General features: G+C 44.7%; 1 protein-coding gene and 2 pseudogenes across 1 annotated transcript; all 3 read right to left on the bottom strand.

Annotated features, from left to right (window-relative positions):
* Positions 1 to 19346: 19346 nt before the first annotated feature.
* LOC121838269 lies at positions 19347 to 20053 on the bottom strand (annotated as a pseudogene).
* A 3454-nt stretch (positions 20054 to 23507) lies between these two features.
* On the bottom strand, positions 23508 to 24412 carry LOC121838270 (annotated as a pseudogene).
* A 10282-nt stretch (positions 24413 to 34694) lies between these two features.
* On the bottom strand, positions 34695 to 42660 carry LOC8054072 (nicotinamide N-methyltransferase-like). Its single transcript, XM_029981550.3, has 4 exons — positions 42593 to 42660; positions 42318 to 42472; positions 41095 to 41302; positions 34695 to 35121 (listed from the first exon to the last, which is right to left on the bottom strand). The coding sequence occupies exons 1-4, from the start codon at positions 42658 to 42660 to the stop codon at positions 34695 to 34697; spliced, it is 858 nt and encodes a 285-aa protein (XP_029837410.3).
* Positions 42661 to 72089: the final 29429 nt, after the last annotated feature.

Raw genomic sequence — 72089 nt, forward strand, 5'->3', positions numbered from 1 at the left:
CTCCAAATGATGTTTCCGATGCCGGTGGTTTACGCACCGTCCCTTTCGCCCAAAATGTCGGTCCTCGGCACTTAATGAAATAAAATAAACCTTATTATCTGCGCTCGGTACAAATTTATTTGCGATCTTCAAAGCACAGCGTTGAGGCTTCTCGTCATTGTTGACTATATTAAAAATGCTGTTTTAAATGCATTCTGCGAGAAAACACAACGTCTGTGTTGTACCGGGAGGAAATAGCCTTTAAACGGTTCACTGAGTTGTGTAGATAGGAAATGACTGAAAAACTAGCCAACTTCTTACTTTTCGTGGCAGGCCTTGGGCACTTAGGACCAATATATATATATATATATATATATATATATATATATATATATATATATATATATATATATATATATATATATATATATACTGTAAACGACCTAATTTTCGCGGGCTCAAATTTTCGCGTATAGGGGCAAAGCACAAAAACTGAAATTATTCACGAATTCTAATTTTCACAAATCGAGTGTAGCTTCGGTAGCGTTCACATATTTCCCGAATTGTTCGCGGGACGTATTTTTCGCGAATTGGAGGCGATTCGCGAAATTCGCGAAAATTAGGTTCCCGCGAAAATTTAGTCGTTTACAGTATATATATATATATATATATATATATATATATATATATATATATATATTTATATGTGTGTGCGTGTATCTGTATGTGTGTGTGTGTGTGTGCTCCATAAAAATATCTAAAGACAACCACGTATTGACTAACTTCTGTGCTGGACATGGAAGCTTTTGTGCGTTGGGTGTTGGCATGACTTCGACAAGGAGCAATGTAAAAAAAAAAACAGAAAACTTGATGATGCCGTGTTTGGTTCACCTAGAGTGAGCAATTGAGTATGAAAGTATGGAAAAACGGCTTACAATCCTATGTTGAAATGCCAAGAACAGGCACGAGGAAGGAAAGAGAAGACGGAGCTGCTGGCAGCTCCGTCTCCGTTCTTCCATACTTTCATACTCAATTGCTCACTCTAGATTGGCCAAACACGGCATCATCAAGTTTTCTTTGTTTTTTTTATTGCTCCTTGTCGAAGGCATGTCAATACCTAACGGACAACAGCTTCCATGTCCAGCACAGAAGTTAGTCAATACGTGGTTGTCTTTAGATTTTTTATGGAACACACACACACACACTAGCGATTGATCTTCCTTGGTGAAAGTGAGTCCAGATGAACGTGGCGTGAATGCTTAACAACGTAGATCGCGTTCAAGCTCGGATGGATGACCAGGTGGACGTTCACGGACCTAAAAACATGGAATCCAACGGAAGCGTTGTCAAGTCGCTCTTTTAAGCCTCCCTCCACGAAGGAGTTTTAAACTTCACCGAGTGTGCTAAACAATACACAATACAAGCCCCCTTCTGTTTGAAGTTTTTTCCTCCATATTCTACGAGTGTACACTATAAGTAAAGGGCAACAAAGTCGACAAAACCATAAAACCAAGACACCTGAGGTTTTTTGGAAGCCTCAGGTTTCATTTTTCAGGGATTGCATTGGCAACTGATTCCAGAGGAATTTTCGGATCAATGTTGAAGTATATATTTTTGATGTCAAGTTATATTGAAAATATAACTTGACCACGCAACACGCCCTTTATTCCCGAGCTAACGCTGGAGACTGACCGGTGTGTGACGCATCTGCACTTCTACGATATCTTGGCAGATATTCTTTGTTTGCTCAGTCGCGTGTGCTCGCCGCTTTTAGTGGGAATACGCAAATGTTCTTGGCGCTGACTTACACTTGCTGGTTACTAAATGTGTTAATGCGTCCAAGCCCATATCATGCACAAGACGGGGGAGCCAGGAGACGTCATCCATCGCGGCCAACGGGTCGTGGGCTTCCACAAACAGGGAATGGATGAGCGACATGAAGAAGCGTCGCCAGAACACGGTACCCTTCGCGGGCCTGTGCAAGACCTGTACCGCAAAATTAATTGCCTGGCCCAGAAGGCGTGGTCCTTACGAACTGAGAGGCTGTAGGCTTCAATCTTCTTCTCAACGTCTGAAAAACTTTCGAACCGATCGGCCACGTGGAAGGTCACCCCCGTGGCAGCCGGTGGTTGCCCGTGCAGCGCCAAGGAAGGAGCCTCGGCGAAGTTGATGTCCTCGACGAAGTCGTCGTCCGAAAACGCCATCCTTTCCGCTGGTTTCGGAACCGCAACAACCGGCGGTGGCGTCTTCAGACGCCGATGAACAGTCCTCGACGGTGAGGAGCCATCGACGAAGTCGTCGTCCGACAACGGCATCCTTTCCGCGGGTTTCGGTGAACACGGACGCCGCAGGAGCCGTATGGCGTGTGGGCGTGTACGAGACGGGAAAGAAAACCCGGAAACGGAAATGCGACGTCACAGAAGCAGCCAGCCGATCGGACGACACTGCCGGCAAAATATCCACTTCGTTCATTCAAACGGGTCGACCAGTTTGCCACTCGTTTAAATTTCAAATGTTTTTTGTTGTTGTTTTTTTTTTGTTTTTTTCAGTGGGCGGGAGTTCGATACAGAGCAGAGAGGAGCGGTGTCGTCTCTGGAGGTGGATGTTATGTGGCGACGTCTATCGGAACGAGCAAAGAGCGCGTACCTAATGTCGGCCAGCTCGCGCAATATGGAATGCAGAGTTTAAACTAATAGACCTATTGGTATATTACCCAAGCATCAAGGAGAATGCAGGGATTGGTTTTCCACGCGCCGCACGTGCTGGCCTCAGCAGTAGCAACCTTTCTAAAGCAAATACATGAAACAAGTGGCATCTTGCACGCGCCTTCGTGAACGCTTTATTTTGGTTATCTACTTCGAATCTTTTATACGGGGAAGGCGTGCGCGTGTGGCGTATAGAACACCAGTCCCACCATTCTCCTTGATGCTGGGGTAATATAGCAAATGGTTTATTCTTTATTGTATGGTTGCGTTTTTATGGTGTCCACTACAGGTCAGATATCTATTTCGTTCCGCACACTTTTGTTCGTGCCCCCATGGCGCGTGAATGCGGTGCCGATGCGCAACGACTTCGCCGCATTTGTCGCAGCTAGAGTCAAAGCTATCACTCTGGCTGTAGTGTAGAATATTTTTATCCGTGAGTTTGTATTTAGTAATAATTACTATCGTATTTGTGGTGAGGAGACACTGAACTAAACTAGAGAGGTTATTTCTATATACAAGACATCCGCGAATTACCCCGGGAATACTCGACAATGTCCTAATCAAAACGAGTTATTTATTACTGCGTAATTTAAGAGCCAGAATATTATTGGCTCCACAAGTAATGAGAATATTGATCTGATTTTGCAAATGGTTGTAATAATTGCACACAAAAAAAAACATGTGGAAAACCAAAAATATACACAAGATTCAGAAATCTTTTCTAGTCTTCAAATTGTGGAAAACATAACATAAAAAGCAACATCTATAGCTGTGTTCTGGATCGATCACAATTTCGTTTAAATTGGAAGTAAAGAGCTCTGTTAGGTTTTAGTTTGAGTTAAATTGATGTTTAGAATGGGAAGGTCAAGGAGCCGCATGTCCACAGGCGCTTGTCTCGTATCCTGTTGACAGCAGCTAGGATGAGTTCCTCTCCTCGGCCCCGCCAAGCGCGAATGTAGTCACGGACGACACAAGCCTGTGGCTTTGCTGGCTTCGTGTCCGAATGTAGCACACCCACCGTTCACTGCAGCTGTGACCGACACTGACTCGATGCAGCCTACCACATCCGGCGAAATATCATTTCAGCCGGTTTGCGAGTACATCGCCTCGCCTGTGCTTAGGGATGCGACCTGTTGTTTCATACTGCGATTTATTTATTAATTTAGTGATAACAGCTGCGAGTCTTGCAAAAAAAGCCATAGCTGGTGCATATAGTTGACGTACAAATAAAGAGGCGAACACAAAACGGGTTAAAATATATCCTCATCTGGATCCCTAAAATTGCGAAGCAGATAGCGAAGTAACCAGACCTGTAAAAATTACCAGAAAGGAAGAAAGTAATTAAATTTACACTTTCTAAGTTACAATCAACTAAAGATGTGATTATCCCTCCATAATGCTAGGGAAGAGTTACATCCAAAATTTATTTTTGAATTTCGCTGTCTTACTTTTTTTCTTACTGTTCCAAGGTAGAAATTAAAAGAAGGAGGGTTACGCAGGTGTTTAATTTTGCCGCCAGTGAAACTTTTTATATTTTGATAAACACCTAGCTCTAAAGAGCATCATGGGATATTCTGTCTCGTTTCTTCGTAAAGATGTGAATCGGCACACTGAGCACGCTTGTAATTGAAGCAAGAATACCTAGTGCATTTCATCGTGCGTCTCAAGCGAAGCGACAGGAGTGCTCTCTACCCTGGAGAAAGCACAACACTTCGTTGTTGCAGCCGGAGCTTGATGATGTAGGAAATACGAAGCTGTTGCAGAATTACGTGTTATTAAACGTAGCATTGAAACGATTTATGTATATCTAAATATAATTAAACGTGAACTATTTGAAGACAGTGTAACGTAAAGATATCAAGACACGGCAATTACAGATGACATTACATTATAAATGAGGGCTTTTAGTGTCACTTTTAACCGTGAACAAGAATTGAACCTCGGTTGAAAAGACGGAGAAAAACACGAAACATTTGAAATAACAATGATAATAATGCCTCTAGTAATATAAATATTTGTTATGATTTTTCATTTTATTTTCATTTTTTCGTTTCATTTCATTTATTTAAGATACCTTCATAACACTATAAGGTAACAGGTCTTTCGAATCCCCTAGAGGCTTGAAGGCCGGAACCCAACGAACGCAATGTCACAGATAGCACGCACAACAGATGTCGGTAGAGCACACTTTTAGAAGATGTATCGCACTATACGAGAAACATAAAAAAATCACCTCACAATATCACTCCTAACACATTAGACGCAAAAGTCACACAGCACTACATTATTAAAATTGTGCAATAAAATAAAGCGTAAAATGTTCCATTTTTGTTTTCAATTTTCTCCGTGTTGGAGTTTTAAAAAAGTTGTCGGTGAGTGTTAAAAATATAAGGCACATACTAAAGACCTCTTTCCTTCAACATAACTTCTAAAACATCGGTGATTATAAAACGTTCAGAGGTAGGTAAATCTCTGCGGGGCACAAAGGAATGTTTAAATTCACTACACCAAGAGTGATAAAGGGCAACACCGCGCTGCAAAAAAGTTAATTGAAGTTAGGCAGTTGTAATGCCTCAAAGATAACATCTTCGAATAAAAGATCATAATAATAACCGACGTGTCTTTGACTTTTTAATTTGTATAAGGCAATTAAATGCAAAGGTGCAAGCGAGCTGGACAAGAATGATTTCGACCAAGCGGATTTGTTTGGTCGCGTACCAGTCACCTAGCTGTGTTTGGACGTTTGTTTTTGTCACTTGTCCCTTTTATCCCCTTCTCCAGGGATCATTTTTCGCACTTCTTCGCCACTTCCTAGGAATGCGGCAAATTCTAGTTTCCCATATTTCTGCACAGATACCAATTAATGCGATGTCACACCTTAGTAAATTAAAAGCAATATCATTGACAATTGATCTGCTTACGGCAAGTGAAATAAATACCCTATTCTTGTAAAATAAGCAGCACACGCTGCGAAGCTTGCCAGAAGTATGGAAGAAATGCGTTGCCCACGACAAATCTGAATAAAAACATATGTCTAAGTACTTAGCAGTGTCAACATTTATCAGGGATCTACATGTCCAATGAAGGCAGTTGGATCTGTTTAGCACAAAAGATGAGTCTAAATCTAAATACTTCAGCGGACTCCCGATGCTGCCGCGCGCAGGGTCACGGATTTGTAGAAGTTTCTCGTTTATTCTTGCTGCGGACATAACTTCTATCGTTTATCTCTGCTTTTGTTGTTCTAGAAAGTGCGTGTTCATTCTCGCCCGAGCGCGCTAAGCTCGAACCTTCTCCGCCAAATCTTCGAGATAGTCACTCACTCCAGATAAGATGCCGCCCGCGACCTCGTCGAGTCAGTTTCGCCCCTGTGTTTGAATCTGCTCTTTTGCCGACTTCGACGCCCGCGACGCTCTACTGTTATCTTCTGTTTCCTTTTTAGTTTTGGGCACAAGTTCGCCCCCATTAAACGTTTCAGTTTCCCCAGTTATTCCTTGTTTCATCTTGTCATTCGTGACAATACAAACAAGAGTGGTTTTGGAAGGGTTAATCGCAATATAATTGTCATAAAGCCACTCCATTATTCGTGCCCAGAGTCCTGTTGCAATAACTGCACAACTTGGCGGTAATCAATGTGAATAGTCAAGTAAAGTATCATCCGCATACTGGAATTTTTTGCAACTAGAGAGCCTTTTTGAAGTATCATGAACAAAAAGATTAAATAACAAATGCGACAAAACCGATCGCTGGGGCACACTGGCATCAACCGAGCACTTTCAAAATCTCCTACAGATACGATTTGGGAACGGACAAGAAAGAAATGTTTAAGCAATCCAACAGATGGTCCATGGAAACCGTAATTCTGCAGTTTGAAAACCGGTATCTTATGACTGATCGTGTCAAAAGTTCGTCACAACATCAAAAAAGATTGCACATGAACATAAGTTTCGATTAAAAGCACTGTGTAGTAGATCAAACAAATCTTCCAACAGAGGTTGAGTGCCCTTCCTAGAAACAAGACCCCACTTTTTAGGAGGCTGGATGTTGGAAGTTTTAATGAAGCTGGACATTACAAGACACAAATGATTTTCGAATCTCCCCACATGCAACGTAAGAAAGAAATAGGGCGATAACACTCAGGTTTGTTACCCGATCCGCCTTTGAAAACAGACTTCATAAGTACGGTTTTAGTTCAATTGGGATGACTCCTGAGACCATGAACTCATTTATCCTGGTAAGAAGTACGTGCAGAGCATGTAAAAAATTTTGGAAGAGATCATTAATAAAAATTGTATTACCACCAGGAGATTCATTGCGTTTTAAAGACAACACAATGAAATGTAATTCGTCTAATGTTAGAAGAGGAAGAAATACCGAGTTTCATACACAAATATTAGCGCACGAGGCGAACTGTTTCAAAATAACTGTCTCTCGCAACACCCCATGACGCAGCTAAAGCTTTGTTAAAGCCGTTCACTACTATTTGCAAATACGTGCCTAGTATTTCTAGAGGGAGTCAAGAAGCCAAGCTCCACGCTCTGTAAAGGGAGTCAAGCCGAAGCTCCATGCCCTGTAAAAGAAATATTCAACTTCTATGCTTTACGTGGATTTGATCTTGCCTCAAAGAATTTTTGCTGAATGTAGCTCCGTTTGGCAGGCCATAAAAATGCATTAGCTCTGTTACGAGCGCTTCGAACTTCTGCTTTTAACTACACATTTTCGGTGAACGACGGGAACGCAGCCACAGCGTATCCTTTTTTGTATTGCAGTCATAATATCAGAATTTAACCATGGTTCATAAGACAGTCGTTTCAAATAAATCTCTTTCTTGGCGGCCCAAAAAGAAAAGTGTTGAAAAACCTTGATGAAAGCTTTGTAAACATTGAAATGTACTACGGATATCACGAGCTCGTTCAAGTCAAAGACAGTGACCAAAGCATCGAATTTTACCGTATCCGTGATTGAAATACACGAACAATCGCGCATGGTTCCTTGCTCCTCAGGTGCCTGAACGTCTAAACGACATCCAACAATGTAATCATCGGATAGTTTACGAGTAATTACTGCGGCGTTTACAGACATATCCGGAGCCCAAATATTTATATACTTTGTCAAATAGAGTTAAAAGAAGGAAGAAACAAGGCTTATGTACAATATTTACATTGGTGGAAAACGTTGTAATCCGTCGAAGGATTCTGTATTTGCTGCGTCATTAGGTATTCGTTGAGGCGATCTGAGTTCAGCACTTTGTAGTGTTCATTCTGCTATTTCGTTTTCCTCGCTATCTAGCCTGTCCTTTTTATCGTCTTTACTAAAAAAAAATGAAGTTCTCATCACATTATTTTACATGGTCAATACAGGAAACTACTAATTTTTCAGCCAATAGCTCTTCTCTAGTGGGTAGGGTGATACTATTTTCAATGCCATATTTTGAGAGTATAATATAAACTCAAACTATCGATATATCAGTGTTGAGAGTATCAATATTTAAATCGCCAATGATGCAAAACTTGTGAATGAGGCCATCTGAACATGAAAAACATAAAAAAGTGTACCTTCACAAGCAATGAAAAAACAAGCTCAGCCTAAGCCCGCAACGACGCAAAACTGTCCTTCCGAACCAAACTGGTTAAGCACAACATCTAGTTCAGCAAGAAAGAGCGAAACATTTCTTGTGGGAGGCCTGTAAACCCCTAACAAAAATAAAGAAAAATAAATGGGTGTTCCGGTATTTATAATCTGAACCATCGTCAAAATGAGGCATTGTTACGATGGTTAAGACTATAAATACCGGAACACGTATTTAATAAAAATCATTTGAGAGTTACACATTGTTGTGTCCTGTTTCATTTTTGTCCCCGTTGTCGCTGCGCACACGCATGCATAAGATGTCAAACCAACGCGCCCAAGCAGCCACTCTTTTTGAATTTCTGATCCCATTGAGCCTAACATTCAAGCCGATGCCACGACCGCCATTGCAGCTCTGCTGAATGTCCACCACCAGCGGGCTGCCCAAGTTCTCAGGCAACGCGATGCAGCTCTCCTGGAGGCCATTCCAAGCCCTTTCAAGAGAACATGAATCACAATCTTTGAAAGCTTCCGGGCGCTGGTACAACCATGATCTCTATCAACTGGTCAAAATAAACTTCCACCCACGTCTCTACCGAGCATCGCTCCGTCTGCGATGGATCTGAAGCTGCAATCGCCACAATTTAAAGGCACCGGCCCCTGGTCCGCCTACATGACACAGTTTCAGATACCAGCTGCCGCCAATCGACGGACCGGCAGCGAAAGACACAGGCACTTGCAGTAAATCTCAGATGGTTAGCATAGCAGGTCCTTCACCACATGCCGCCGGAATTTTGTCAGTCGTACACCTATCTTGTTGAAGTGTTGAAACAACGCTCTGGTGATGGGCATCAAGGCTACTTACATCACACCACACTGCGCCGCCGGCAACAAAATTCGCGTGAGAGACGTTGTCTCAGCTCGCAGAAAACATCGAGCGTCTTCCACGCTTGTCATATGTGGATTCGCCTGAAGAGACTGTAGATCCCGGTGGCACTCCGGCTTTCTCATCTTCAAACACTTCAAGCCGCCCACATTTATCTCCTAGGCGTGGAAGCCGCCCGTAAGGCATCACGATTGGATACGAGGCATCCACCTGCTGCACGCGCCCCAATCCTACCAAAGATGATCTGCTGGATCTGCCGACAAGAAGGACAGAGCACGATGCAAAGTCCCCTTACAAACCCAAATGCCCGGCCAACGAGTGCTCAAGGTACGTCACGACAGAAAATTACTTCTACTTGTTCGGTAGCTTCACCTTCATCCACCTACATCCAAGGTACAATGAATGAAGTCCCTTGCGGGCACTGATAGACACCAGAGCGACAAACTCAGTCGTCCGACCCACAGTCTTCGATCAGTTAGATATATCAGCCATGCCTGTTGGACCTGATTCCAGTCTTCAAACTGGAACTGGCGCTACCCTTGCTGTTTCTTGGACAAGCCTAGGTTCCCTTCTAATTTGATGGCCTTCAGACTACACTACACGTGGTCATACCAGAAGTCACTGACGATTGCATACTGGCAATGGATTTCCTAAAGGGCCATCGATACGCGCTCGACTTTGATTAATGGGTTTTTTCAGGTTTGTGCAGAAGCATTTCATGTCGGTTTGGTGACTGTATCAGTATGCTATGCGAATGGGCTGCCATTAAACTCGCCAGCATCGTGTTATCTTGGTCTGAAAACACCTTATACCTCTCTAGGCTGTCACTGTTCCCCACCCTCAAGAGAATGACGCTGGTCAACTGCAAAACTTACTTTCACTTGTCTTGGGTTTATTCAGCAGTAGTGATACCGAGTTAGGAAATACCAATTTGGCTACCAATAGCAATAATTATATATTAGAAATACCGAATTAAAAGGGGCTCTGCATCACAACTGGTGTTGCAGACCTCGTTCGGCAAGTGCCTCGCGGAATACCACTAGCGAAGCGTTCGCACGTGAATGACCTCGTTAAAGAAATGCGCAGACAAGTTGTCATTGACACATCCTATGGACTCTGGTCCTCGCCGATCACCTTGATAAGAAAAAGGATGGATCAACTTGATATTAAGTCGATTATAAGAAGCTATAAATGACTTACACAGAAAGATTCTAATAATAACGTATATTAATGTTTATTTCTACCAGTTGATGGTGGCGATCAGGAAAAAAGGCTGTCAGGTGCAGCTGGACGGGTTCCTGACCGCCTACAGAAAGTATTAACAGAGCCGGGAAAAACAGTAATCAAGAGAAAACAAAAATTGTAAAAGATCGTCACTATCACACATTTTAAGCACAGATTTAAGCTTTTCTTTAACACTGAGGCATGACGGAGAGGAGATAGAAAATTGTGCAACAACTAGGCACAAAGATTACAAAGAAAGGCGACTACCTCTAGCTGTAGGAGAAAAAGGGTGATCTTACTTCTCTTTCGGTTAACTAATCCCAATCCAGACTTTTAGTCATATGCAAATTGACCAGATTGGGCATAGTGTATTTAAGCATTTGTTTGCCATAGTTTGTTCTTGGTGTAACCACCTCCCAACATTCGGCACCACAGGTACCCCGCAAAGGGCACCTGTGAAAGCAGGTGTTTGGAGAGTGGCGTCTCCACGGACCCCGAGCAGCGTAGGGGGCGCCTGCACCTTAGGTGCTAGGTGCTTGGTGAGTAGCGTCACCACGGACCCCAGCCACATTGGCGACACCACATACCCTAAGTAAAAAGTGGCTAAGACCCACCCATGTTGGCTGTGCGTGGCGAACCCGTGTCTGGAGTAAAGGGCATCCTGGTGGTTGAGCCAAGCCTGGGATAGGTTGGGAACCTTCGGGGCCCCCGGGTGAGGCAATACTCCACTTCGGCCCCCGCTTCTCGTAGACGGGAGTCCTGGTAAGGCCCGGCCAGGATGATTCAGTCTAGTCGCCTTTTCTTCTACTATCCCCTCTTTCTCTTTTCTCCCCTTCCCGCTCCCTCACTTTCACCTTCTTTGGCGGCAAGGGCCAACCTTGTGTGGTGGCAGATTCCCTTATCCTAACTACACTTGAATACAGCACCTGTGCAAGAGCTAGTAGATCAGCGGTTCCAGCAAAGCCCATTTTGTTATCGGCTGCTGACTACTCCGTAAGTTGGTGTCGATGGTGGGCGGCACACCGCAGGTGCCGAAATCCTTTTCGCATTCATATGGGTACCAAAGCTAAATGTTTCCTTGATCGGGCCCCGAAAAGGGTCCGGACCGAAGAAACAACATCAACAAGCCTTACCTTGCCAGTCATGAACTTTCCCAAATTTATAGTAATGCACTCGGAGAACGAAGATCAACCACTTGGAAAGCTTTCTCCGCTCTTAGTCGCAAAGACCCTAGAAACTGTAATTGGAAAATCCTTTAAAGCCAAAAAAACTTACATCTGGCGACCCGTTTGTGGAGGTCAGAAATGCTGAGCAAAGCAAAGCACATCTTGCACTCATCCAAGTAAGAGACTACAAAGTAACAGTGACTCCACATCGCTCACTGAACAGCACGCAGGTTGTCACCTCTGAAGATGATATACTTGGAATATCTACCGACGAGATACTTGAGGGACTTCAAGATCAAGAGGTAGTCGCTTCAACGTATTACTATCCGTCGCGACGGTGAAGAACGGGACACAAAACACACTGTGCTAACGTTCAACTCCACAACGCTTCCCTCCACAGTTAAAGCCGGGTATCTCAACTGCAAAGTTCGCCCCTACGTCCCCAATCCAAATTGTTGCTTCCGCTGCTAGCGCTTTGGGCATGGGTCACTAACCTGCAGAGGAAAAGCCACCTGTGCAAAATGTGCAAGCACTGACCACCCTTCCGACAACTGTGGCAACAATACCCATTTTTGCGTCAACTGCCAAGGAACACACCCAGCATATTCTCGCAGGTGCCCCCTATGAAAGAGAGAGAAGGAAATTCTCTCACTAAAGGCCAAAGAAAATATTTCTTACCCAGAAGCACGGAAAAGATATTCTTTTATTTCTCAAGGCTCTTATGCCGAGGCCACGCGCAGGGGACCGGCGCGGTCGACGGCGTCAACGGGAACGCAGACGTCAACGGACGACCTGCGTCCCCCCGCTCAGTCCCACTCAACCTCATCTGGAGTGGCACAAACCACTTCAGCTCCAAAACCAAAGGTAGATCCTATCGCTTCGGGGTCCATTCAAACGCAGGGTTCTTCAATCCCTGCGCCATCTAAAACCCAGGTGCCTCGAGGTCGGGGACTTGCTTCTCGTCCCTCTGAAGGCACCGAAAACCTGGTGAGCCGTCGGGGTCACATGCCCTTAGGGGTCAGCCACAGGCGGCCCCCATGAGTTGATGGACGAGAGCGGGCCCAAGTCCAAGGACGACAGGCCCCACTCAAGCTCGGAGTCCTTAGCTTCGACATCCTGTGGTAACACAGATAGGCCGAAGAACACATCTAAAAAGAAAAATGCACCCCGCATCAAAATTGATTTTTAGGTCTAGATGAATGGTCTTTCTTCGAATTCATGCATAATGGCAGCATTCCTGCAGTGGAACTGTCAAGGGTTGCCTTGAAACTACGACCACGTGCACTCTCTGTTAGACCAGCATCACCCTATAGCATTTTGTCTTCAGGAAACGCAGTTAAACAATAGTCACTCTAATACGCTAAGGCGCTTTCAGGTTTTTCGCAGGGACATACCTCTTCTGTCGCACAGTTCTGGTGGAGTAGCTATAGTTGTCCAGCCGTCTACCCCATGTGTTGAGGTTCCTTTGAATACCACTCTGAAAGCCGTGGCAGTTCGTGCTCTGTTGGACCGTGTAATAACCATGTGTTCGCTTTACATCCCCCCAGCTATCCTGCATCCCGCGAAGAGCTTGAATCACTTCACGACCAATTACCCCAACCTGCCCTAATTATCGGTGACTTCAACGCTCATAATCCTCTTGGGGTAGTAGAAGACGAGATACACGTGGCTCGATGATAGAGCGTTTTCTTTCCTCGATCTATCATTCTGAACCGACTAAACCCACCTGTTACAGTGCCTGCACGAACTCCCCGATGGAGGTTTGAGGAAGCAAACTGGTCTGTCTTCAGCCAGGCAACCCAGCTCGCTTGTACATCGCTTAACTAACTGTCTATCGATGAAGTCACCAATTTGCTTAGCGCCCACATCCTCAATGCTGCAATTTTAGCTATCCCTGTGACTTCATCTCGCTTACCCCGCCGCCCTAAACCATGGTGGAACGCCGACTGTGAAAAATAAAAAAAAAGCAGAACAGAGCATGGGGCATATTTAGACGTTACCCAACACTGACTAATCTCAACAGTTTCAAGCGGATGAAGGCTCATGCGAGATACATCCGCCGCGTCTCACAGCATCAAAGTTTCCAAGGTTATGCTTCCTCTATTAACAGCACTGCCACCACCAAGGAAGTGTGGGATAGAGTACATAAATTCAATGGGCATTACCGGGCTTACTCAGCACCGCTTCTTTCCGAAAACGGACTGTGCCCTGAGAGCCTACAAGAACAGGCAGGCCTCCTTGGGAAACACCTTGAACGTGTTTCTAGCTCTCAGAATTGTTCATCTGGTTTTCTGAAACACAAGAGGCAAAGAGAACTCCAATCCGTGCGGACATCCGGCGGAGCTCGAAAAGCATACAACTTGCCTCTCACACTGAATGAACTGGAACGGGTACTTCATGAAACTAAACCTACGTCTGCTGGACCAGATGAAATTCACTACCATATGCTTACTCAACTTCACCCTTCCACACTCGACATAATTTTGTATTTGTTTAATCGCATTTGGCAGGAGAGTACATTTCCATCTTCTTCGAGAGTGGCAACCGTCATTCCTTTCCTAAAGCTTGGAAAGGTTGCATCGTGTGCATCCAGCTACCGCCCAGTAGCGCTAACAAGCTGTCTTAGCAAAAGTCTGGAGAGAATGCTTAACAAGCCACTCATGTGCTTTTAAGAAAAAGAAAATATTTTTGATAAATATCAGTGTGGCTTCCGTTCGTCACGATCTACATTGGATCATCCTGTCCGCTTGGAATCTACCATCCGTGAGGCCTTCGTAAATAAACAGTACTGCCTCTCTGTCTTTTTCGATTTTGAAAAAGCTTACGACACTGCCTGGTGGCATGGCATCCTACAAGATATGTATAGCTATGGCATTCGAGGCAGGATGCTAGCATTCGTAAAGAGCTATTTGGCGATACGTACCTTTCGTGTCAAATTAGGCACTACCTACTCTCGAGAGTTCTGCCAGGAAAACGGTGTTCCCCAGGGAGGCGTATTGAGTGTCAACCTTTTTATAATAAAAATAAACTCGATAGCCCGGGCCATCCTATCATCCGTACAGTATTCACTTTGTGTTGATTATCTTAGATATCCGTCTCATCCTGTAACATTGCTTTCTGTGAACATAGGATCCAATCAGCAGTAAACGATCTGCCCAATTGGGCTGATCAAAACGGCTTTAGGTTTTCACCAGAAAAAACAGCTTCTGTTTGCTTTTCTTGCTTACGGGGAGCTACAGTAGATCCATCAGTAACCATGCACTCCACTCCAATTCCAACAAAACCGGAACAGAGGTTCGTAGGGCTCATTTTTGATAGTAAACTGTCCTTTCTTTCTCATATTAGGTATCTTAATGTAAAATGCCTGAAAGCACTAAACATTCTTAAAGTCCTTTCTCATACCTGCTGGGGCTCTGATCGTCTCTGCCTTCTCCGAATTTGCAGTTCGGTGGTTCGCTCACGCCTCGGCGATGGTAGTTGTGTATATGGATCGGCAAGGCCCTCAGCTCTTCGAATGCTTGACCCCATTCATCACCAGGGATTGCGACTGTCTACAGGTGCATTTCGCACGTCGCCTATCCCCAGCCTTTATTCAGAGACAAATGAATGGTCTCTGGAAAAGCGAAGGTTTGCTTTGGGGTTTATGTATTCCCTTAGAATACGTTCATTCACCCTGCATTCTGCACGCGAGGTTGTAAAAGAAACGAGATATTAGCGCACCTTTGACAACAAGCCCTCTGTAATCCCGCCTTTTAGTATGAGAAATGCAGCTGCAGCAGTTTCGGTTGGACTGAGCACTACGATGCCCGTGACCCCCGTACCTCAAGCAGTAGCTCCGTGGGAATATAGCCTCATTTTGTGTGTCGTTTCACTGACTAAGTACAGAAAGAAAGACACCCCACCAGAATGCATCAAACAGAAATTTTATGAAATCCAAAGTAGATACGCTGGTCACAGCTCGTATTACACAGATGGCACCAAGACAGAAACGTTCGCTGGATGTGCTGTGGTTGGCCCCTCTGTTCGCTATGTTCAACGAATTGCATATACAGCCACTATTTTAACAGCTGAACTATGTGGTATCCGCCTGGCAGTTAATCATATTATAGAAACGAAGAGCATGAAGTCAGTTGTGTATACTTATTCACTCAGTTCACTGAGAGCGCTCTTATCACTAAATACCTCTAAACACCCAATAATCATAGAGTTGCAGAATAAAATCATCGATGCTTCCAAAAGGAACATTAAAATAGTCTTTTTCTGGGTCCCTAGCCATGTTGGTATACCGGGTAATGAGGAAACAGACCTTGCAGCCAGTTCTGCTGGTGACAAAAAAGTCGAACTGCATGACATTCCATATAAAGACTATCAGAGACTTTTAAGGCATCGTGTAGGAGAGAAGTGGCAGCAAGAATGGGATGAAGTAAATAACAACCTGCATACTGTAAAGCCACTGCTTAGTGAGTGCGAGAGGGCATGACACCGTGAACGCTTTTATGAGGTTGTCCTGTGTCGGCTAAGGATAGGGCATACGTACCTCACCCATGGCCACCTTCTGCGCAGGGAGGAAGCCCCAGAGTGCGAGCACTGTAATAATCCTTTAACTGTCGCACACATATTACTATAATGCCCTGCTTATGACCTAGACCGACGGAAATATTTTTCTCAGCTATATAAAGAGCATACGCCTTTAAACCTCTCTATTTTGCTTGGCAACGAACCATTAGTTCCATATCACTGTGTTTTTAGCTTCTTGAAAGCTATCGGCCTTTTACACCGACTATGATTTTACACCCCAACTTCATGCTCATTACTACTTACAACTCATACATATAATTTTAATCTATCATCAACTACTAAGTTCTATCCTCTTCGAAACCCTATCTGCAATAGTCTATGTACCTGGCGCATCATAGCGTAAGATGCTTTTGCGGCATAAAACCCCAACCAACCAACCAACCAACTAGCACAGGCAGGGTAAGTATGAAGATTTTTAGGGGCGAAGCTCCTTAGGGTCTACCCCTGTCTGTCCGGCATCCGTGTTCACATCGATCTTGCTGGTGCTTGTACTCGTGCTCGCACTCGTGCTCGTACTCGTGCTCGTTGTCCTGCTCGTGAGCTCACTGCTCACGGGCTCGTGTAGGGCAAAAAAATAATGAAAAAAAAAAGGAAATGCTTGCGCAGTCGACAGGATTCGAACCTTTGCGGGGAGACGCCAATGGATTTCTAGTCCATCGCCTTAACCACTCGGCCACGACTGCGGGACGAGTAGGGGGCTCCGATATGTGGTAGTAACTCAAGAGCTGGAGATGTCATGGATAAAACGTTACATGTAGAAGCTCAACGTCTATACAGGAGAGGGTGCGGTGGTCAAATGCGTATATAATCGCGTTAAACTTTGCATGTATTGGCTCAACGTTTATAAACGAGAGGGCGCTGCGGTCAGATGCTCAAATCCGTATATAACCACGTTATATACCACGCATTTTCTTTCTGACGTGCATGAAAACGAACGGAAGGGTCGGCATGCTGCGGCTCAGCGTCTACGCAGACAAGCACCACCAGAGCTTCGCCCCAATCAACATCATTCACCACGTGGAGATGTTCAATGGGCGGAAACAAAAAGTGTATGAAAGGAGGATTTAACATAAACAGCTGATTTTCTTCAGCGCCTATTTGTTAACTGTCTAAGATCTATTAAAAACATTTGTGTCTTTAAGTTGCTCTACTTTAAGGCTAGTACTAGGCCTATAATCATATAATGTATGCACGTTTATGACGCGAAAAGTTTGAAATAAGCCAACTGTTTGAAAATCATAGGAGACGGCAGCTATAGCACTCGGTGCCTGTTTTTGCAAAACATGTAACGTTTCTAGATTTGCTAAAACTGTGTTTCCTCAAACTAAATGGCAATTTTTTAACTGAGACTAAAATAGAGAATTATGTATTAATATTCTAACGCTTGGTGCTAAAATATAACGGTCACGATTTAGCATGCCCACAATTCGGGATAGGTTTAGAATAAGAGCGTTTATATGACTTTCCCAGGACATATTTTCAGAGATTGTGAAACCTTAGGTTTTAAAACAATTCACGATTTTGATTTTGGTTAAATTCAAAGTCCTTGGTAATTGTAACCAGATTATTTTAGGACAAAAAAAAAGCATGGCTTTGGTTTTATTCACATTTATTTGTAATCCGTTGTTATGACTCCACGTTTGTAACCCAGGCAGTGCTAGATTTGCCATATCGAATAACAGATCAGTATTACCTACTGAAAACAGTGTGCTCGTGTAATCAGCATAGTTTACAAATGTTGCACTTACGTTAATATTGACTATATTATTCACGTATATGTTAAAAAGGAAGGGGCCCGATATACTACCCTGTGGTACACCGGAAAGAATAGGTTTTATAGTGACGAAATTCCCATTGATATAAACATATTCCGTTCGATGCTCCAGATAAGATCTCATCAGCTGTAAAGCGTACCCTTGAATTCCATAGTTATTTAATTTCGATAGTAAAGTTTTATGATTGATGCGCTTAAACGCCTTGGTAAAATCTATAAAAACTCCAAGAACCATAATTATGTTTTCAAACCTTTGCAAATAAACTCTTTTATAACAACTAAGGCAAATTCAGTCGACTTGTGCTTTTTAAATCAATACCGTGATGTAGTTATCAAGTTATACTTATTTGAAAATTTAGTTGAACGCGTACGAAGAACTTTCTCGAGCGCCTTGGAAAACACTGGTAATAATGAAATTGGCTTTTAGTTTCCCATACCATTTACATTTCCTTTTTTGTGCAATACTAACACTTTGGAAATCTGCATTCGTTTAGGAAAAGCTCCAGATAATAAAGAGATGTTAAATATATGAGTTATTACAGGTGCTAACAGATGAAAAACATGCTTTACCGGTCTTATCTGGATGCCATCCACGTCGCAGCTAAAACTATTTTTAAGCTGAAGAAACAAGCTTATAACTTCTGGTTCGGCGACGGGATCTAAAAATATCGAGTCACTGTTTTTTTTTTTATCATTAAAAACCAGAGGAGTTTCTGTTTCAGAAGTACCCTGAATATTTACAAAATGTTGGTTAAAAGCATTTGCCAGTGAACACCCAGCAAGTTCAGTACCATTGTACAGAAATGTTTCTATTGAACTGAAGAGGCGATTACGATAAAGAAGATAATGTAGTTGCTTCCACACGATGTCAGTGCGTTGTTGTGCTGCCTTGAACAGGTAAAAATGACAACGCGCTCTGGCGCGCTTTAGTTCTTTTGTTAGGTTGTTGCGATAGCTTTTAAATATTTCAAGGTCCTTCTAGTCCCTACATTTTATGAATTTACCATATAAAACGTTTTTTATCTTAATTTTACAGAGCAAATTTCTTGTTATCCAAGGCCTCGTTATGCGCTTGTTTGTTTTAGTAAAACTGAAAGGAAAATGTGTCTCATACAGCCCAAGAAACAACTCAATAAAAGTGTTATTAGCCCCGTCAGCACTATCTCCACACAGTACACTGCTTCAATTTGTATTTGGCACAGCGGTCTGAAAAGCGCTGAGTCGATCTAAAGTTATTTTTTATACTAATGTGCGATCATTCCTGCAAGTTTTCTTCGGTATACTTTTGAGAGAAATGAATATTGGGAAATGTTCACTCAAATCGCAAGCAATGACGCCAGCTTTTATATTATCGATTGAGCTTTTTGAAATAAACGAATCAATTAACGTTTCAGATTGGAGAGTAGCACGTGTAGGTCCACTGACAACATATGCACAACCATTTGTCCTGATTAGCGAATCGAAATTTTTTTTTTAGCAACGGTTTCCGCGCTCATATTAATATTAAAGTCCCCACCACAAATTACATTACATATTTCTTCATTAACAAAAACCAAAAAAGACTCGAAAAATTTTTAAAATTGATTCAAAGTTGCCTTTTTGTGGTCGGTACACAACAGCAAATATATTCTGGTTATTTCGTATACACATCATTTCATAATCTTGAGTGATGCAACAATAATCACATACTAGTTCACCAGAAACTCTTTTTGTCAAAATGGCTAAGCCACCACCGCGTTTCCCTTCACGATTTATGTAAAAAGTGCGGTATGTAGGGAGTTGTAGTACATCAGTTTCTTCAGTGTAGCAGGTTTCTGTAAGCATGACTAGATTGAAAGAAAAACGAAACTGATCAAACAGTACCTCAAGATCTACAGCTCTGCTTTTCGCAGACTGAACATTTAAATGAAAACAAGTCGTGTGTGAAATATAATCTGCACCAAGATAGCTTATCAAGTTTTGCGGTAGAACCAACGCGTTAATTGCCATAAAAAACTTAAAAAAAACGAGCAGAGGATATTGTCGTTGGCCGTCCTAAGATAGAAATTCTCGTATATGATCTTGCAAAAATGCCCGTTTTTACCATCGTTAAAGTGACTTTTGGAGATAACATCGTCGCGATAGCCCTACTCAGATCGTGTATCTGCAACATGGCAAGTAAACTGTCGGGTTTCATTATGCAAGAATTAATAAAACAAAAGTTTAGTGCTAGGAGTTCTTATTTAATATTTTAAAGATCGCCTTCGTGCACAATTCGAATTGTTGGTGCGCCTTCTTGTTTCCTCACGTATGAACAACCTTCCTTGTGCCGAATAACCTTGTAGCTGAGGTACTTTGCCTTTGATTTAACATCGTAGAACAACTGCCTGTCCGACCCCGTCATGTTTTTTTGTAGGTACACGTTGCCATCATCTGCTTTCGACCTTAACGTCTTATTGTTTTGAAGCATTTCGTTCATTTCTCTTCACAAAGCGCACAATCACAATAGGCGTCTTTTTTTTCTTAGTTGGATCACGGTGGATTGCCTCTACGCTATCTTTCGTTAGGGGTGGAAGTTCTATCGGATCGGCGATTTTGTTAAGTTTTTCTAGCAAATTTTTATTGATAGCTTCTACAAGACCGTGCACTTTGAAATTATTCCTTCGCCCTTACTGTTCCAACCTGTTTATGTTTCATCTGTCCATGGTAGTTTTCCACTACCACGGACAGATGATATCCTAGACGAGCTCACGGGATCTAGAAGTAGATCCCTTGATCTCAAGAGCGGCTACTGGTGCGTTTTCGTACTTTCATTGGGCTGCGAAAAAACTGCACACACCGGCAACGCGCTGTTTAAATCCATGGTCATGCCCTTTGAGCTATGCAACGCTCCCACAGCATTCCAACGTTCAATAAAAGAATCCTCGAGGAACTAACCAGGTCCGCTTGCCTTCCGTGTTTATACAACATTGTTTTCTTTGGAAAGACGTTTGCCGAATACCTGACTAACCTCGAGTTGGTGCTCCAGAGACCTCAAGAAGAAAATTTGAAGTTGATCCCTTAGAAATGCACCCATTTTGCTTGGGACGCCCGATATCTAGGAGACGTTATTGCAGCCAGTGGCGTCTCTTCTTATCCACTGAAGTTATCAGCAATCACCGACTGGCTAACTCCAGCACAATGTGGTGACGTTCTAAGCTGCCTCGGCCTGGCGACGTACTACCGGCGATTCGCTTCTGGTTTTTGAAGAGTCGCCAAGCCTCTATATGCCTTAATCGAGATGTCCAAGGTATTCAAATGGTGTGCTGAATGCCAAGACTCATTTGACACACTAAAGAGTGCGTTAACGTAGCCCCCAGCAATGGCTTACCCAGGAGACAACGCGCCGTTCATTCTGGACACAGATTCGACCGATACCGCGGCAGGTGCGGTACTGTCTCATCAATAGGAAGGCCATGAAGAATAATTGGCTACTACAGCAAACCCTTCACAAAGCCAGAACAAAACTATTCCACCACAAGACGCGAAGTTCTCGATATAGTCAAGGCTCTTTCCAATTTCAATATCTATTTGCGTGGCAGGAGCTCCACAGTTCGTACAGACAACGCAGCGTTGACATGGCTTCTTTGTTTTAAAAAAACTTCAGCTCAAGTTGCCCGCTGGCCAGAACATCTACAGCAGTACGGCTTCGAGATTAAACATTGTGTGGGATAACGCCATAGTAACACTGACGCCCTCTTTAAGCGTCCATCTAGTGAGGGCTCCTGTCGAGGGTGTAAGAGCATGAATCCTCGTAATTCGGGCCTGAGTCGCACCCTCTGCCCTGTCCCCGTCTCCAACAGCATGTGGTCACCGCAAGATATACAAGAGGCCCAGTCACGTGATCCTGCTGTCAGCCTGTGCGTCCAGTGGAAACGAAACGGCCGTCGGCCACAACGTACTGAGATCTACCAGCTATCACCAGCAGCATTAAGCTAGTGGGCCCAGTGGGACACACTAGAGTTACGTGACAGACTTCTGAACCGAAACTGGGAATCACAGACTGGTGACCGAGTCGTGTTGGAACTGGTTGCATCATCCGAGTTCCGCACCCAAATATTCCGACAGCTTCACATCAGTCCTGAAGGAGGCTATTTTGGCGTCAATCGTACCCTTCAGAAGATTCGAGTGCGTTTCTACTAATTGCAGTGCCACAAAGTTGTCAAGTTGTGGTTCCGTCAGTGCGACCTGTGGGCTCCGCGTAAGGGCCCACACAAAAAAGCACACGCGCCATTGCAAGAACGCGTCAGTAAAGCACCATTTGAGCGGGTCGCCATGGACGTTCCAGGTCCCCTATCACAAACACAACCTGGCAACAGGTTTCTTCTTGTCATAGTAGACCTTTTCTGATATGGGCAGAAGCCATCGAAATTCCTGACTAAACCGCCCTTGTCGTTGCAAGTGCTTTGCTGACTAACTTGAAAACACGGTACACCCCTGTTATTACACTCAGACCAGGGACGAAACTTCGTGTCACAGGTCTTTCAAGATGTCTGTCGACTGCTTAACATTACGAAAAGAAGAACGACGCCACTGCATCTACAGTCCAATGGCCTCATGTATCGTTTTAATCACGCCATAATGGAGCGTTTGGCGATGTTCGTCAACAACCTTTAAGACGACTGGGACTGCTTCGTCCCTCTGTTCCTCTACTCCTATACGAACCGCAGTTCACGAAGTCACCGGGTATACACCCGCCATGTTCCTTTTTGGACGAAAAAAACGAATGCCGTGCGATCTCGCTTCTCATGATCGCCAAACTTTTCCTATGACATCGCGTCGTATGTTCGTAGCTTGATGGTGCGTCTTAAGGAGGCATACGACTTCGTTCGGAAGCACCTGTCTATCGCTTTCCGGCGATTTAAGGCACGATACGACGAGCTCACCACAAATAAATGTTTCAACCGGGAGACAAAGTGTGGCTTTACAATTCTCTGCGAAAACGAGAGCTTTCGCCCAAGCTACAGTGTAACTTGCAAGGACAATTCATTCTAGTCACGCGCTTGAACGATGTGCTATATCTCGTGCAACGCAATACTCGTTCGCGCGTGCTTGTGGTTCCCAGAAACCGGTTTGCTCGGTACGAGCAAAGCGTTTTGTGTCAACCGAAGAAGAAGAGAGATTCAGATTGAAAGGACAGAGGGGGATCACTAGGGGCGAGATACGCTTAGAATAAAGCGTAACAGTATATATCAATACCACCACCTCTACCGTGATCACGGATCTAAAAATGCTCCTATCAATCGAGAATAAATTGATTGTATTGCAAAGATCACACACCGATTTTAGTGAGAACGAAAGCATCTAGTTACAACGAGCTATTAATTACTGCACGAAACTCATCCCAGTGTTTACGCAAACTTCGGATCTTTACATAATGAAGTGTTAAAGAGTTGTTAGGAAGAGGACCCAAAAGCTGAATAAATGAACTGTTGTCCGGAACAGAAAAACTAGTGGTCACGTTTACACCAGCTGCAGAAGGTCGTTTTTTTTGTAAAGATTCGAATGGCTGGCGCGCCTTCAGCTTCCTTAGCAAAAATCTTAGAGTTCTTGGTCTACACAAAGCGGTATCTTTCTGTTTTGCCACCGTCCTCACCAGCCAAAAAAGAAAACTACTTATTTGCAGATGTAAGGTTGTCATTCCCGAATAACTCGGGTTGGTTTTCTGACAGACACAACCTCTGGAGTCTAGCAGGCGCCGCCAGCCAAGCGTCTTTTAGTGTGAGAGAAAGGGGGTAAATCAAAATAACCGGAACTGAGTCAGGCTTTTTGGTCAGACAGTGAATTGCCAGGATGTCCAACGACTGAGGTGTTGGAAGGTTAAGTGGCTTAGCGAGATCGCTTATGTCCTTCATTACATCCTCAAAATCGGGGAGCGGAAGACCATGCAGTTCCATGCTGAAACGGCGGCTGTATTGCTGCATATAATGAAGCTCTTCTTTCAGTCGTTCAATGGTCTCCGACGGCTCGGTCATTCTTGCCTTAACAGTGTTAACCTCCTTTTGCAGATTTTTAACTGCTTCCTTATTCGTCACAACTAGAGCGAGCACGGAATTGTACTTCAAGCTAAAAAAGTCAACGGTTGCTTGTAGTTTTTCGACCGTGTTGCGGAGCTCTTCGACGGCTGGTTTTAAGACCAAGAACTGATCAACCTTAGAGGGTAGAGGCAACAGCGTGCACCTACTTGTCCTCATTGAGAGGAGCTGGTTAATAGTGGCATTTATTGATGCCTGCTGGCGGGTGAAATGTGCATTATCTACAATCTCCTCCCTACTGCCGTCAGTAAGGGCGAAGCCCTCTACTGAAACGTTGACATTAACAGCTGATGCCCTGAGGGCGGCGCCGGTACGGCAAGTGTAAAACTTCCAAGTGTCTCGCCTGACAGCGCCCATTTTTGCGCTGATTCTGCGACGCTGGAACATTATTTACCAAGATGGTAACCCCTTCGGCAAGAGGCACAGGTCAAAGGTCTGCCTTCTGCCGGCAGAGCGCGAGCACATTTCACGCAATCAACCATTAGGGAAGGGCAGGTGAACAGCAGTAGTACAACAGAGACACCAGTCACTAGGCACTTCTAGAGCAAGTGTAGAACGAGATGGGTGGGAGCATAACTTCCTTTATACTGACAAAGCCTGGCAGATCGCTAGACACGCAGTCGACGAAAGTGAAAATGTAGTGCGGTTAGAAAGTTCTACGCGCCGAACCTTCTACGCCGAACGCTCCAGAAGCCCACGCGGCTAAAAAGGCGGCTCCGCGTGGCAAGCCGGAGTCAGTTTCGCCCCAGCGTTTGACTCTGCTGTCACGCCGACTTCGACGCAAGCGACGCTCTGTTCTTCTTCTTTGTGTTCTCTTTATTTTGGGCACAAGTTCGCCCCATTAAATATTTAGTTTTTTTCAGTTATTAACGCCTCTTCAATTGTCATTCGTGACAAGATGATGCACTGCTATTTAGTTACTCTCTCCGTGCCCACTGGCTTGCCCGAATCCCAAGGGACGTGGAAACCGCAAAAAAGGTAGACGCTTAAATATGATTGCAGGGCCCCTTTAATCACTTCAAATTTTCTGCTCGTCATTCATAAAATACTGTCGATACCTGGAGATTTGCTGGGCTTTAGGCTAGGAAGGATTTCCCTAAGCTCTTTTTTCAGAGAAAAGACGGATATAAGCGGAGATAAGACACTATTGTTTACAGTACATGAATTAGGGTATTGTCCTGTAATACCTCCTACTCGAGAACAAAAATTGTTAAAATGATAAGCAATACTCTTTTTATCAGTAAACAATTGAAAAAGAAGGTAGCTATCAGCATTTTTACTGCACTTCGTACCATAAAAATATTTTATGAGCGACCATGTTTTTTTGTGTCAGAACGAGCACCCTTAATTTCTTTTGCCTCAAGGATAATGGCATTAACCTTAATTTTATATTGCTTAAAATTCAACTGTAGCATAGTGTTACCGGGAAAGCGTTTCCACTTTGCCCATCTGAGGTCTTTTCTTTATGATTGCTAATATTGTCACGGGTGGTGACTAATAAACAAGAAATAAACAGGAATAAATAAACGTTTAATGTGGCGAACTTGTGCCAAAAATAAAAGGGTACAAAAGAAAGATAACAACAGAGCGTAGCGGGCGTCGAAGGCGGCGAAGCAGCACGATCAAACGCTGAGGCGAGACTGACTCGACAAGGTCGCGGGCGGCCTCTTATCTAGAGTACGTCGCTATCTCGAAGATTCGGCGAAAGCGGCTCGAGCGTCGCGTGATCGGGGCGAGAATGAACACGCGCTTTCTAGAAAACAAAAGCAGAAGATACATAGATATAAATAATAGAAGTTACGTGCGTGCGCTACATGAATAAACGGGAACTTTCTGGAGGTCCGAGACCGAGCGTTGCTTTCTCAGCCCTGCGCGCGGCATTACTCCCCCCTTTAAAAGTGCATCGCCCCGATGCAGTGTAAAACAAAACAAAATAAAAAAGAACGATAAACTCAAGAGTCTTTTGGAGCATGCACATAAGGTCCACAGTCCTATCGAGCGTAGTACGGCTTCAGGCGCACGACGTGGACGACCTCAGGTCGTGGTGGGCGGCGTGACGATGTTCGTGTTCCGTCGGGCATCACCTCGTAGTTCAGCTCGCCGAGGCGACGAAGTACCTTGTATGGTCCAAAGTACCGTTTCAGCAGTTTCTCACTGAGGCCGCGGCGACGGATGGGCGTCCAAACCCACACCCTGTCTCCGGGCTGGAATGAACGTCCCTGCGACGAAGGTTGTAGCGGCCCGCGTCGGCGCGTTGTTGGTCTTGAATCCTGAGTCGGGCGAGCTGGCGGACTTCTTCGGCCCGTTGAGCAACCACCTGGGCGTCGTCGCTCTCACTGTCAGCTGGCTCATGGGGCAGCATCGCGTCCAGCATGGTCGTTACTTTGCGCCCATGCACCAGTTGAAAGGGTGTCACTCCGGTGGTCTCTTGTACGGCCGTGTTGTAGGCAAATGTGACGTACGGCAACACCTCGTCCCATGTCCTGTGCTCCACGTCGACGTACATGGAGATCATGTCGGCGATGGTTTTGTTGAGTCTCTCCGTCAGCCCGTTGGTCTGCGGGTGGTACGCCGTGGTGCGACGATGGCTGGTGTGGCTGAGACGAAGGACTTCTTGCGTCAGCTGGGCCATGAATGATGATCCACGGTCTGAGATCAGGACTTCGGAAGCGCCGTGCCGGAGGACAATGGACTCGATGAAAAACTTGGCGACTCCAACAGCCGTTCCTGATGGAAGGGCTTTTGTCTCGGCTTACCGCGTGAGATAATCGGTTGCGACGATTATCCATCGGTTTCCTTGCGTCGACGGTGGGAAAGGTCCGAGTAAATCCATACCGATTTGCTGGAATGGGGCAGATGGCGGCGCAATAGGCTGAAGAAGTCCTGCCGGTCTCGTCGGTGGCTTCTTCCTTCGTTGACACTCGTGGCAAGATCGGGTGTAGTGGTGTACTGCCTTCGCAAGCTTGGGCCAGTAGTACTTTTCGCGTATCCTCGCAAGAGTCCTGCTGTAACCAAGGTGTCCCGCCGTCGGGTCATCGTGGCAGGCTTGAAAAATTTCTTCTCGAAGACTGGAAGGGATCACCAACAGCCACGCCGTGTTGCTGTCGCTGAAGTTTTCCTTGTACAGTACGCCTTGTCGGATGGAGAAGGTTGGCAGTGTTCGAACAAAACCGCGGGGAACGGCGCTTCCTTGCCCCTTTAGGTGTTCGATGAGTGCTCGCAGCTCAGGGTCGTCTCGTTGGAGTGCTGCCATGTCGCTTACATCCAGAGCGCCGAGGAAGCACTCATCGTCGTCCTCTTTGGTGCAGGCAGGACCGGCCTCGACTGGGGCCCTTGACAGGCAGTCGGCGTCATTGTTTTGGACTTGTACACCACGGCCATGTCGAACTCCTGCAGTCGTAGGCTCCACCGAGCGAGGCGTCCGGAGGGGTCCTTCAGATTCGCCAGCCAGCAGAGCGAGTGGTGGTCTGTGACTACGCGAAATGAACTTCCATACAGATATGGGCGAAACTTTGTTATTGCCCATACGACAGCGAGGCACTCCTTTTCGGTCGTTGAATAGTTCCTCTCCGCTTTAGACAGCGTCCGACTTGCGTATGCGATAACTCGCTCGGCTCCGTCCTGCACTTGGACTAGTACCGCACCCAGTCCGGTGTTACTGGCGTCGGTGTGGATCTCGGTTTCAGCAAACTGGTCGAAATGGCCAAGAATCGGGGGCGTCTGGAGTCTTCGTTTGAGCTCGTCGAATGACCTCTGGTGTTCTTCTGTCCACTCGAACTTTACGGCGTCCTTCGTGAGGTGTGTCAGCGGTGCGGATAGCTTGGCGAAGTCTCGAACAAAGCGCCTGTAGTAGGCACAGAGTCCGAGAAATCTTCTCACGGCCTTCTTGTCAGACGGCGGCGTAAATGCAGCGACGGCGCGGGTCTTCTCGGGGTCAGGTAGAACACCCTTGTTGTTCACGACGTGTCCAAGGAACTTTAGTTCCCCATAGGCGAACCGACACTTTGTTGGCTTGAGTGACAGGCCGGCGGTCTTGATGGCTTGAAGCACGGCTCGAAGTCGTCTGAGGTGTTCGTCGAAATCTCGTGAGAATACCACGACATCGTCCAGGTAGACGAGGCAGCTCTGCCATTTCAGACCTGCCAGCACGGTGTCCATGACGCGCTGGAAGGTGGCTGGTGCTGTACAAAGTCCGAACGGCATCACTTTGAATTCGTATAGTCCGTCGGGAGTGACGAAGGCAGTTTTCTCCCCGTTCACGTTCGTCGACTTCAATCTGCCAATAACCACTCTTCAGGTCCATCGACGAAAAATATCGGGAGTGGCGCAGTCGGTCTAACGTATCATCGATGCGGGGGAGCGGATAGACGTCCTTCTTTGTCATGGCGTTCAGTCGACGATAGTCCACGCAGAACCGCACGGTTCCGTCCTTCTTCTTTACAAGGACGACTGGGGACGCCCATGGGCTCCTTGAGGGTTGAATGATGTCGTCGTCGAGCATCTCCTGGACTTGATCTTGAATCACTTTCCTTTCCTTTAAGGAGACCCGATACGGCGACTGGTGGACAGGAAGTGCGTCGTCGTCGGTAACAATGCGATGTTTCGCCATTGGTGTTTGGCGAATCTTTGATGTCGTGGCAAAACAGTCACTGTATTCGGCAAGGAGATCCATTAGTTGCCGGCGCTTAGTCGCTGGGAGCTCGGGGTCAATGTCGAGCGGCGGCGGCGTCGTGCTTTTCTGCTGTGGCGACGAGGTTTCCTCGGAGATTGCGGTGACCACCGCTGGCGCTTGAAGCTCCTCGACGTGGCCCACGGTGGTACCCTTCGTTAGGTGCTGCGGCTCCTCTCGAAAGTTCGTCACAAGAACAGTTGTACGTCTTTCTTGGAGATCCGTTACGCCTCTTGCGACGCCAATTCCTTTTTCGAGGAGCAGTTGGACGCTGCCTTTCAGAAGAGCTTCACCGTGCATGGCGGCGTCGGCCATAACGGTGACGAAAACACACGACCGCGGCGGTAGGTTCACATGGTCGGCGATAACTCGGATCGCGGTTGATGTTGTGTTGGTCTCCACCGGCGGTAAAACAGGTTTCCGCAGCGTCAACTGGTTTGCCCCGAGGTCGATGACGGCGCCATACTCGCAGAGAAAGTCCATTCCGAGGATAACGTCCCTCGAACAGTCTTGCAGAACGACGAACTTCACAGGGCACGTTTCACCGTGGATCTCGACGCGAGCAGTGCATCTCCCGACTGGCGTGATGAGATGTCCTCCGGCGGTTCGTATTTGGGGTCCATCCCACGGCGTCATGACTTTTCGCAGGCGGCGAGAGAGCCTCCCACTCAAGACTGAGTAGTCTGCTCCGGTGTCCACGAGTGCCGATGAGTCGAGGCCGTCAATAACAACGTTTAAGTTGTTGGACACCGAAGCAGGAGCGTCGTTGTGATGCGTATCGTCGGGAGAGTGGGAGCGCTATGTCGTTCGTGGAGGCTCTTTACGTCGGTCGTCTTCGGCAACTCCACCTCCAGGGGTTGCCGCGCCTAGTTTCCCCGGCGAGGAGCGAGGGGCGAGAGGCTTTCACGTCGGGGTCGGTGCATCGGCGAAGCTGGACGTCGCGGTGACGGCGACCGGAACTCTCGGCGGGACGCAGGCTCGGGGGATTGGGGTCGTCGCAGGTACTCGTCGATCTCCCGAGGGCGTTCACCATACCGGGGGCGCGGGTCGCTTGGGTGGAATCCGCGCAGCCCGAGTCGACGGTATGGGCATCGGCGGTAGGTGTGGTCTGCCTCCCCGCAGTGGAAGCACAGAGGGCGTCGGTCGGGCGTTCGCCACACATCGGTCTTCCGGGGTGCACGGGGCTCCTGGCTGGCGTACTGGGGCTGGTCGTCGTGGCGTCGGTCGTGCTGCGGCGCAGGAGACTGACGTCGGGGCGGCGCGACATAGGCGCGAGGAGTAGGCGGTGGCCGTCGGGCCACTGCGGCGTAAGTTAGCGCGGGTTCTTCGGAGACTGCTGCGCTGATGGGAGCCTCTGGTTGAATGGCTCTCTGCACCTCTTCCCGCACGACCTCAGCGATGGAGAGCGAAGCTGGTCGGTCCGCGGCGGGTAGTAGCTTTCGCAGCTCCTCCCGGACGACGTCGCGAATGATCTCGCGAATGCTTGGGATGCTGGACCCAAGGTCGCAAGCGGACGGCGGAACCGCGTGACGCCGGGTAGCCTCTGGTAGTGGCTGGCTCGGGCTTGCAGGGCACGCTCGATGTTCGTTGCCTCGGCGACAAAGTCTTCGACAGTTGTCGGAGGGCTGCGGACAAGGCCACCAAAGATGTTTTCTCTCACGCCCCGCATGAGGATTCGTAGCTTCTTCTCCTCTGTAGCCCGAGGGTCGGCGCGGGCGCTCAGGCGCAGGACATCCTCTACGAAGCCGGTGACACTCTCGTTGGGGCCCTGGGTTCTGGTTCGCAGTAGGTCCTCGGCTCTCTCTCGGCGGTGGTGGTTGATGAAGGTAGCCTTGAGATCGTTCTTGAAAATGTCCCACGACGTCAGGGAGGACTCATGATTCTCGTACCAGTGCTTGGCAGTCCCCTCAAGCGAAAAATAGACATTGTGTAGGCGCTGCTCGTCCGTCCAGCAATTGTGGCGGGCAACGCGTTCATACTGGTCAATCCAGTCTTCGACGTCTTCGTACTGCTCGCCGTGGAATGGAGCCGGTGTCCGAGGAGCGACGGGTAGGTAGACGACGGCAGGAGCGGCGGGGGTCTGCGACTGGTTGGCCATCGTCGGCTGCCTGGTCCTGGGTGGTAAAGGTCCGTATTCCGGGTGTAGCCCTTGGATTCGGCGACTTGATCGAGTCTCGATCTGGTCTTCGTTGGGTCCTCGGGAGCTTGGGTTCGGACTTGCAGTGCGGGAACTTGGGGGGCTGCGCTGCACGAACATGCGGTACCCCGCACCTCCACCAAAATGTCACGGGTGGTGACTAATAAACAAGAAATGAACAGGAATAAATAAACGTTTAATGTGGCGAACTTGTGCCAAAAATAAAAGGGTACAAAAGAAAGATAACAACAGAGCGTCGCGGGCGTCGAAGGCGGCGAAGCAGCACGATCAAACGCTGAGGCGAGACTGACTCGACAAGGTCGCGGGCGGCCTCTTATCTAGAGTACGTCGCTATCTCGAAGATTCGGCGAAAGCGGCTCGAGCGTCGCGTGATCGGGGCGAGAATGAACACGCGCTTTCTAGAAAACAAAAGCAGAAGATACATGGATATAAATAATAGAAGTTACGTGCGTGCGCTACATGAATAAACGGGAACTTTCTGGAGGTCCGAGACCGAGCGTTGCTTTCTCAGCCCTGCGCTTTCTGAAGACACCTATCGCTGGTCTATGTTATATATTTTTTTTTTAATTTTTACATCACGTGTAGCCACTTTCTAAAAAGATGAGATTGAGCTGTGAACTATTCGTAACCGTCAGCTGGGTATATAGTTAAAAAACGTCTTCCAAATACGCTGCTCCACAAGCTCATCGAAGTGTCTCGGATCGGCTATTGACAACTCCTTCTTAGCATTACCACAAGTCAACGGCTGAGATGACTGTGTCAATGAACAATGCACAAAATAATGGTCACCAAGTTTACCGAGCCAGCACGCAGCGGGCTAATCATTGGCCATTGGCTGGCAATGGTCTTTTGGAGAGGGGCCAGACAGTGACCAACCATTGGCCACTGTCTGGTTTTTAAAGATTGCCCACTGGATTACTAGTTTTTGAGCTTGTACTTTTATTTGATCAGTGTTAGAAACTACCAGTTGGCCAGATACAAATTTCTTCCGTGTCGCCTTCTGAATTGTACCTTCTAAGCCCCATTTAGACAAAACAACAAGAGAGTGAGACAATGGTTATTGTGGGACGAAGTATGTCAATATCAGCATCGTCGTTTACATCGTGAATTGCCGCACGGGGGTCAGTAGATGGAGAAAAGAACCAGTGAGAGCAAAGGTGTGCTTAAGTGCAGCGCAACTACTGCCGCCTGTTGGAAGGGAAATCTTAACTCGGCCATGGACCGAGTTAACATTTATGAACATAGCCACAACCCTTCTTTTCCCATTGGACCTGCATGAAAAAATGCTTGATAGCTTGTTATTTTATACTTAGTAAGACGGACCGAGGAAACGTTAATGTCAGTCAGCACGAAAGCATTAAATCAAGACCAGAAAGTTACCCTAATATTTTCGAATGCTTTGGATATGATCATTGGTGATTCGAAAATAATTGTCTAGGAAAATTGTGAAAGATGTATGTAATTATGAAAAGGAAACAGAAGTGCGAATGTCATAACAGTCCATAATGGAACAATCCTCTCTGGATCTATCTTTTTAGGTTATCAGTTTAGGATCTCGTTCACAGCTGATGCGCATTGGGGTTGCTTCCTCTCGCCGCTTGCCCAAGATTTCGACATTTCAGACCAAATACTCTTGATGCTTTTCTACATTCGCTGTGTGTGGGATTTCCAAAACAGGTTTCGATGGTTGACTCGGGTGAGGTTCTCATAAAAATAAAGCTAGGGTAAAGTTTTCGCTTGTGAGAGTTTGCGCAGACCACCATGTGCTTTCAACCACATCTCTCGTGCCGAGATGTCAAAAACAGAACCAAAATCGTGAGGAGGAGGGGGATCTTGTCAGTTTTACTTTATAGCCTGTGGACAGTTAATATGTTGAAAGGACGAAAATATGTGATTGCCTGCTTTACGTAAGGTCATAACGAATTATTAAAGGTCTTCCTTGGTTGACACCGGCATGCCATGGATTTCTAGTTTGGACAGGTGGTTCAAGTGTTCAGTGTCTTTTAACTAGACATGTATATGGGAAATAGATGCGGCGTGCTTGGACATATCATTTTTGAGTTGACTCAACTCTGATTTCAGGTCTGTAATTCTCTTTTTACTTGTCGTCTCGACAAGTAGCTGGTCATATTTCTCCGAGTTGAAGTCCACGGTGTCCTCCGGCTCGTTCATGGTTGCCTTCGTTTCTCGAAATGCTGTTTAAAGCCACGAGGAGCTGCAGCATCTGTGAGGGCGGCAAAGCCTGTATACTCGCGCTCTCCTTGATCGGCCAAGACTGCAGAATGTTCGCTAGGGTCGCCTTTGTGAAGCGGTAAGGAACAAGGCATTCTGGTCGCTGCATTGTTTAAGTTGGTACTGGCCATCCATGAAATACCGTCCTGGTACATGTCTCAATTTGTTGCCGCCTTCGTCGTCAAAGACGATTTCTTTTCCAATAAAAACGAGGCGCACAAACTCCGCGATCGACTCGTCGGCCGCCATGAAACTCCTAACTCGCGTCGAGAAGCTTCTCGAGGCTGCGCCGGAGCTAACTTAAGATCCCCAAGAAACGAGTCAAGCATTTCATCAAGTAGAGAAGCGTTTGGAGTCGAGGTCGATTTATAAAGCGCAAAACCAGCACCTTGTGGAATTTGGAGTTGAGTTGCGAGCCAAAGCCCGTTTATGAATTCGGCTGTTACTCTAGCACTGTACACATTTCAGCTGCTCCTTCTGGTTGATAAGGGAAGCTTCCAATGCAACATTTCATAAAGCCGCAACTGGAAAAGTACCGCGGTGCCGTAGTACCGCCTTTGAAAAAAAAAAATCTTTTGAAAACTTTTGCACGAAAACCCTAAGAATAGACGATGTACGAAATCGATTGAACGTCCGGCAGACCACTGTGCACTGTAATCTTTTTTGCGTCGACATTTCTTTGCCGTTTTGTCAATTTCGTAACGTTGTTATCAATTGAGGCCCACAGTTCGCCGTCATCGAAGCTCCCCCACACCTGCGAGTCAAGGGTTAGTATTGTTTTACGCTCTTTTGGGGCATGTACGTGCTCGCCACACCGCCGGTCACTGGTTTGTAGCCGCACCCAGCATGGCGGAGGCACACTTCACCTCGAAATTTGGCTTTGGGTGCAGGCAAAGGCACATGAGCGGGAGTCTGGTTTTCGAAAGCTCTTTTTCTGCGCGAGTGTTTGTGCGAGCGAACGATTCTAAGAACTACGCTTTCGCGCCTTGGCCTTTGCAAGTGCCGAAGCCAACTGGTGACACGGAGCATGTTCTTCGGCTACCCACTAGATGGCGCTGTGCAGATCGCATATGGTCTATTCTAGTTATTCTCAAAGAAAATAACTTAACAGTAAGACCTTTTGCCTGATTTCAGCGCCATTATTCTGACAGCTTGCATTTCTACATTCAAGAGGTCACTTAGCTCCTGTTTCCTTGATTCAGAACATTATTTAAGTTTTTTTTTTTGTTTTCTTAAGAATAATATTATGTGTCTATATTTAAAGTAGATTGGTAGTGCTGTGATGTGAAAACGCTACGGGACGTTGTATAGAAATTCGTTGCTTAGCGAGGTTCCTAAACGAGTGAAACATTAACACCGCCGATCTTGTTACTTTGTAGTGAAAGTTTTTTTGTTTTTTTAATAATGAACTGAAAGCTTGATTTCTATGTACTAGTGGAAAGCCTAACGGGATACGAACCTTCTCAACAACACATGTACAGGGATACCATTGTTTCTATATTCTTTAACGGTTTATATATCTCATACTTTTCTATTAATTTAAGCATTAACTAAATATATTCCATTTAATTGATTCAAATAAGCGGCACGAAAACAAGCGAAAATATCAAACCTTTATTTCCGCAGTATGCATGTAAAGTAAGAAATCCGAAAATGGGCAAAGAAGAGTTGGTTTCACAAAATGATTGCAGTTCGATTTGCCGAGTCAAATTTTACGTGCCACCAGCTTAAACATGAATACGTCTGAATTTCCCAAGAAAGAACCAAGTTCCTTGGGTTGGTATGTTTCTATCTTAAAGCCGGCATCAGTGACAGATTCTTTCAGTACAATTTCGGTGAGGTTCGAATAAGGAAAATCAACGGTTCCTACGGGATAGCTCTTTACGCCACCGGCGCCCATAATGACAAGCAGACCGCCAGGTTTCACGAGTGGTGCTACATTGCAAATCACCCTTCGGAAAGATTCGTGGTCTGCTGCGGCCGCGTCCAGGCATCCAGAGGAAAAAACGACGTCAAAGATTTCCCTGTGTTCCATCGGGAGCACCCCGGGCTCCAGCACATCGCAACGTATTACCTTGCGGATGGCTGTGCGTGTGCGCTGGAGTATTTCCAACGCCCCCTTCTTGATGTCGCTGGAAAGCAGAACGAAGAAGTGGTGGTCAGCTTTTATGCAGTTGCGTATTGTGACGTTAAGATACGCGCAAAAAGCATAAAATATCAAGACTTGCCCTACTGTAAAAAAAAAAAAAAAAACATTTGGTGCCTTTATGAAAGTAAACGGGTCCATACCGGTAACAGTGTAGCCATACCGGTCACCAGTTTGAAAAAGGGGTCACTCGTATGGCTCAAAGAGTCTACCATATAAGCCATAACGGTCGCTTATTTGGGCAAACAGGCCACTCCTTTGGCAAACGGGTCACTCGTCTGGGCTGGTGGGCCACTCGTTTGGGCAAAGTGTTCGCAGTTTTGCTCATACCGGTGCAAGCGGGTGACCGGTGACCGTCAAACTGTACCGGTTTAATCAAATGACTCTTCGGAGTCCGTATGATACAGAACGTGTAGATCGGCTGTATGGGTACGCCTGTTTGAGCCGTGGCAGCCTATGTTTCCGGAAGGCCGGCAGCACCGGTTCATCGATTTCAAATTGCCCGCGTTATGCAAGTAATTATATTTATATTTTAATCGCGCTGATGTTCGCTTTAACTGCAACTGCTATAAGCTTTTCTTTTTACGTAATCGCGCGACGTTGGCGAGCCGATATTTTTGGCAGAACTTTAAAACTTCGGCGTTTCCGTTGGCTAAATCTACTTATTCAGCTCGCATCTCCATCGCAGAAAACGCAACCGCGTGAAAGAATATACTTCTATCTGTCTAGGCTGGAAAAAGCGGTGAAGAAACTGCATCGTGACGTCGCCAATAGGGGGAGCCTAATCTCCATCGCCAACAAACTACATAGGAAGAGAACTGCACCGTGAATTGTCCGGTGACGTCTACGAACAGTGGCGACTGTGTTGAAACTACATCGTTTTTTTTTAATTTTTCCCTACAGAGAATTTCAGAGAATCGATGGGTGGGCTCGCGGACACAAGCTTTGAGCACGTGAAGCGAAAGCTCGCGCTGCAGAACCCAGGGATCCTGGGTTCAATCCCCGGCCCTGCCCATTTCAATCTGGATGAGCATCTCACCGGCGTGTGGTCGTTTATCACTACTGTGTGACGCATGTTAAAAACCACAGGCTAGCCTAGCAGTTGTATTGCACTGGCTAAATTGCTTACGTACAGTGGGTAACAATGTCGCCATGTTCAGGCAGACTAACCTCCTGCTGTATAAACGACTAACGACAAATCTTACTTTTCGACTTTGTTTGACTGCGTTACTGCAACTTCTCTCGTGCTGCACGAGAAAGAAAAAAATGTTCCTTCGGGGGTTCAATTTTCGGTGAAGCAGGCAGCAAAAAAAGAAGAAAAGAGAATATTTCCCTCAAGTTGGGTTCGTAGTAGAAGAGGAGGAAAAAGAAAACTCAGTTAGTCCCACGGTGTGTACGGGCTTTTCTTTATGTGTATGTTTATTCTAGTTCAGGTGGCCTTACCTGAAGTAGTTGCTTTAAAATAAATCATACATCTCTCTTTCTCTCTCTACCTGAAGTATGAACTAACTAGCTGAACTTAAGCCTGTTACCGTTCTTTGCTTGGGTTTTCGCTCAGCCAAATCGCTTACATCGGGTGCACTCAAATGAAAACACAATCGTGCTGAATCGCGTAAGAGTATTTAGAATATTAGTCGATCACGCCGCTGAGCTTGCATCGCTCGAAGAACTTCCTTTTTGTGAGCGCCTTCTCTGTTTGAGTTTACTGGAAATACAGCCACTTCGATCCGAGGCAATCGATGATTGCGTTGGTGACATCAACAAGTACGCGACTCACAAAGCACTGGTGAACACCAATGTTTTCGTCGCTCCCGACGGTTCCCTGGAAGCCGCGAGAGGCGTAGAAGCGTAGAGCTGCGAGGATTTGTTCTTCGACAGCCAACACACGGGGCCCTTCGCGACGCCGCTGGAGCTTTCCGCGAAGCTGGTCGCACAGCCAGCGAGTCACCGCTTTGTTCAGCCGGTATTCGCCCACAAAGCTCGCATCGCTCGTCTCGAAAGCATCCCGGTAATCTCTAAAAAAACTCGATCTGCTGGCACACCCAAGAGTAGAGATGCACATGTTAGGGCCGCCATCTTTTACGATGCAGAACGATCTCAGGCTTTGTCTTGACCACTCAGTTAACTGCATCGTCAAAGTGCATTGTGACGACATATTGACGTCACCGCCAACTGCATCATTTTACGAGCAAAGCTCGAACTGCGTAGGGAAAAACTACATTTCAGCGTCATGTCATGTGACCCGAGAGATTAGCCAATCAGTGCCCAATGCAGTTTTCTACATCATTTAGTTTGGGTTCCAGCATAGATAGACTAGATTCCGTTTCACCTCAATTCAAGACGTAGCAAAGGTAGCGCCCGAACACGTGGCTGCAAGAACATTGAACATTGCTAGAGCACGCCCGCCACAGCAGAAGTCAAACTACGAACTCGCGCTGAGCGCTTTCTTGGCTCGGGCGCAACTCTGGTGGTCGGCGCCATTTCCGGCGTTCGACCTTGCTGAATGCGCGCGACTCGCCTGCTTTCCGAGGCTGTGCAAACGTATTGTGCTAGACTAGACTGAGGAGAGGGCGCGGGGGTGTCCCGGTGTCCTGCCCTGCGCCTTGACCTCCTTAACCGCGCTCCCTTTCTCCTCTCCGGTCACCTGTCAAGTGACCCGAAGGAGAGGAGGGCGCCAGCGCGCGCGAGCTACACGTTGATAAGCATCGTGCTGCTCCGTCTCACCCTACGATGGACCAAGGCCCGAAGGGTGGCGTGCGGAGCACTGCCTTAGAAAAGGTTGCCTCCGCATTGCGAAAGAGTGCGCGAAAAAAAATCCGATACGCAGACTATGAAGAGCACTAATCTAACGCAGATGGTTCTCTGTTATGATAGCCCGCTCTTTTATATTTGTGAAAGTAAGGTACGTGGAATTAAGTTTCATAAAAGTTCTTGCCACATTTCGTAAACGTGTCAACTGTTTGGAGAAGTTGGACGGCGCGCAGGCAACACTGACATAAAACTGTTTCGCCTTAGCCATAACAATCCAATCCAATCTAACTTGTGTGTACGTAAAACACACCCAGGCCCGCATCTCCCTTCCGCACGCGGTCCGTACTTACGCTGCCGTGTCGAACACTCTATCCGACCTATCCTTCTCTTCTTAATTGCGACTGGTTCTGATCATGGGTTCTCTTCGCCCCCTCGCTTCCAGACGGTATTTAATCGTTTCAATAGTCTTCAGTCGTAGCAAGCAGACGGAGCTGCCGCGAGGGCTCAATAAGCAGACGAAAAACTCGCCTCTGCATGACGCGTCTCGGCGCTCTGAGACGTACGACGGAGCAAATATCCCCCGTGGTTTCTAACAGGCACGTGATTGGATCTGACGGCCTGTAGCATCGGGCTTTAGTCCATTGCAGGATGAGATGGAGTAGAGTTTTAGTGGCAAGAGCGGCGGCCGCCGTGTGAAGGTTTTGCGCGTAGACGACACCGTAGCGCTGCTGTTCTGAGCCCTAGGAACGTGCCGCCGTCAGCCTCGTCGTCGGCGCTGCTTGGCGTGTACTACTGTGGTTCGACTGGAGCTTTTTGCGACGCCGAACAGTTGCTAATATGAAAACTTGTTGGTTTTCTTTTGGACTAGTGCCTCTACAGTGCGTGCTATCCTCTACTTTCATTATTCGCGTGTTTTTGATGGAGATACTTTGTTTAATATCGACTCCCCCCCCCCCCCCCCCCCTTCAAAGTACTGACAGGTCGTTTAAGCAACGCTATCACTTATGCTGCAAGCTTTTTAGCTCCGAAAGAAACCACGCGATACTGATATAACAAGGAAAAATAGACAGGAAAATTCTAATAAATCTTTTAGTTTTTTAATGGTGAGAGTAACATTAAACTGGTGTATTGTTTTTTGTCATCGTGTTACTGGTGCGGGGACCAGCGTTGTGTAACGTGCAAGGCTGAGTGCGTTTGGGAACGGCCAAGGTGCCACTGCAACTGGCGAGGATATAGCAAATTATCTTTTTTGGAAGGCAGTCTATGAAGAAAAAATACCTCAATTGGGAGTACATGAAGCATTAAAATACAATAACAACAAAAGCTTCAAAAACGAAAAAAAAATTATTCTCAACTAACTGCTTTATGAATTTTCAAAAGTGGCAATACACTTCACCTACATACACAGCAAGCACATGACAGATATCCAGCAACATACTACGCAAAAAGACTACAAAATAGTCATAATATATTGCAGCATAGAATCCTAACCTCTTCGCCATTGACGATGTGCAGATAGCCCCGAAGAATAAGACGCGGTTCAAAATGTCTCTCGCACACCGCTAATGTCTCGGCGAGGCGTTTACCTTCTAGATTAAGATCTTTTTCCCACTGTAGTCTGCGGGACTCCTCCTTTGACGCACAAAACAGCGACGGCTTACGATCGCTGGGGCTTCCCGGGTGCCCTTGTTGGCCGGGTAGCCCGTACTTGCATCCTGGCGCGAAGCAGTGTGTGTGTCCGTCTTTTCCCATTGCATTTATGACCGAGGCAGTAACGGAACGGTGAAGACTCTCCACAACTACACCACAAAGCAAAGCGCTACGGTGTTACGTTCGGGAGAAGCGTAGCGCCTGAGCTTTGTCTTCTTCCTCGAATGCCTCGTAAACTTTTCGGCAGACTTTTGTTTTATATTTCGCTAGATTTTCTACGTTATGCAGAAAGGGTAAGTGTGGGCAACGACTACAGTGGATGGCGAGATTACAAGGGGGCTTGCTTTCATGGCTGCCGCAAGTTCGCGTGCACGGTCATTGACAAACCTACCCGTCTGACCAATGTACACGAAACTGCAAGTCAGCGGTGTCTCGTATACCACTCCCATGGCACACTCAGCATATTTGGTTCGATGTTTTACGCTGCATTGCTCTTTATTAGTCTGAAGAGTCTCGATTATCTGGTACAGACGTACCATTTTATAGGTGGCTGAGAATACTACCGGAATTTCGAAACGCTCTGCTACTTTCTTTAAATTAAAGCACATGTCATGGAAGTAAGGAATAACTGTCCGTCCCATTTTAGGATTTAATCTTGCCAGTTGGATGGCCCCTTTGAATTTATCTAACAATCCTTCCGCAACTTCAGCCTGGCACCTTTGTGGAAAACCTGCCTTTTCTATAGTTGTGAAATCTTTAAATTAAAACTGTCTTGCACAGAGTTTTGGCAAGCTCGTTTTAAGGACACCTTTAGACACGTGTTAGCAATGCTCATTTCGACTATTTTTTGAGTGCGCAGACTCGAACGGCAGAATGCATTTCCTACATCCTGGCTTCTTCTCCCAACATTTGTGGCCCTCGAGAAAGCGAATGTTTTTGTCTAGGAGCTGCAGTGTCCCTCCTACGGGCTTCTCATGAGTAAATCTCAAACCGTCAGAGCGTGAAAAACACATATAGCATCTCGGGTACAACGTGGTCCACCGATCACTCTACCATATCACTAACCACAAGGTATAGTCGCCAACGCAGCCAAAAAACTTCACCCTGCTACTGATCTCGGAATTTTCAGCAACGGCGATGTCGCAATTACTTTAAAAAATGTCGCACAGCACCGGCGCGAGACAACACCCGAGGAGCTTTTGTTTTTTTCCACTCTTCTTTGCTTCTCTCTTTTTGTCGTTTTTATGTATTTGACTATAAACCAGCTTGCCCGAATTGCCCCTCTGCAACATGTGGCATCACGTCAACGTTTTCCGCCGCGCATATTTTATGATTCCCGGTCTTCGTCACTATGAATAGGCTGACATATTTGCTCAGTATTATCACAAAAAAAAAAAAAAAAGATCCAGGGAAGTTAAGTGGTTTTAGCAGTAAAAAGTTGAAAACGAGCCGAAGCGGACGTTGGAACTGTAAGAATCACAAGGATCTGGGAGGTCGAATATGAGAGCCACAGATGAATTTACGCCAACGCGGTAATAGGTTGCGAATCCCTATGTACCTATAGCCTTCGAAGGCAGCAATGTGCTCGGCAGTCAGGCTCCAGTCAATGGCGTCTTCTTCCTCGTTTATCCACTTGTTGATTTCCAGCCTGTTGCCTTCGACGAGGTCGCTCAACACGATGTGCTTGAATCTACTGGAGGCCATCAGCGAGCTCAAAAGGACCGGGCCGCTACCCAACTCCAACAGAGTCTCGCCCTGAATAATATCTACGAAAAGCAAACGAGAGTTTTATACAGACCCAAATTCATTGTGCAACAAAAGTGAAAAATTGCATTGCCTCATTCTTGTTTTAAAAATAAACCTTGAGCACAAATATTACGTTTTTCGTACTCACAATTTATGTGTACACGAAAGCCCCGTTGGGACGGCGAACACCTCGCCCAATTGAAAACCGAGGTAAGAAAGTTACTTTGTTTCAAAGCCATCGGTATTTTGGGTTCTTCCAAGGTGCCCGCTCTTCACTAACGTGACGCCGCCATGCTACTCGGGCACGTGTGTGCGCATGCCATGGCGGACATTAAACGTGACTTTAATCGTATAGACAACTATAGTCACTGACACGGTGAGAACGGTGGCAAGGAGCGTCAGGTGTGTCACCTCCAGGTTGAGCGGTCTACCGCAGAATCCCGAGAGATAACCCACCTAACATCAAGAGCAAATCAGTTGAAAATATGGAGTGGCCTAACTTTTGGTGCACAATGAAGACAATTTTAAAGCATTACTATTTTTAGGGCATGTTCCTTTCAAGCTTGTTATGGGGGCGAGGGGCAACGAAGCAAATATAACTTTACTTCCCAGCTAGCAACGTTCGCTTATATACCGCCATAGCTAACTAGCCGCATTTACGCCGAGGTCATCATTGACCCCAATACTACTATTACTAGGAGTCGAGGGTATATTTTGGTTTTTAAAAAAAATAGCAAATCAAGCCAAAAATAGGGGTGGGCTATCTTGCGAAGGTGGGGCATCTCTCGGAATTTTACGGTACTTTCGACAACGCTTCGGTGTACCATAAACCTCGAGCGCGCGCGCTCTGCTAGAGAACCGCGAAGGGAGTGCAGCGTGCGTTAGGGGCCGGTCGTTCCAGATGACACGCACGCGTTTCTCAGTTTGTCATTAACAGGAAAGTGATCTCTGCAAACATGCGTGTTCCTAAATTGGTAATTTGAGGAGTTAAAATCCGGAACTAAACGAGTTAGATTCCGAACGCTATATAATTACCCGACTGAAAAAAAGTGTGAAGTTTTTCCATTTGGGAAGAGGAAATTTTTCCAGTTAAATGGTCATCCAGGTATGACCGTGCCAGAAATTGTTCTTTGTAAGCATTCCTGAGGGCTTGGGATGCCATGCTTTTTACACTGTTTGAAGTGGAGACCCTGAAAGCGAATAAAAAATGTGCTTAGCATATGAGAGTTTATTTATATACCAAGGGTAATTATACTGCACTTTCACAGGACCCAGAGTCTTGTTTAGCTGTCTTCAATCACAGGGCAAACCTCACAGACATTGAAACATCATGGATCATGTTCGGGGAGAAACTGCACTCTCTTATGAACAAACACATACCCACGAAAAACAATAAAGAGGGAAAGGCTGTCACAAAGCATGGGCTACTCCAGAACTTTTTAAAACTAATAAAACGCCGATACAAAGCGTTCGGTAAATTCTGTAAAAATAAGTCAGAACTAAACAGAAATAGGTTAAAGAGCTTGTCATCCCAGTACAAGTTACTTGCAGAAAAATGTAAAATCACATATTTTCAGAAGCTAAATAGCAACTTTTCCAACAACAAAAAAGAGTTTTGGAGGTTTGTGAAGAGTAACAAGAAAACTGACACTACCATAACGGCACTTCTTTCCGAAGGAACTGATGTCACTGATGATACAGCAAAAGCGAACTGTTTAAATGAGCATTTCAAATCTGTGTTTAACGCCAAGATACCACCTGGGGACACGTCACGTTTTGTAAATTTAGGTTATCATCCAATGTCGCCGCTTATCATTCAATAAAAAGGAATTGAAAAGCTGCTGCTTAGTCTCGACACGTCGAAATCAACCGGACCTGACGGCATTCCTGCTGTCGTGCTTAAAAACTGCCCATCTATCTTGTTGTGCTATCTGCAGATTATTTTAACAAAAAGCTTAACTGAGCGCAAGCATCCCGATGATTGGAAAACCGCAAATGTTGTGCCGATCCACAAGAGTGGTAGCAGAAATGTTGTAACTACCGGCCTATCTCGTTGACGTCGATCATATGTCAAATTCTTGAGCATGTCGTTTATAGGAGCCTAATCACGCATTTGGATTATCATAACTCTTTTTACAAAAGAGCAACATGGTTTCCTTTCCGGTGCATCATGTGTAACGTTGTTAGCTGAATTTCATCAAGACATCGCACTTGCAATTGAGTCCGGAAAAGAGGTTGATTGTGTTTTCCTAAATATGTCTAAGACATTTGACAATGCAGATCGTTTACTGTTATTGAGAAAGTTAGAGTGTTTGAATATCCATTCCGATGTTTTAGTCTGAATTGGTAACTACTTGGATGATAGAAAACAATGTGTACAATTGAAGGCCTGATCATCCAATAACGTTACTGTAACATCTGGTGTTCCCCAAGGTTCGGTGTTGGGACCTCTGCTCTTTCTGACATATATCAATGACATCTGTTCAAACATTTCTTCGCGCTTTAAACTTTTTGCTGACGATTGCGTCATATATAGAGTAATCAAGGAAGACGAAGATTATCTCAAACTTCAATTAGACTTGGACCGAGTGTCAAACTGGTGTAGCGATTGGCGAATGGAGCTTAATGTAAAAAAATGCAAAATGGTTAGATTTTCGAGGAAAAAGAAAGTCAGAGAAAATATGGGCTATACGATTAACACTCAACAAGTCAAAAGAACAGAACATATTCGTTTTCTTGGTAATATTTTCTCAAGCGACTTACTATGGAATAGTCATATTAATTTCATTACCAATAAGGCGAACAGCATCTTAGGATTTCTACGTCGCAATTTTTGCAATTGCCCAAAGGAATTAAAGGAAACTTTATATTTCTCTTTTGTATGTTCAGTTTCAGAATATGCATGCATAGTTTGGGACCCCCGGACTAAAACTTTATCGGATAAACTAGAACAAGCGCAAAATCGCTGCGCTAGATTTGTCTCAAATATTTATAGGTTCAAAGCGAGCGTCACGGCCATAAAGCGACAGTTACACTGGCAACCGCTGTCGTACAGAAGAAAAAATCTGACTAAAATTTTTCTGTCTTTATATTGATAAAACTTGCATCACTAAAGAAAATTACATTCAATGTCCTTTCTACATGTCGGTAAGAGTGGACCACCAATACAAATTTGCAACCATTAGCTCTTGTTGTAAATCATATTTTGTTCGAACTGCATTAGAATGGAACATGCTTAACGAAAATCTGTTTCCATCTGTATTTTCAGCTGAAATGTTCTTTGTAAACCTCTTTCTGCACTAATGCCTCCAAGGTGGTGCAGGTAACCTCAATGAATAACAATAAATAAATTAAAATACATTCTTCTTGAATGGATAACGGCATGGAACAGTTTATAAACTCTTTCTGTTCTCTTGTACTGTGTCGCCCACGCTATCTAGGGTGGTCAACATTCATTTGCAACCTTACATACAGTTTTGCTTTGTATAGTGTTTTAATCAAATGCATTTTATGATTTGAAAAACAGGAAATAATAAAACATGTAGCGACAAAGACAGACAGTGACTATCTTCACCTGATTGTGGATAATAAAATGATTCTTTTCACACGTAACCGCGTTTGTTTGAAGTCTGAGCCCCACTTTTGTCCAACCCGAGTTATCGGGAAACACAAGGACAGACTTGTAAAATAAATAATTGAGTCCTATACAGTGTCGGCGGTAACGCGTTTCAAGGAGCAGTGTTACCGGTAGCGCGTTACTTTTTTTTGTGACGTGTAACGCACTTGATACTTTTTCAAAAAATAACGGAATATACTTACGTTACTGATTTTGAGTAACCGGTAACGGAGTTGCGTTACTCGCTACTTTTTCTTCCTGGCTTAAGTAAATTACACATCAGTTTTTTTTCGTAACGTAAAAAAAAAAGTAAAATATACGAACTATTTACGTTTTTTTTGTATTTTTTTAGTCTTTAGTTAATACCATAACAAACAGCTTCTGCATGAACATAATGATTCTTGAAATATTGCGCTTATGAAAACTGTAACTTCAAAACAGTAAAACGAGTTAAATGATTATTAAAAATTAAGGCAAAAAAAAAAAAAAAACTTGCGTTGCTTTTTATCGGTAATAGTAACGCGTTACTTTTATTTTTAAGTGATGTCGAACCGTCACGCGTTACTTTTATTTCCAAGTACGCAAGCAGCACCAGAAAGTGAATTTCGATCGGCCGGCGGTTGGCCAGTGTCTGGACAGCTTGGCCACTTTAAGTGCTTGGCCACCGGAGACATAAACAAGGCCGGCAAGAGTCCGGCCACAAACTGGCTGTTTTTAGCTTGTCCGCCGGAGGCATAAACACTGCCGGCAAGCGCCTGGCCAAAAGTGATGATTTTCAGCTTGGCCGCCGGAGACATAAACAAGGCCGGCAAGAGTCCGGCCACAAACTGGCTGTTTTTAGCTTGTCCGCCGGAGGCATAAACACTGCCGGCAAGCGCCTGGCCGGAAGTGATGATTTTCAGCTTGGCCGCCGGAGACATAAACACGGCCGGCGAGTGTTTGGCCAGCAGTGCTGGTTTCAGCTTGGCCGCCGGGGACATAAACACGGCCGGCAAGTGTTTGGCCAGAAGTGATGATTTTCAGTCTGGCCGCCGGAGACATAAACAAGGCCGGCAAGTGTTTGGCAAGTAGTGCTGATTTTCAGCTTGGCCGCCGGAAACATAAACTTTGCCGGCGAGTGTATGGCCAGCAGGGCTGATTTTCAGCTTGGCCGCCGGAGACATAAACACGGCCGGCAAGTGTTTGGCCAGCAGTGCTGATTTTCAGCTCGGCCGCCGGAAACATAAACACGGCCGGCGAGTGTTTGGCCAGAAGTGCTGATTTTCAGCTTGGCCGCCGTGGACATAAACATGGCCGGCAAGTGTTCGGCCAGAAGTGCTGATTTTCCACTTGGACGCCGGGGACATAAACACGGCCAGCAAGTGTTCGGCCAAAGGTGCTGATTTTCAGTTTCGCCGCAGGGACACCCATAATCTAAACTTTCATCGCGTTGACGAAACTTTGGCATAACTACGGGCAGCAAGAAAAGCATCATGAGCGAGTGGTTGGCAGGATATTAGTGCGTGCATCGCCCGAACACTGTTAGCGCAAGCACCGTTTTATTCAGTTTTTTTTTTCGTTACGCTTGAAAGGCTATTGTCTTAACTAGCACTGTCGTGTGATATGTTCATTTGGAACATTACCAGAAGTGGGAAAATATTGTGCCCGTAGTTGTTCTATGAAAATAAAATACGAAAACGGCGCCCACGTCATCTTCGTGCTAACAATACCGCTCTGTCGCTGCGCGGCACTCTTAGCGCGGATATCACATCCGCGATTTTTCGGTTAGTGCTCCACATATTTACTTCCCAACTGCACTCGAAGAAAAAAAAATGTTGTAGTCGGGTGCATCGGGCGCACATGCTTCCCTTTCCTGGAAGACGCGCCCTCCGTTACCCAGCCAGTGTACTTGTACACCGACCATAAGCCCCCTTCTCTACCTTAAAAACCTATAGGTGTATCAATGCACTCAGCTTAGTAAACCGCCACGCTAGCCACACTTCCCGATCAGCTTGTGCTTGAATCGGATAAGATTGGATATTTCAGGCTTTGTGTTTTGGAAGAGCCTAAACAAGGCGTCTCTCATATATTGATTAAACTTAAGCTAGTCTCAGTAATGTTTTATATAGGTGCTAGGATACTGATTTCCTGAGCCAACGAAAGCTAACAGCTTCGGTTAAAACCGCAACGGAAAGGTTCAAAATCGAACCACACGCAAAAGAAAAAGAAAACGAACATTTCTACCTAGATGTGCAGAACGCTGGTTTTGTTGTTAACAACCTGGTTGTTGGCGCGTGGTGGGCAACGCCGTGACGCTATTAGGGAGTTTTAGAATAGCGCACGCTAAAGCTTTGCGTGCGCAAAGAATAGCGTCGTCGCCACTGCGCATGCTCCGAACGCAAACCAGATTTTGCGCTTTGCGTGTGCAATTTTAGCGTGCGCTATTTCTCGGAAATAGCGTGAGAACGCTAAGAGTCTTTGCGCTTCTCCAAGGAGGATTCGTGATGAGAAGTTGGCTAAAGTTTGGCTAAAGCCAAGACGAGCAGAGTTGAAAAAAAATGGCGGCATCCTCGCGACCGCATTTTCAATACGGGACGACATTGTACTCGGTTTGCCAACGATCACCGACAGCTTGATGCTTGTGACGCGCGAACATTTCTCGGCGAAGGTACGATGTGCGAAGGTCAGTACACGAGACCTCTCTTGCCGAGGCGACGCAAGCGGACACGACCGGTCGCCCGCTCGCGTCGCATTCTCACGTTTAAACGAATCTAAAATATTACTCTGGACCAAAAAACTTTTTTCTTAAGTTACAGCATTTCGTGTGTGAAATAAAAATTGTGACTGTATCTTGGTGGCGTCGCAAGCGCGAGATGCTTGGGCTTTTGCGTCGCGACCAGGGTGTAAGATAGACAGGTGGGGAAATGAGAGCCAAATGAGCGACCGGATTGTGTCCCGCTCGGGTTTCTCTTTTTCTGTGGCGCCATCTATGTGGAGCACCGCGAACTCTCACTCCGGGTGGGCGACCGGTGGCGACCGGCTAAACTCACGGAGATGATTTCTCGTGGATTTTCAAAGAAAAAATGTCGTGCTCTCGGTTTATTTTGCGCACTCTCCCATAAAGTTCCACGCAAATTCGATTCCAATTTTTTTTCCTCTCGCCGCAGCGCCATCTGTCGCAAATCGGCGGTACCCGCAAGCAGACGAGTAAACAATCCGGTCACGGCGCTGCGGTAGGCTTCTATGGGCCGTTTCCCCACCTGCCTATCTTACACCCTGGTCGCGACGGAGAAACGCTATTCTAAAACTCTCTCGCCTCGCGTGCGCTAATACAAGCGCTAAATTTAGCGCTAGCATGCGCTAAAATTTCGTACGTTATTCTAAAACTCCCTTTTGACGCTATCGTGGTGACTGACGCCAGTGATGCTCGGCCGTACTACACAGCAAAAGTTTTTACACCTTTAAGGGTGTAGATGGGTGTTGTAGCAACTTACACCTTCGGCGACACCCTTTTAACACCCTAAAAAGTATGAATACAACCTCATAATTTTACCGAAAAGGGTGCTGTTTCGAGTTACACCCTACATTTACTGAAAGGGACACTGACACCCCACAAAAATTTTGTTTAAAATTTTTTGCCAGGCGCTTCATTATGGTGTCGGAGGACTACCCAATTAAAATTTTGCAACAGAGTTGCGTATTTTTTTTAATAAAGACAAAAGACGCAACTGCTCGAAACCGAAACCGAAACCCGACGGAGGTCGGAGAAGTGGAGAGAAGAGAGTGAGTGGCGGAAGTCACGTGGCTACACCCGACCGTGCGTTTTTCTTTTTTTTTTTGTTGTTGTGTGTGTGTTTTTTTTCTCCTCTCCGTAGCAGACGACACGACATGCGGCGTGCGATGCGGCGTGCGGGAACTGCTCGCCCTGCGATTTTTTTGCAGTTATGTTTGTTCCGCTCGTTGTTCTGTACTCCAAGATTAGTTATTTTGTACATTAAGGAGTTGGAGATGAGTAGTGAGTGCCCGTGGTGAATTTCCATGATCGGCTCCGAAAAGAATACACTCAAGATGTTGCTTGAAGAGCTGGCTCACATGTCCTGCATCCGAAAAAAAAGTGGCATTGTGCGACAGAGTTTCCGAAAGATCAACAGTATCGGGACCAATGGCTGGCTGCAATTCCCGTAGAATATTTACGGACACCTCGGAAAGCGGACGCTACCTGACTTATATGCTCCTTGCATTTTGTAGAAAGTGATTACATTGAGTTCGCAGGTGTCAAAACGAAAATCCCATACCATATAATTCAGCGAAGTATCGTCCACAACATTTGTTTGTTATTTTTTTATTTGTTTCTTCAATGATGATTGTAAAAAAAAAAAAAAAAAAGATATGTAAACATCAAAAAAATGTTTGACAAAAAAAAATCACGGGGGATCGAACCCGGTCCTACCGCGAGTGAACCGGACGTCTTTCCCACTGAACTACTGGGGCATCTCGATTCTGGAGGATCTCTTTCCTTAGGAATAATTCAGCCGGTAAACTAAGTTGGAAAGTTGGCTGTCGATTTTTCTCTAGCAAAAGCACTCCCGGGTCGAAGTCGGGAAGCACCACGCTTTGGGGACATTCGCACCTAGTAAAGAAATCGTACGCGTGCATATTCAACTCGAAGTCGACACGTCGTGCTTGACGTTTGCGCGAGCGATGTCTTCAGCCACGAGAAGGGAGCGACGGCTCGGCGACGTCTTCGTTTAAATCGGCTTGGTGGCCGGGCGTGTCGTACGGGATGAATACCAATTCGTTTGATGAGTCCCAAATTTCTCTTTTAACGGTAGACAGAATTCGCCGTACCGCGAACGACAGTTCTGAAATAGAGGTCCCACGCCCGTCGTCCGCTGCCATCGCCGTCCCCGCGAGACCCACGATACGCGAAACGACGAACGCACAGAATGCTTCCGGTTGTATGTGGAACTTTTTTTTTCAATCAACGTATTTACAGCTTTTTAGAAGCCACAAAAAATGGGTTTCATATTTTTTTCTATTTTTAATATTGAGTGTGTGCCTTCAGTGACCCACGACTTCGATTAAATTTGGTGGTCGCATCGATACCTTGGAAAACGGCCCGTGACCGCGAAAAAGAGAGTGAGCGAGACTCGAACCGGCCAGTTCTTGATCGGCGGTTTCGGGCGGAAAGAAACCGAATTTCGAGCCGCCAATTCTGTACTGGGTAGTTGAGCTCTCATAAATCACGTACAACTAAAAACCTCGGCGAGCATAAATACCCTGTCAGTGTCCCTTGAAGAATGTGAGAAGGGTGTAGAAGAGGGTGCTGAATAAATATTGTGAAATGGTTTTGGAAAGCTTATATATGGCTCTGTCCATAATGTACAGGTAAGATTTCTGCTTGAAAAGCAACAGTTGTTAGCAGTCTCGTTTTTTATAATGTTAGTTGTAATTCATGCAAATAGCTGATAATAAAGTGCCTCTTTTGCACACAATTTTTATGTTTGCAAACAAAATTTTATGTATCAGTTCATATTTCATTTCCTTACAAATCACTCCATCCTCAGAAATTGGAAAGTAGGGTGAAATGCTCTATACTAGCATTTTTTACAAGTATTTATTGATGGAAGTGTACAGTAAAAAAATCAGTTAGTCTGGAGTTTGTATCTGGCAACATGAAATCAAAATATTGTGAAAATGTTTGACAAATATTAATGACATGCTGCCAGAACCTGTCACATGACCATGTCAACCTGAGTAAAATATTCATTTAAGAATATGGTGAAAGGCACAAAAACTCACGCACATAAAGAGGCAAATCCCATAATAAACCAGTCCGAGACATCCCAGACAAAAATGGCCTATGGTCGTCTATGGAAAATTCAATGGCAGGCTATCACCCCCTGTAGCTTTGCATGGTCGGCCTTAGAAATTTATATATACAGCTACAGCCAGCTATAGAAAAGTTTAGGGCCCTGTGTCTAAAGACTCAGGGCTATGTTTCAATAACAACAACAACAACAATAATAATAATAATAATAATAATCAATAAGTTAGTGTTTTAACAGTGTCCAGGGACATCCAATTGTTCTTGTTGCGGGCGCAGTGCAATAGAACGCACAAACAGACGCTTGCGCGCTCGCAGTCGCACTCACACACGCGCGCACGCACGTACACACGCATGCACACGCGCAAACCCACGCCCGCGGGCAGACGCACACGCACGCACAACCAGAGACGCACACGCGCATGCACGCGGACGCATCTACACGCGCGCGCACAAACACGCACGCGCATGCACGCACACACACGAAAACAATTACGACGAAAGAAACGTTGCTTAAGTTAGTTTCGGTTTCGGTTTACCCAAAAAAGAAACACCCTAAAGTTTAAATAAAACCTAAAATTTACTCACTTTTTGTAATGTTTTACATTATTATTTTAAGGAGATTCTTATTGTTACTAATATAATAATAATTTGCTTAGTATCGTTCTAAAAAATAACAATAAATAAAAAGGAAAAGAGACTCTTGAAGACTGCGCAAGGCAATCGCTATTGCAATCAGCTTCCGTTGGGTGAGGTTGAATGGTCGTTGAAGATCCAGAGGCTTTGGAAATCTCCTTTTTTACGTTTTAGCCGTTTTAGTGGATATTTTAGATATCTTCCTTTCGAATACCGTGTTCAAGAATAGCATTTGATGACTGAGAGCTGGGAGACGCTGCGCCTTGCCAACGCCCGTAAGTTCACAACCGCCCATGCACGACTCGTGCAAACGCCGGTAAGCAACTTTCTTTTGTTTCTGCGAAGTGGGCTGCTGTTTCAAACTTTGTCGTGTACCGTGTGCTTGCTAGGCTATGCTTGATTCTAACTATGCTTCTGCCCTGTGTTATTTCGTTATTTGAAAAGAGCATATCTTCTTCAAAACCTGTGGCTCGCTCCGCAATGTGAGAAAGATTCCCGTGCGGCGGAACCGTGGGCATGTTCTGGGGGCCGTCGTGCGGCGCTCGTCCGACGACGCTTGTGCGGAGCGTTCAAGTGCCGTCTGACGGCAGTTCAGGCATTCAGTCGCCGTCCCAAAGTGTTAATCACAGGTCACGCTGGTTCTGACGTCTTGTCCTAACAGCCGCTCGCCACCGATTTGTTTCATAAAGCGGGAGCGAGAAAAACGTTACAAGAGCGAGCATGCAGCATGATTTTTTGCATAAGCTAATGCCTGTGCCCTAGAGACGCGCGGTCTCTTCGTCATATTTCCGAGGGTAAAAGCGCTAAAAACAACGGACAAACAACGCCCTGTGTTGTTTGTTTCTTTTACTTGTCCCTTGTTTTTAGAGCTTTTACCCTCGGATATTAGGTCTCTTCGCGTTTACCGAACCGGCACACTTTTTATGTTTACAATTGTGTGATGCAAAAAATAAAAGGAGTTTAGATGTCACGTTTTTTAGTAGTGGCGAAAGCTTTTACAAAAATCAGAGCAGCTAGAAAAAGCAAAAACATGAAAAAAGGCGGAAAAAATTAACTAATGTCAAACCTGAATATTTGATGGAGTACAAAGACTACCACCGTACCAACTCGCCCGGTTATTCTTTCTGTCAAAGAATAATAGCCAATAGTAATAAACAAATAAATGCCAACTATTAATTGTTTACAAAGTCGTAATTGGCGCAGTGCAGCCCTACGCTACTCTTCTCTTTTGATGATATCAGGTAATGTGTAAATGTATAGGGCAATTCACAGCAACCATTTATGTCCGACCCATTATATTGGGTTTTTTCTTTATATAAAAGTTATATGAAAAAAAGTGCTCTTCCTAAATTAAGCCGCACCACTGCATGTACAATGGCGTGTAACGTTTATGTATGTTCTCAGCAAAAGAAAAGGATGCGTTAAAAAAGGCCAATCATTTTGTTTCCTCTCTGTTAGAGCTTCTTTCACGTCTGTGCAAAATGTGGGTGTCTACGTCTTAAAGAGTGGAATTGACATTTCCTGCAGGGCTGGAAGGCCTGACTCAGTTTGGCTAGCAGCTTGCAACCTATGGGAACCTGGGGAACTGAACCACAAGAGTGAGAGTGACACCCGCCTTGCACTTCCTGAACGATGGCACCATGAGGAAGGGGGAGCTGCCCTAAAGTGAATGCAATAGCAGGTGGGTCGTTCCAGTGAACCCCTATACAGATGATACCAAGCAGAAAATTATTAATAAATGTGTTATTAAAAACATGGAATGTGAATGGCGCGGACAAGAAGGAGGAGATCAACACAGCGCTGTGTTATGTTCATATCCTCCGTTCCCATATTCTTCATGGTTTCTTTTCAATAATTGGCTACTAACTAGTCCAATCATCAGCACTATAGTCAATAAAAGTGTGCTGCTATTTATTAGTATGCATTAACACCGTGCTTGCAGTTGAATCCTGCAGTCATTTATTAATAAACAAAAACGAGGGTGCAAGCTAGCTAAACAGGCTAAACACATAATTTATTAAAGACGGGTTCTCTGCAGGATGACACAAACGCAGAGAAGTATCAAACACAGCTGAGTATTAATGGGCAAAAAATGAATAGGCGACCCAAGAAAGAAAACGTAAGGAAAGACATGAAGTCAGTCTTTACAATTTTTGTTCTGCTTGCCACCACTTTACAAAGAGAATTCCTTCCTGGGCCTTACAGCGTTTTACTGTTCACAACCCCTGACATACCCAAGGACAGTAAACGTAAAAAAGTAACCTACTAACATTTGTGTAAATGTAATTGAACAAACAACAGGGAATGCCTTGAACTTTCAACCTAGGAAATAAAAAAATATGCACAACATCAAGATTAAAAAAAAAAAAAACATACGGACGCATCACACCTGTTTCAAACAAAAATATGGGCCAAGAAACTTCTTCCACTCGATGGCAAAACACAGGGAAGGCACTAATAGATTTCTAGGTTTCATCATTGTTAGTGATTCTTTCAGTATACACTTGTGGTCACTCTCTTTAGTCAAAATTATTTCATCATCATCATTCAATAATTAATCATCACAGTTGCCTTCTTTAAAGGGGTACGGAAACAAAAATTGAAATATTCAAATTTCGTTCGGAAGTGAGTCAAGCATGACGGATAATAACCGTAAATGATAATCGCACGTTTGTATTTTGAACGAACTGGTCTTGTCCGTTTGATCCCGTTTTACTTCACAAAAAAGTGGACCTCTATAGTGGGATGGTGCACGGTTGCATGCACATGCACCCGGTATTTATTATATTTATATATGGGTGGTTTAATCTCAAATCGGGCAGGCTAAAAGGGTCTAATTTTTAATTTTCACGAAAAAAATATATGTTTTTGGGGTATTTCTCAAATGAAGGAGGGCGCAAACCGCACGTTCTCCCGATTTTTGGTTCTCGAGTTACGAGCCGTAGAAGCCGCAGTGGCAATAACTAGTGTTTTAGCCTGCCGTCGCAGGTCGCGTGTTTGACACCCTCTGCTGACGTTATTGTATTCTCTACACCCTTCTAACTTTTACCCATCATTTAATAGGTATTATAAAAATACCTTGATGTATTCAAATATTTTTAGGAATTTGATTGTTTTCTAAAATACAGGTCAAACTCGTCACTCAGGTCGCTTTTCGGTTAGATTTAACAGGTCATTACTTTGTCTGTACTTAAGGTAAATTTTCTTTCTTTGGCTCTACAGAAAGCCCAAAGCAAGCCCATTATAGATATAATAATATCATTATGATCTGTCGACTAGCCGCTCCGCTACATTCACGTAAACGTTGTAAGAAATAACAACTGTTGAAAGTTTGAAATCGATTTTCTCAAAAACCCCATTTTTGTAAATTTTTATGTTTTAAATTCTTTTAGACATATTAGTCGACTACAAAAAAAAAGAGTCTAGAAATGTAATATTTTGGTTGTATGTCCTCTGTTTGAGCCGCAATCGCGTGAAATGTGTGAACATTTGTTATTTTTCACAACGTTTACGTGAAATTAGCGGAGCGGCTACTTGGCAGATAATAATGATATTATTATATCTATAATGGGCTTGCTTTGGGCTTTCTGTAGAGCCAAATAAAGCAAATTTACCTTAAGTACAGACAACGTAATGACCTGTCAAATTTGACCGAAAAGCCACCTGAGTGACGAGTTTGACATGTTTTTTAGAAAACAATCAAATTTCTAAAACTATTTTAATACATCAAGGTATTTTTATAATACCTATTAAATGAGGGGGGAAAGTTAAAAAGGTGTAGAGAAGACAATGGCGCCAGCAGAGGGTGTCAAACACGCGACGTCCGACGGCAGGCAAAAACTCTAGTTTCTGCCTCTGTGGCTCCTACGCTTCGTAACTGTAGAACAAGAAATCTGGAAAACATGCGGTTTGCGCCCTCATTTATTTGATAAATGCCCCCAAAGCATATATTTTTTTCGTGAAAATTAAAATTCATACTTTTTTATTCTGCCCGATTTGAGATGAAATTTCCCATATCGGGCAGGCTGAAAGGGTCCAGCTTTTAATTTTCACAAAAAAAAAATACATGTTTTAGGGGCATTTCTCAAATGAATGAGAGCCCAAACCGCAAGTTCGCCAAATTTTTTTTCTCGAGTTACGAAGCGTAGAAGCCACAGTGGCAGAAACTAATGTTTTTGCCTGCCGTCGCAGGTCGCGTGTTTGACACCCTCTGCTGGCGCTATTGTTTTCTCTACACCCTTTTAACTTTTCCCCCTCATTTAATAGGTATTCTAAAGATACCTTGATGTATTCAAATAGTTTTAGGAATTTGATTGTTTTCTAAAAAACATTTCAAACTCGTCACTCCGGTCGCTTTTCGTCACATTTGACAGGTCATTACATTGTGTGTACTTAAGGTAAATTTTCTTTCTTTGGCTCTACAGAAAGCCCAAAGCAAGCCCATTATAGATATAATAATATCATTATTATCTGCCGAGTAGCCGCTCCGCTACCTTCACGTAAACGTTGTGAAAAATAACAAATGTTCACACATTTCACGCGATTGCGGCTCAAACAGAGGACATACAACCAAAATATTACATTTCTAGACTGTTTTTTCTTGTAGTCGACTAATATGTCTAAAAAATTTAAAAAATAAAAATTTACAAAAATAGGGTTTTTGAGAAAATCGACCTCAAACTTTCAACATTTGTTATTTCTTACAACGTTTACGTGAAGGCAGCGGAGCGGCTAGTTGACAGATCATAATGATATTATTATATCTATAATGGGCTTGCTTTGGGCTTTCTGTAGAGTCAAAGAAAGAAAATTTACCTTAAGTACAGACAAAGTAATGACCTGTCAAATTTGACCGAAAAGCGACCGGAGTGACGAGTTTGACATGTGTTTTAGAAAACAATCAAATTTCTAAAAGTATTTGAATACATCAAGGTATCTTTATAACACCTATTAAATTAGGAGAAAACTTTAAAAGGGTGTAGAGAAAACAATAGCGTCAGCAGAGGGTGTCAAACACGCGACCTGCGACGGCAGGCAAAAACACTAGTTTCTGCCACTGCGGCTTCTACGGCTCGTAACTCGAGAACAAAGAATCGGGAGAACATGCGGTTTGCGCCCTCCTTCATTTGAGAAATACCCCCAAAACATATATTTTTTTCTTGAAAATTAAAAATTAGACACTTTTAGCCTGCCCGATTTGAGATGAAATCACCCATATACATAAATACAAAGCTTTCTATTTTGATTCAAACAAAGTAAAAAAAAAAAACACGGCGTGAGTGTTACTTGGATGTTGACTTCAATGTGTGTTTGTGGGGCTCAGAGGACATTACATAAAGGGAAAACCCTTAGCAGTATGTTATTCAAAACGAATTAACCAAAATTGTTAATAATATTTTTATGGGGTATGTTTCAATTCTAGTTTCAAAGGCAGTGAATATTAAAGACTAACACAATTGACACAATTTGTGAATGGCAACAAGTTTCGAAATATTCAGTGCTAAAAATCTGCCTTTTCGTCGCCCCATTCCAAAATCTTGCGCTCAGAAGGCCTCAGGATGTCGTGCGGACGTGGTTGCTTCGGACGCATCTTCACTATCCTGGAAGTATGACGCCGATGCCTCCGCCAAGTACACACTGTCGAGATAGTGACGACGTACCCGGTATGACTAGGGGACTCTTCTGCCCATTATTAACGGCACGAAATCTTGAGCGCAAGCTGAGGACGGTTTTTGCATCCGACATTAAAAACGGAAAAGTTCTACAATGAATACCTCCAAGCCGCTTGGCTTTTTGTGAATGGTTGAAATAGGGATAGCCTTTAATATTGACTGGCTTTTAACATTGCAGTTGCAACATGGTCCATAAAGCCATGAATTACAAAGCTAACAGATTTTGGTCGATTTGTCAACGTACTGTGACAGTTTTCCCCTTTACTAATGTCCGCCGAGTCCCACGAACACGCAATGAAGACATCGACAGAACTCTCACGGCCTTTTTTTTAAATTTTGTTAGCTTTCAAATAGAATGCTGTGCAGAGTGTATACACGTAAAACGACTTGTAGGATGTAATCATGCACATAAGTGTTACAAAACTTTGCTTTTCACCCAATTAAGCATTGCATTTGTCATTGCTACCTTCTCAAACATAAGCAAAGCATCCAGTTTGGTACTCAAAGTGTATTATATTCGGCAATAAATCAACGGACTACTACTTGGTTCGCCTTTGGCTGCATTGTGAAAATAATAGGCATCTGCGAATCATGGATTTTGGCTTAAAATGGATAATAATTTGAGCTCATTAACTTTTCAGTTGAATGTCACATAGTTTCTGCACCTCTCTCCAAGCCCGTGAATTCTGGGTCCGTTTACATGAAGTCATCCAGCAGCCGCAGGTTACCTTTTGGGCCACCGAGATTGCTCTTCTCTTGACGCAGACAGCTCATTGTATATTTTGTCAGAACACCTTTGTCTTTCACGGATTCGAGGTGTGCATTGAGGCGCAAACGCAACAATGTATCATAGATAGCTGTAGAAATATATTATCACGAGCACCTTTTAATGTGTAATCACCCCCTCCACCGTTGAAAACCGCAGCCGTCAACCTCGACACGCTGCATGCTGGATTTTTGCTGCACCGGTTTGTGTTCGGACGGGGGAGTTCATATTGCCGGCGACTGTACTTAAAATCTAGCCCTTGAAAATTAATTTCTACAGCTACATGGGAAACATTTTTATGTTGGCTGTTTTCTGTAACCTTTATCTTTGGGTTTTTCAGTGTAGAGGAGGCAAAAAAAAATTAACATTGGCCAAGGGTCAAATATTGGCATGTACCGTTATGGTCAGTCGGCAGCCCTATACGGTTCATAAATGCAGGGTGGCGAGGTGAGAAGGGTGCGTCTGTGGCAAACATAGATTCTAGCACCTAAGCTCCCCGCCTTCTGTCGGTATTTGTCCCTTTTTTTTTTTTGCAACTTGACTTCCCTTGGCTATGTTCGCTGATACCGAAAAGAACCCATTATCTCACCCAATGAACGCTGGCGACCGATGACACCTCCTGACAAAGCGTGTCGGCCCAAACGTCCCTGCTTTTTGCCTTCTTCTTTTAGACATATTGTTTCTCATCTGTGCATTTGTTGGTAGCCTCTTACCCATACAATAACCTCAAATGTACACAGGAAGGCTGCTGTTAGCAGAAAGAAAACCGGCCGCTGTAGAAGTTAAAAGTGAGAGCAAAGCAAAAAATCACTCATTGCGAAAATAAACCAGTGATGCGTCGGATTTTTCCGTGGCTTTTTTTTTTTTATCTCCAAACCTGTCAGCTCATTTCTAACAATAAATGTAACAAGATACACAAGTCTAGCAGCGTATCAAATACATCGCAAACGTATTTCATTACTGAAACACAAATAGATTTCGTAAATGCATTTCGGTAGAGAAAAAGAGATACCCACAAGTGCCCCTAAGATTACATCGCAATGCATGCATGTTGTGATGTTGCCCCGATTGTAATTCTTCATTCGTTTTACATTGCTGCAGACCCCGGTTACTTGTTCCAACATAAGCACTGTATGCCTGTGTGGAGGCTGATGCTCATAGCCATAACTGCAGCGAATAATAGCAGTTGACAAGAGCTAACATGTTTTGGCCTTCTACATTAAAATATGTTTTGCTTTATCCTTTTACCTCGTGCAGGACGAGAACACCCCACCGGCACCATGTGTCCTCTACAACAAGCAAGAGCTGGACGATGCAGACTTTCTTCACCTTGTCGAGGGTCGTGAGCGCTTGTTTTCCGTTTTTAATGCAGAAGAGGGGCTGTGCATGGTTGTTGGCAGCATATTGGCTTTTCAGCATCCAGTGCGAATGCAAGGCTTCCAACGCACTGGTTGCTCTGGAGAGGAGTTTCCTTGGCTTGAGCGACACCAATCCAAGGACAGCCGTAATTAAATATTTGAACAAAGTTTGCAGAAAGGTATGTGGTTGAAGAGATGTTTTGTGAGCCGTTTTAAAAGTGCATAATCCACTTTTCTCGCCAGTATTATCAGGTTAATTTTTATTTTGCTTCCAGAACGAACGATAGAAGGTTTTATGAAGGCATGTTTTCTTTCTCTTTCTTTAAATGTTGGGCACTTTCTGTGGTAACTAATGCTAACCTCCTGTAGACGAGGTGCTTAGAATTTAGCTGTACGAGTTCCTTATCCATAGTCGTCTTCCAGAACTTTATAATTTTCTTTGTACGTGAGCAAGAGGATAGCGTCTTCTACTGAAACGTTTGCTTTTTTGCCGTAGAGTGCAAGTTCATTCTGTAATATTTTTCATTACATGTTTGCAGATAGCATTCTTTATTTAATGGAATGGCATAGATTGTATTTCCCATTTCTCAAGGTTCAATAAATGTTCGATTTAACACATTCTAATTGATGTCATAATGACCTTCACCTAATGAAATACTGCTGTGGTTCAGTCAAGGGCTAAACCACTCCCCTCTACCCTGCTTCCAATTAGTAAACAGATGCGCGTAGGAGACAAGTGATAAGCGAAGCGTGTTGCCTGTAATCCTCTGAGACAAACCAAACATGTCACTTGATCTCCAAACAGGAAAGCTTTACATGCTTCGTTTGTGGCAGACCATGATGTTCACACTGGTTCAGCCGTGCAGTGCGATGCTAGGGCCACTGCTTGCTCACTTAGAGTTCGAGAAAGGGGGGTGCCGTAACACTTCCCAAGTGCCCACGGGGTTATGATGTGGCTTGCACGGAGCTCTTTTTTATTACTTCTTCATGAAGTGAGTTGTGTTTAGTGTGACTCATTATTTCTTTATCACGTGCCTCTTATGTGGTGATGTGGCAATCCCTCCAAGTGAAACAAGTGTAAATGTGTTCAGTAAACATGATAAGCTGTAAATCATATAATAATAGTATAAGAACATGCAATACCATATATGATTTTTGTACAATTTACAAGTTCTGATATGTGTATTGGACACATTCCAATGAAATGTTCACTAGGGTCTATACTTCATTTCACCCTTCGTCCGAGCGCGGCGGACGCTACCAGCCAATCCAGCGTCGAGAGAGCGTCATGTGACCTTGAACTCCACATAACCAAAACGTCGCATGATACTCTTCCGGTTCCAGATTGGCTGGGGTGGCCCAGCATCCACTGGGCCACCCCAGCAGGTGCCCATTTCATGCCAAGCACCCTTCACCAAGGGTGTTAGCAAGCGCCCTTTGTGAAGGTTGCTTGCCTGAACGCCATAAGGGTGTTAGCCCAGGGACAAACTGATTTACACAAGTGTGTAAAAACCTTTACTGTGTACTCAAGGCTTCTCTTTCCCATTAGTGCCAGTAAGCTTGTGTAAAGTGAAAAATATTGTAACTGAACAGTAGAGAGTTTTAGTAGATCGCTCCCATGACTCCGATAAAGTACACCCGATACTCCGCCACCGCCTCCCTTGCGCATGCATGGTATCGTTATCGGGGCTATCGGAGGTATCGGAACGATCTACTAAAACTCTCTATTGTTGCACTGTTCCTTCACCTAAAGTTACTTCTTCTTTTTTCTTTTTTGTACTGCTGCACTACCGGGGGATCTTAATGGTGGGACAACATACCATCCCTGAACCTACGACGACTGGAATGGTGGTCGCAACCAGCGTCTAAGACTTAGTACTCAAAAAGTCCAATAAATATTGAGCAGCCTTGCAGCAGCTTCGCGTGTCATTACTATGTAAGAGTTTCTGGGGTTGAGTTCTAAAACTTGACCTCCCGAAACTCTTGACAGTCTTCTGAGGAAGACTGAGGCAATCTGTGATAAATTATGTATTAAGCGTATAACTACAGCCACTTTCGGCCAGTGACTGGCCGGAAGTCAATAGCCAATGGCTGGCCAAACGTGAATGGCCAGTGGCTGGCCGAAAGTGACTGGCCAGAGGAGAATGGCAAGTCACTGGCCTAAAGTGAATGGCTAGTCACTGGCCAAATGTGAATGGCCAGTCACTGGCCAAAGGTGAATGGCCAGTCTCTGGCCTAAAGTGAATGGCCAGCCACTGGAAAAAGGTGAATGGCCAGCGACTGGCATAATGTGAATGGCAAGTCACCAGACGAGGACGAAAACACTTCTATTGCCGAGCACTTTGGCCAAGCTTGGGCCATCGAAAATCTGGTTGGCCATAGTACACTTGCCAGCGATGGCCCATTCACAACGTGCTGCTTGGGTAACGAGTAACGTATTTTGTTACTTTAGCTCGGTAACGCCTTCAGCACTGCTCCTAACCGATGAACCGTGATGATTTGAATTAGGTTACAGGCTTGAGTTGAGTTAGTTGGTACACAGTAGAGATGTGTCAGCTTGAACGTGAGGAAATAGACGTAGAAAGGACAGCAGATGCCCAGAGCCAAACAAAAGTTGTCTATCACATTCACCTGTCGTGTGGTAAATGTTGCATTGGAGAAACAGGTTATTGCATAAACTACATAATTAGAGGACATGCAGCATCTGTGAAGGAAACAACAGCAGGCCATTTATCAGCTCATTGTAAGCCTTGAAAATGCAGTGCAGCATTCAGCAACATCACCATTCTGGCAACAAACAAGAATCCATTTGCATGAGAGATGCTGTAGACACTGGCCATCGAAGAACACAGGTAAGAATGTGTTACTCCCTCGTCTATCACTATCCACACCTACTGAGTTATTACAATAAACTCTGGAGGCTCAACTGGCGCTAGTATCTACGGGATTTCCGGTTGAAAATAGAAGTAGACTGCAACCAGTCTATTGTTCCAGTCTTCCTGTGAATTCCTAGGAAAAAACATACGTGATATTTCTCTTCACCAGGGAATAATAAAAATCAGCGTAAGTTCTTTACTCGTAACGTGTACTATGTAGCTCTATTCACATGATAAAAGTGTCATTTTTTTAATTAATGTTTTGTTTTTATTACTCGGCGATGCTTAAGTTAGCGAAAATTGAGGCCCACGGTCTATGTTGTACAGCATGATATGCCGATGCAAGCTATCAATTCAAGCGAAATAGTTTTAATTTCAGAGCAACAACACTCGGTTACTGCTTTATTTTTATTATTCATGCACAGTTTGTTACTAATTAAGTACGTGTTCTTCGTTTCGTAACACCATGTTTCGTTTCTCATCGTCGTTTTTGATTGTTTGCTTTCGCATCTATTAGAATCATTTTGGTGTTTCATCAAGCTGATTCACTCTGTCCTTCATAGCGTTGATTATAGGCGTACATACGTGCCCTATTATGTCGGTCTGCAACATCGACAGGTATTATACATGTCTTTTGTGCTATCTCAGCGCAGCGTTCGACGTTATGAATTCTAAATTAAAACGGCCTAAATTACATATTTTTGTACATCCAATTGTCAAACTTTCGAAACTTTTTATTCTGTCACAACACTAAGCAATATTTGCCCTCATAATCAAGCGCGAAGAAAAAAACACATTCGCATTTTTCTATAGAAACGGATTACCAACGTCAAATTTAGGCTGGTTGCTGTCTGCTTCAAAATCCAAGAGCACCCTAGCACCATCTGAACCTCTAGAAGTTTATTGTTAATAAATATGTCCACACCTAAGAAAACAGTATTTGCGGTGTGCAACGCCCAGATGACCGTCCATCACAATCCACAGGAAATCAAAACAATATCTGTAGTGTGCAACGCCCAGATAACTCGTAGAAAGAGCGGTATAGCGGTAACTTTAATGACTGTTTTGTTTTCATGTTATTTGAAACAAATAGTTCATTTATGCATAGATGAACAGCTTGTACAAAAGTCGATTGCACATGAGTACGAAAGCAAAGTTGTTAGTCAGCTGTTAGCTGTTGTTCTCTACTTTCTGTGTCTATTTCTGTAAGTCCAAGCTGAGGCATCGATGATTTAAACATTGCTTAGCCTTCTCTTGGTTACCCAAGACCAACGTTACTAGAACCACTAAGGAGGGAAACTGCCAACGAGCCTGCTTTGAAAAAGTGACACCGATCTGTACTTGAGAACCGAAATAATGGCTATCGCAACGCCACCATTTCTCCCGCAGCGCCCACTCAGGGAACTTCACTCCTGCTCGTACTGGATCGGGAGTTTTGCATTCAATAGGGTCCTCTGTGACTGTTCTATTTTGTCTTTAATCGGCCATTTTGGCGGCGAAACATGTATTGTGGAAGGAGTTTCAAAGATGCCGACCCCCGTCTTCCAAGCGGACGCGCCACGTATTACCATCAAAGCTAGGACGCGCCCAGGTCGAGACGCGCTACCTGAAATCACCAGCGGGACATGATTGTATAAAACAATATTATTGTGCTGCAAAAGCTTGTAAACTAAAGATTTTAGGAAACGTTACAGGCCTTGTCATTTTGTACTAATATCCAATAAACGTTCGTATAAAATAGCTTTTTTTCGACATCTTGTAGATCCTGAGATGAGGAACGATTAAAAAAACTACCCTTTTTTATCGTTTCCCATTTTAGGGTCTACAAGATTTTGATTCATTAAAAGCTCGCCTGCACTCCATCACTGCTTTTTTTCCTTAATTCTTACGCAAGAACACGCGTACTAAAAGCTCATGGTTACCACAGTAAAGAAAAAAGAGATGGTGCCGCCATCTTGGCACCTCGAGCCTCGCAGTGTCAGTATTCTGGAAAGAATCAGCGCCCCTAGCAGTATACCATATAAATCAACTTTTATGTTTCAACTCGTCGCTAAAGGGCGGCGCTGTTATCGTTTTTAGATCCTTCTCGGTGAACGCCAGTGACCCAGTTTCAAGGATGAGTTTCCCAACAAAGTGTTTTAGTAACGTTGACCAAGTGTAAACTAAAGATTTTGAGACGAAAGATAAATTAGTCAGTGTCTTTTTTTTTCGAACTGTTTTTTTATTTTTTTTATTTCTATCTCTTTTCTGTTCTTTCTTTTAATTATTGCTTGGGAGGTTTTTACTAGCATTAGTTCTTCTATTCTTCATCCCTTCCTTAACAGCAACCTTAACAGTCCTTCACATTATTCTTTTTTTTCTTCTTATAGACTATTGTTTTACCGAGTTTTTTTTTTTTCGAAAGGTTTTTTTTTAACGGTTTTGATGTCACGGAAAGGACGGGCTAACGCATTCCAGACATCATCATTAATCGGTTGTTATTTGAAAAAGGGGAATTGTATGCCTTTCACCCAACATGTTTTAATCTTTCGTGTTTTCAAATCTTATTTAACACCACGCTTTAAGGTGATTTTTGTACACTTTAGAAACCTGGAGAGGTCAATCAAAAACGTTAACTACGGCGCAAAACAGAAAGTATTAAAATAATATACACTGTCTAGTGATATGCGGCTTGTGTAGCTGAATAACTTCTATATTTCGGTTATCCGTTATTTGTCATGCTGCACTATACTTTAGTATATAATAAGTGGCGTTCGATATCTTAAATCTTGGTTGACATTTCCTTTCTTTGAAGTTTAACTTCTGTTGTCGATAATTTGTTTCATTCAACTAAACAATCTAAAGCCAAATTTAACCCTTGCGAATTCGGTCGAATATCATTTTTGCAAAATAGTTTAGCACTAACTTTTCGTTTACAAAATCTTGAATTTTGCAGATAACAGGCCCCATGATCCAAAATGCGAATTTTTTTTTAAGGTTGTAAAGAGATTGCGAAATAAACGCCGTGTAGAATAGGCCATTATATTCTTATAAATTTATCACAGTCAATATTTACGCATTTTCCAGTGTTTTAGGGGTGTATGCCTTAAAATAGACATATTTTGATAAACACGCTACTCTAGTAGGACTTAAAACTTACCTCTGTTTTGAATGAGCGAAACGAATTTTGTTAAAAGAATACACATCTATAAAAATTATTAGCATGTCTTCTAAAGTAAAGGAACAATCTTGAAAAAACTGTAATATATGCACTTTAAAAATAAAACTTATAAATATGATCCATTTCAAAACATTTATTCAATGGCTATGGATAGTCTAAAGTCCATACAATGAACGAGCAGAGTTAGACAAAATGAATGGCATTTTAAAATCGAATCAAATTTTGAATTTTGTTATTTGAAAGTATTCCAAAATACACAGTTTTATAAGGAAAAGACTGTTGAAATTAGGCCAATCTGGTCGAGTACCAGCAAAGAAGATGAGAGCAGCAGAATTGCAAGCATGGAAACGACATCAGGGCCTGCGCTCGCGGACGTGGAACGTGTAGCTCCTTTCCCTTTTTCTCTACCATTTTTTGAACGATGAGAACGCACAACGGGATTTACAGCTCTACAGTTTTTTTTTTTTTTTTTTGTGAAGCTGCCGCTGTTTTTTGGTTTTGAAATCAACTGTTGGTGCCGAAACCCGGGAATCAAGGACCGGGACAAGACATGGCAAGGTTCGACAGAGCAAGGGACACCTATAGAAAGGCTGACGACTAGAAGAACGACTTGATGGGCACACAATACAAGCCTCATTAACCAGGCAAGTGCTCTCTTGAAAAATAAAGATTCAACGATTATCCAGATTACCACCATAGCCGAAAGATGGCGACCAAACGACGAAGAGCTAACAAGCTTGAACGAAGAGGTTTAGGGACGCATTCCGGATGGTTCATTCGAACCAAAATTTGAGACAGTCTTCCAGTACGAAGGCGAGGCAACTTCCACCATCAGTGCCCTTGGAACCGGAAACTATATGCTACACGAAACATCGTTTCGAGGGGCTCCTAGGGAACCTAGTGGTCAGCCAACAGACGCTTACGGTTATCAGTATTCTGACAACAATACGATGAAACTATTCGCAAAAACCCCATATTGTGCACGAGCGAAAATAGGCTACCTTAGAATGTACCTGGGCGGAGAAGCGGGAGCAGCTGTGGCTGGATTACCAAGGAAAGTGACTTGCTACGCGGATGCAATACAGGTTCTCAATCGCCGTTTTCGAGACAAGAAACGATTGAAGGAGGACCATTTCTTCAGACTGAGGATGATTTCAACTCTTAAGTAAACCAGCAATACCTAAGGTCTTCAAATGATGTTTGACTAGGTGGAAATTAATATACGATATCTCCAAATATTAGGTTCAAGGAGTCAAGTTTTTACAGCGCAGCTCATAGGCGCCCGTTTCCGGCTTGAGCGGCGTCGGCGTTGCCGTCGCTGTTGCCATCGCCGTCGCGGTCACCGTCAGCGTAACGTCCCATAATGCAACGCGCGGGTCTCACTCGTGAGCCGCGCGTTGCACTTGGGGACGCTTTCTGTAATACACGTCACACGTGACGTCAGGAGTGTCCCGCGCGTAGAAATATTGAAAACGTCCTATCATGCAACGCGCGGTTCACTCGTGACCGTCGTGTTGCATCATGGGACAATTCCCGTTATGACATCACGCGTAACGTCACGGTCACTCGTGAGGGTCACGACCTTCACAGCGCAGGTCACGAAAGGTCACGACCTTCACGATACCTTCACTTCACGAGGCCTTTAAGAGTGACGTCACGAAGGTCACGAGGGACATCAGGAGGGGGAGGTAGGGAGAGGGAGGACGAGGGGGTGGAGAAGGGAAGGAGAATGAGAGTAGGAGGGAGGAGGAGGAGGGGAGGAGGAAGAGGAGATGAGGAGGAGAGGGAACGGAGGAGGAGGGTCATACCCTCATCTCCGTAATCTCTCCTGCTCCCCAAGAGCTGCGCTCTAATACAGCGTTACAGGGATGTTGTAAACGTCTTTCATTTTTATGAATCTCTTCAATATTTTGATTCGAACTCTTCCACGCGACATTGTCGCGACCGTGCACAGAACCGCTCGTATGTCTGCGTTGACCGCCATGCCTGCTGCCAGCAGCTAGCCAGTCCACTCAGAACTGATTGAAGACAATGAGTCCATATACATGGACTCATTGTCTTCAGTGTCGCATTTCACTTACACTTTGGATACCTTAGAGTAATTGTTTATAGAATTTGATTTTGTTGGGGACAGCTGGTATCTTGACCACTCTTTCGTAGAGTAGTAGATACCGTCAGGCCCAGGTGCCAAGAGTTTGAAACTATAAAATGCCATTTGAAGTTAAATAACGGTAAAGGGTTTCTTATATGGCTCCCGTACTCCACCAGACGCCTTTATGGTCCCATCTTCTTTATCCTGTTTCAGTTGAAGAAATGATGGTGAGTAGTACCTGGAACTCGAAAGAAACTCGAAATATTCGCCGAGATTATAATCTTGTTCCTCTAGACCAGGGCTATCCGAACCCCGACCCGTGGACCAGATCCGGCGAGCAAAAGTCTTTCGGCCGGCCCGCGGCTGGCTGCGGTCTGTGCAATGAAACCCGGCCCGCGACCCGCTTTCGGTAGACACGCTGCTCCCGGCGCAAAACGTGTGCTCAAAGACCCTGCCCAGCAGTGCGCTTCAAATGGCCAAACGAATATACCGGAAAGAACGAGGTAAACTGCATCGTAACGAGGGTCCTCCCGCATATTCTTTATTGAAAAGTGTAATAACAAGCAATTATTCTTAGACGCCTGCTTTATGCCTGTGTTGCTATGTTCAAGTTACCTTGCGTTCTCGTGTAAATTCTTGTTAGTGTCCTCTGTCACATTTATGGCACGTTTTCAGCGTCAGCTTTATCATTTTTTTAGTCGTTTGCACTGTGCGAATTGTGCCAAATTTACGCTTTGGTTATGATCTGGTTAGTTTTCTTTGTCACAATTGAAGTGTAATATCATAAGTTGTTAAATACTGCTTTAAAAGTAAAAATATATGTATTCATACATATTATTGCTTCTTAGAAGTTACTCTAACGTTCATCTACCTTTATTTATTTAATAACTTCTGTTTTTTGTTACTCCTTTGTTTTTCCGGCACTGGAAACCACGAGAAATACCTAACCCCGATCTAGCCTTTCTGGACAGTTTCGTTTACAGAATTAAAGAAGGGTGGTGGAAGTACGATGGGACAAATTGACTTTCTTACTTCGATCGCAAGCTTTTTGCGGATTCTGTGGATATATATTGATGCTCGTGCAATTGAAAACGTTTTTTTCTGATTGTCTGTGGATGTTTCGTGCACTGGTCTTCATTTTATTAAAGTAAAGAACTTTGCTTGATGTCGGATATCGCTAAAACATGCTCTATGCCTTATTTTTTTCATGATTCCAAGCATTCTTCATTAAGCCAAGGCTTGGGTGGCGGGGGGGGGGGGGGGGTTGTCTCGAGGTCACAGCGATTTCCATTACGGCTGTCTGAAGGATGCAGCTCGTTAGGTGTTCGTTCACTTCGTCACTTAAAAGCTTGTAAAGAGAAGTTTGCTCGATCCATGATGATGGGCTAACTTTTGACCAGCTAGAGCTAAGCCTAATGTCTTAGCTCTACCTTGCCACAAAAGTAGAAAGGATAAAATTGGTTCACTTATAGAAAGGTCAGTTGATGTAAACGAGTTTGTTGATGTACTAAAATATAGAGGGTTCATTTTCTTCTTAGACGCACATTCGAATAGAAAATAAATCGTACGACAATTGCTCCGTAGATAGTGCGTCTAGCACTTCCCCATATTAGGGTTTGTGTATTAAAATCACCAAGAATAATGAATAGATGGTGTAGTTGACTGAACGGCTTCACACCTTAAGTGGAGGTTCGGTGTAACGTAAAGCGAACAAAAGGTTATAAGGCGGTCGGGAAGAACGCCAACATACACTGCTTCTATGAGGGTGTGCAGATGAACCTCAACACATCCAGCTGATCTCTACACTACTACTGCCAGAAAAGTAAGACGAGCAGTCTTTATTCATGGAGAAATTACGAAAGTCCCTAAAAAATTCGACTGATTCCTCTTAGTGAGTTTCCTGGAGACAGAAAGCCATGAGATGATATTCATCTAACAGAGAGCAAACATCGTCACAGATATGCAAGAGGCCACGACAGTTCCATTGAATGAGACTCATTGTCGGTAAGATGCTTTTAAATAAGGACCTCGAGGTCGGAGCCTTAGCGCAGCAGCATCGGAAGCTGTCACGCACCACTCAAAGGGTGGGGTTCTATGGAAGCACCTAAAGAGGATTTCCATAAAATAATAAAAGACCGGAATGAGTGCGCATTGACTCTGGAAGTGTGTAGTTCCAAACAAACCTTCGAAAAAAATACAAGTAAAAGTAACGCCACAACCCAGGTAGTCACTAAAAGTCCTCTGACTGATTACTGTGGAGCTACCGGTTTCATCACCAATAAGGACAATATTTCATATAGACGCCACTCACCACGGAGTCACCGTTATCCCTTTGTCTCAAATGACCCCCACGAGTGAGTGGGGTAATGCAGGTGAGCCACAAATAACCTTGATGCTGTGAGGTGTATAGAGTATCAAGAAGCATTCTTGAGAGAGATGAAACTGCACCCTTGCTACCGGTCAGTTTCTGGATATGTTGCTTTAGTATTTTTCTTTGGGTACTCAACTTTTTACGAGATTTTACCACACTTAGAAACAGGGGGACGCTCCGTCGGACTGCTGGAGAAATCCATTACCTCATCCCAATGTTGCGAGGAAGATGAAGGGAGCCCTGCAAGGCACTGCGACTCATTCGTCACAGTTTTCTCCCAAGAACAGGAAGGCGAGGGGGCAGACGGCGCGGGACGTCACCTTTGAGGGTGTGGTCTGAGTTAAATACCTCTGCTCTTAAGAGACACCACGTGAGACTTTGGGGGCTTTGTCATTGAGTGGGTCACAAAGGTCTAAAAGGCATACCTGTGTCCCCATTAAAGCTATTGTCGATGCAGCACCCTTGCTGGCCGCAGCGTCGTAGGAGCCGCTGTGGAGGAACAAATTGCGCTTTTTGGGGCATCAGAGTACGTCGGATTTTTTTTATTGTTATTTTTTTTAAACTGTGTATGAGCGGAAGTACGCAGGGCGAGCACCGAAAAAGTTCACGCATCTTAGGAAATATCGTCCACAGTCGTCAGAAGGTTTATCACTGCTTGAACATCTTCCTCATGCTGTCCGTGTCCAACGAGTGGCAGCACAATGTCTGAAACGATGGCAGCTAAAACAGCGTCTTAGATTTGGGATGAACGGTCGAACCTTTTAGTTGATATATCGCGGCTTGACCGCCTGGAAAAGGGTCATGGGATCAAATATAAGCACAAGGTACCTCAAAAGCTTCCATTGATCATCTCGACGTAAGGTAATACGTCTCACTTCAATCACATCCTGGTTGCGTAGCCGTTCAAGAATTTCATCATCTGTGCGTTCGAACAGATCATCTTCGGAGATCACGCCTCGAAGGGTGTTGAGAGGTTGGTGTGGGGTTACAATGACTTTGGGGTTAGTTAGCATGGTAAGCCCGAAAAGCGGGTATACTTTTTTGCCCAGTTTCAAGCTCGACAAGGAAGTAGCCAGAGTGGAGCTTCTATGCTTCGTAAATTTTTTCAACAGATGATTCTAGGGTTTTTCTGCAACAAGGAAAGGGGAGAGCTTTCTAAATGGTAGCTTATATTCAATGTGCATTACTAAAAAATTTGGGAAGGCTTGAGCCTTAGAAGTAATCTTTAAAGGAATGATGTCTCCGGTGCAACCTCTTATCAGAGGTCGATGAAATAGAATTTCTTGTTTGAAACCCATATAAAAATGGGAAATATTCGACATCTGTAGTGTGCCGGCAACCATAGAGCCCAACCTGGGAAAGGGTAACGGCTAATAACAAAAAAGGGGGTTTTTCGGCACGTTTCTCCAGTAGCACTACCCAGGACATTATAACCAAGAGTAGGTGTAAACTACTGCCATTCTCCACTCAAGGTTGTCCCTTGCTGCCAAGAAGGTGAAAAAGGAGTGGAGACGGGGACGGGAGAGGAAGACTAAAATTAAGGGTGCGTGTGGAAGTGGGGAGGGGGGAGGGGATAGCAGAAGAGGAGCCAACTGACTGAGCCATCCTGGCCGGGCCCTACCAGCGCATCCGTTTATGAAGAGCAGAAGCAGAGTGGTGTATTGCCTTACCCGGTGGCTCAACAACCAGGAAGACCTTTTCCCCAGACACGGGAAAGCCACGCATAACCGGACGTTGGCGGGCGAACCCGCATGGCTGAAGGTCCGTGGTGACGCCACTTACCAAACATCTATTCCCGCAGGTTCCCACTGCGGGGCAAGCCATAGTACTCTATTATGTTGTTCCGCTCTTCAACTGGACCAAAAAAAAACACCGTTTGGCAGAAGAGATGAGGTGCTTTAGATAGAGTTTTAGTGATCATCGAATAAGTGACTGTAGACGAACGGTAAGCTGTGCAACTTGCGGTGGAAGACACGCTAAGTTCATGTGTGATCCGGCATGGATAAAAGCCACAGGAGGAAAATCCGTCCACAAAAATCTGCATGACAGCTTTTACTGCATCAAGTCACCGAGACATGAGACGGTACGGGGGAGGGGGGGGGGGGGTACGTCTCCAAACCTTCCTGGCATGGGCAGTCAGCGGTACTTGCGTTAGGTATATTTGAGGCGTGATGGCAGTAAGAAACCAGCAGACGTTTGTCACCGAGGATATGTCAAGACGCCTTCAACTGAAGCGCGTAGGCTAAACCAAGATGGCACTCAACACGATTGGTTGTGCTTTAAATAAAGAGAGCAAGAAATGTCGTGATGTGGAGCTTAAACTTATAAATAAATTTAACATGCATTGATGACAAATAGAAGCGATCGAGACCCCGGCGATATGTCAAGATATCTACTTCAACAACGGATCAAGTCTTCGCAGCTGAAATGGAGAAATATGAAAAATTAGTTGAC

This window comes from Ixodes scapularis, unplaced genomic scaffold, assembly GCF_016920785.2.
Source record: "Ixodes scapularis isolate PalLabHiFi unplaced genomic scaffold, ASM1692078v2 PGA_scaffold0__279_contigs__length_252992795, whole genome shotgun sequence".
Classification (NCBI taxonomy): Eukaryota; Metazoa; Arthropoda; class Arachnida; order Ixodida; family Ixodidae; genus Ixodes; species Ixodes scapularis.

Excerpts from the sequence above, each read along its gene's own strand:
- LOC8054072 (XM_029981550.3), bottom strand. The coding sequence starts at position 42,660 with ATGTGTTTGTTCATAAGAGAGTGCAGTTTCTCCCCGAACATGATCCAT. Across the intron at positions 42,473-42,592 it reads GATGTTTCAATGTCTGTGAG|GGTCTCCACTTCAAACAGTG; the intron begins GTTTGCCCTGTG and ends ATTCGCTTTCAG. Across the intron at positions 35,122-41,094 it reads GCTGCCTTCGAAGGCTATAG|CGACATCAAGAAGGGGGCGT; the intron begins GTACATAGGGAT and ends TCTGCTTTCCAG.